The sequence below is a fragment of the Accipiter gentilis genome, chromosome 24, assembly GCF_929443795.1.
Source record: "Accipiter gentilis chromosome 24, bAccGen1.1, whole genome shotgun sequence".
Taxonomy (NCBI): Eukaryota; Metazoa; Chordata; class Aves; order Accipitriformes; family Accipitridae; genus Astur; species Astur gentilis.
Genome location: NC_064903.1, coordinates 1,906,353 through 1,967,300, shown reverse-complemented (window position 1 = coordinate 1,967,300; position 60,948 = coordinate 1,906,353). Strand labels below are relative to the sequence as shown.

The following is a 60,948-nucleotide window of genomic DNA, read 5'->3' as shown; positions in this document are numbered from 1 at the left end:
CAATGCATACGATTTTATACATCCTCGGTGTGAATGAGGCTTATTGGGAAACCTGGGAAGACTCTCATGCCCGACTGCTGTGAAAAATGGTGAAAAATGTGCCTGAATTCCTGAGACAGCCTGGAAAACCTCTGCATTGCTTTTGCAAAGTCAAGTGGTTCACTGCAACGTTTTCTGAAGGGCATTCCCAAGACTGCTGTGCTAAAACGAACCTAATTCTTACTTGTCAATCTCTCTGTCACCTACAAGCAAGTTACTCATGCAGCTCAATTCCCTTCCCAAACCTGGGAGGGCACTGCTGCCTTGGGCTAATGCCAGCCTGCCTGGGAAAAGCATCCTTGAGGAGGTGTCTGAGGTGCATAAAATGCTGCAAAATAGAAATAGCTCTCCCCAAGTCCCATCCCCGATCTTTTATTGAAATGGGTTGATTTTCCTGCTGCCAGGAGGAGCTTTCTGATGCCTGAAGAAAGAGGCAGAGTGAGTTCATAAGCAGCCCTGCAACGAAGATCTCTTTGCAAGATAAGAGCAAAGGAGAGATCGCGGGCACCCGGGTTGGATAAAAGGTGTTTGATGGTAACCTTTAGAAACAGAGATATTTATACAGGGGGGGGGTAATTCTGGAAGGCTAGTTATTCCGTCTTCTGCCTTTTGCATCCACGTACGTGCCTTTGTTTCCCCTCTCCGGATCTGCTCCTGGCTTTACTGCTAGTTTAAAATAAAAATATAATCCATTTACAATCCTCCCTTACGGCCATTAAGCGCTTGTCTGAGAAAGGCTATTATCTCCGCTCGGCTGGCAGAGGATTCAGAGCTGCGTAAGGCTTTAACTCCTGCGCGGCTGTGCCGCAGGAACGTCCCGCTTGCCAGGCTGTTGGGGATGGGGGAAGCTGGCACGTGCCTGGCTTTGCCACCTTTCCGTGTGGCCAAGAGCTGCCAGACCTCGGGGACCTCTCCCGTCCCCTCTTCCAGGCTTTGTCCCATTGCTCCCATGAGCGGAGGGGCTGCAAATCTGCAATGCCCCCGGGGCGAACGCCGTGGGGGCTGCTCGCCTTCCAGCAGCAGGACTGAAGAGGAGCAGAGGACCCAGCCCGTGGTGGTTGGGGGTGTCTTGCCCTAAGATGGCAAACTGGGTCTCAGATCTGCTCCTGCCCTGTGTGGCTTGGGGCATGGAGCGTAACCTTGATGGCTTCGCCCTGGAAACGCCAATAACCCGTGCCTCACACCCTGTGTCCCCTGTCCCTGTGCTCAGGGAGTGCTCTGGGGCAGAGCTGTCCCCCCTGCTGCTGTGTGCAGAAACCCGTCCCGCAAGGTTATTACTGGAAATTCGGTGTTTCTCCTCCATGGGGAAAAAAAAAAAAAAAAAAAAAAAAAAGACATTTCTGTTTGCTCCAGACTGGGAAGCAAAGTCAAAATTTTGCATTTTCCTGCATATGAAAATTCCACCAAGTACAAAGACTACACAGCGAAGTGAGACAACCACTTATTTCACCTTTGTGTGCCCACGGAATATTTCAATTCCTTTGACTCAGTATCAGTGGCAGGAGACCTGAGCTACAGGGACATTTTGGACCAGCTTTGAATCCACGGGTGAGGCCATGTCCACCGGGCCTTCTGCCTGCTCGAAAAGCAAAAGCCTTTCCAGCTTTCCTGGAGGGACAGGAGTCTGAAGGGGGCTTTCCCCACAAGCACATCCCAACCTGCCTCGGAGGGAAATGACACCAAAATCGTTACAGTTTTCTTTGCCGGCCAATTCCTGATCATTATTATCTGGTCCATGCTCACCAGGTTTTAAATTATTCTGTCTCAACTAGCTGATGGCATTTGTTACATGTCATGCAATGTTCCTGGTAATTAATTGGTATTTAATTAATTAAGGGATAATGGCATTCAGTTAAGGGATGCTTGTGGAACACTGTCACTGGGTAATTAATGGCTTCCTGCTGCTTAAGCAAAGCCGAGGCATTTGTGGAAAATAAATAGAGAGGAGAAGCTGAGGTGTTTATTCCCTTGGCAGGAGACAGCGCTGTGTCCCAGTGGTTCTCTGGGATTCTCTGTTGTGTCTCTGATCCTCTGGCACTGTCACCAAGACAGGGAGAGCATTGACGGCTGCGGGCAAAAAGCGTTGCATGACCTTGCAGCAGTCAGGCACCCATTCACACACTTTCAGCTGGCAGCAACCCTGATGTGCAACCACTGACAAGGAGGATAACTACACAAACAGTGAGCACCTGATGTTTCCAGCATCACACAGCAGATCGATGGCAGAAACAAGACCTGATTTCACCCCCAGGGCTCCGCTCAGGGTGAGTCAGGCTCTGCCCCTGGCATGTGTAAACTTGGAATTGCTCTCACTGATACCAAAGTAGCCAGGAGAAAATGGGCCTTGTGTCCTATCGACTTTGGAGGAGAGCACAGAAAAAATATGAATTTCCTGGGATGTGAAGATAAATGAAAAGAAATTCCCCAAATCAAACAGAACAGAGCACCTTTTTGAATAAAGAAGGACAAATATTGAAGGATAAACAGGAATGAGTCACTTTACCAGCTGTTCCTGGCTGGCTAGAAATGCTCTGTGATGTTGAATGAGCCCTGTGTGTGACGGATATCAATATTTCAGGCTCCTCTGGCAGGACTCGGAGGGTTTGAACCCTTCTGGTCCCTGCCAGCACAGCACCCTCTGCGAGAGGCCAGCCCGAGGCAGGGACTCCTGCTGCCACTGGAAAGCAGAGGTCCATCTAAAAGGGCGATAACCCCGTCCGCCACCACGGCTCCTGGTCTCCCCGGCATCCCCAGCCATCCTTTCGAACGCGTGGCCCTCGGCTCTGACCTCACGCTTTCGGAATGAGCCTATTTCTAGGCAGAATGGGAGAATGGTCCCTGGGCGCTGAAGCCCTCTTGGTTTTCTCTTCCAGAGCGGCGGTGAGACAAAAACCTCAACACAACCCCCTCAGAGCAGATGAGTTTCAAAGCTCCTGGTTTCCTCCTGCATCACAGCAAACCCAGCCGTGCTTTCCCCGGCCGGCTCTGCCAGCAGCCGAGCAGCCGGCATTAATGAATGATGCAGGAGACTCCGCTCCCCCCTGCCATACACATGCATAAAGCACATCTCGGTGAGGATATTTGTGTGGCCTGCATTAGCATAGTCTTTTCATTCCTAATCCCACCAGACTCAAGAGAAGGAGTTATTGCAGCCTAGGAGAGAAGCATGGATAAATTACAACACGTAGTATTTAAGATGCTGCTGCTGTAGGCACCTAACTTCTTTATTTATCACTGAGCCTTATTCCAGAAGTCCACAATGGACCATTTCTGATGTCGGTTTGGGGCTCAAGCTTCTGCCTTTCCCGCATGTAACCGATGGAGTGATAAGGATCCTGACCACAGCTCAGGGCAGCCAGTCTGTCAGGGTGTCTTCCCATTAATTTGTGGACATCTTGGTCCAGCCTTGGGGACGTAGAGAGGATCAAAGCTGGGCTGGAGAGCCCAGCGCCCGGATGGACAGCCATTCGATGTTATTCAATGAGGTGCAATGTGGAAATTGCCAAAGACTGCAGTGCTTTTGTTCCCTGGAAGCTTGCAACAGGTTTTCCCTAAAAAGCCCTCAGCCTTTTTTGTTCCAAAATCACATTGAGAACTGCAAACAACTGGAGGGTGATGGGGGGGGGGGGGGGGGGAATCAAAATTGGCATTTTATAGTTTGATTGTTGATGCCTCCTCTGAAGGAATTGCTTGCTGGATCTAATTGTTTAGCCCAAGAATTTAATGATGCTATTAATAATTAACTGTTCCTTACACTTTACACTGGCTCCTTAAATGCACTGAATTTTCATTATTTTCTGGCACTCCTGTATAAACAATTTTTCCCTCGTCATTCCTTCTCATATTTCAGCTTTACTTGGGTAGAATTAGCATAATAAACAAAATACAGAAAGCTATCACTGGTCGGCACCTTTGTTCCTACAGCAGACTTAAACTGTGCCGGGTCCTTTCCAAGTGCCCGTCAGCGAGCGGCAGGCAGCTTTCCCAGGGAAGGGGGTGAGGATCCTGACCTAAACAGCACATCAGTGATCTCCCGTCTTTTCCAGTCGTCTTCTGCAACAGGACAAAGATGCAAGGAAACTCCTGGGCGCAGGAAGGTCAAGGAAATCTCCACTGTGACATTATAGCCTAGAAACCATCCATGTTAACTATTTCTTTGTTGTTCTGAGCGTGTCAGGAACACATGTGTTTCTGAGTGCACATGTGTGTCCACGCCAGCACGTGTGAGATGTACCCGCAGTTGCTCAAAGCTCCTCGGCATTTGTGTAACTTTGCAGGTGAACCCTGCTTTTTCCTGGTGTAAGTGTACGGGGTGGACACCATGGGATACATACAGTTTCCTAAGACCTTTGGGATGGAAGGTAATGTGGAAATGTAAACTCTAATTACAGCTTTGGTAAGTTCCAGTTTCTAATTAATTGCAGATTAAATTAAAAATAGAGTTAGCTATATAAAATATACCTCGGAAGCTCTGGCCTACCTGGTTACACAATACCCAGGACAATGATCTTTAATTAGGGGTGAAAACGCTCCAGGTGTGATTTTTGAAAACACACAGAGCAAACTGACTGGGAAATGGCTCATTCTCCTGCTGTGACCCACTCTTCACCCCCACATGCATCCTCGTGCCAGGCTGGGTTTTATCTCCTGCTCCATCCCTGGCAAAGGAGCTCCCCAAATGTCCCATCTCACTCCACGCAGCAAGGAAAAAGGTCGGTACCCAGTCACCCTTTGCAAGCCTGGAGGTCCCAAAATGCTTTTAAAACCCAATTCTCCTGAAAGGCAAATCCCACCTGGGGGCTGAGGACACAGCCTTTCCCTCCCAGCGGTCCAAGCATTGCTGGTGGTTCTTCATCGCTCTTTACTGGGCATGGCTGTTGTTGCACCGCAGCTTGACAAACCGCTCCACGACTCCTCTCCAAAAGTCATTTGTGTTGGCTGGCACCCAGCTTAAGAGCAGTTCATTTATCTTTTGTGTGCATACAGAACTGGCTGGGTCTCCCAATGGGCACATTCTTTTGGTCCTTAGCATTTGCAAACAGAGCAGTGACCCGCAGGCACCACGGGTACCGGTGCCGTCAAAGTAGCTCCAGGAGGGATGCAGAAGGACTTCCAGGGGCTTCCAGGAGCAAGCGTCCTCTTCCTTCCCCAAAGCCAGTCTGCCCCTCCCACCAAAGAATCCGTTTTAGGGCAGAGTTGGCACTTCTTGTAGCTGGAGGCTGATCAAAGCACGTGGGAGAGGCCGGCTGGAGCCGTGATCCCCAAGGCTTAAGTCTTGGGGAAAATAGGCTGAGATGGGGCTGCTTTCAATTGCCAGATCAGCTCCAGGGACATCTGGCAGCTGGTTTTAGCACCAGCGTCTTCTGCAGCTCCTTCTACTGAAGTGCCTCCAGTGCAGCCGTGGATGGGCTCCAGATCTGATGGCTCAGCCCCCTCCTGTGACACTTTTGGTCTAATAAGCTCCATCTCTGTCTGTCTCCTGGGAATTAAAGGTCCTGTGCAGGGGGTGATGTGGTTCCCCCCCCCTTTACAGAGCCTTTTGCTGGCTGCCAGCTCTGTCCCAGCGTTATCTCATGCTGCTCCAGCTCTCCACATTCTTGTAAACACTTTCCTAGCGTGGCTGCATATAAAAGGAAGAAGAATGCAGATCCAGTCTCCCTGTCCCCTCCCGGAGGGGCCAAGCAATTCCTTGCTCCTGGCAGAGCCTCACCACAGCAAACACTTGGCAGGTTCCTCATTTCATTCATTTTCATTTAATCTGAAAAAAGATTATTTGCCATCTGAGGAGCTGCTTGGGGATCACAGTCAGAGCGCAAGGTGGTTTCTCTGCCACGTGCAGGGGTTTTCCTGAATCATCCCAGGAGCCACGGCCAGGCTTTAAGGTGTGAGGAAAGTTGCTGTCTGTAGAGCAATGGACTTCTCTGACCTGCTGGGGGACAAGGCAGGTGCTGGGGGTGGTGGGATGAAGGATGGGGGGGGACTGTCTCGTGGAGCTCCCATGGCTGACAGAGAACAGACTGACGAGCGTGGTCACAGCTTGGCTCAGCCAAGGTCTGTACTCTGCTACTCACCTTCCTTGCTCCTCCCAGGACCTTGAAAACCACTATTTCTGGTTGCTGGGACCAAAACTGCCATTGACTATCACAGCCCCAACTAGGTTTTCTCCATTATCCAGCTGTGCGTGCCCCAGCTGGCCCATCCAGCACCTCCACCATGAAGTTATCCATGAAACTCCTCAGACATCTCTGGGACCGCTTGCATCCTGACCCATTGTCCTTCCAGCAGGTATCAGGGAGGTTGAAGTCTCCCATGAGAGCAGAGTTCATCACTCAGAGGCTTCCTCAAGTTATTTAAAGGCTTTGTGCCCTTCCTCACCCTGATGGGGTGGTCTGTAACATGCCCCCACCCCAACGACACTGTCCCACCCGCTTCTCTGATCCTGACCCACCGGCGCACACCCAGAAGGTCGCCCATCCTGTGGAGGAGCCCCATGGTCGTCGGGATGGGTGCTGGCTGGCTCGGCCATGGCTTCCTAGGGCAGCACCCTCTCTCTCACCAGCTCATTTCTGGCTGGAGGCCCAAAGGCAAGGTTGGGCAGTGTTCAAGTGTTTGTGTAAGAAAAGGAAAAGATCTGCAAAACATCATGACGTCTCATGAAAAGAAGGTTTTGCTGAATGCAGTTGCAAACATTACAGATGGAGAAGGTTTGGCAAGAACATAGGGCAGTCAGATGTACAACTTCCATTAATTTCAGGAAAACTGAATGTCTAAACCACTTGTACAGTTTTGAACAGCTAAGTTCAAACATCTGTACCAAAGAGATGAGGAGGCTGGAATTACTTTTTGACACCAACTACATTTTATTATTTGAAATGCCAGGAAAATTCATTCTCATAGATGTGGGAACTTCTGCTGGATGGTAGCTCTGGCCCTGAACATTCACTCCGGACCTCCTTCCTTTTTCTACACCCCTCCACCTCTGCTTATGCCGCTTAGGATATTGCGCATCCCTCCCGGTGGCCACGGTAAGGAGCACGCTGTTGTGGGTACAGGCTTGTAATCCTTTTGACTGCTGGACAGGCTTAATGAGCAACCTACACTCCTCATTTTGGGAGCGTGGACAGCCTCTGCCACCCACTCCCCAGGGGACTTTGGTGGAGACACTCAACATACCAGAAGACATCCTCCCCCGCGGTGGGGGACGAGGTCTCTTCTCACAGCTGGTATTTCTTCAGTAGCTCGCTCTGCCACTGCCGCTTCTTGTTGGGAAAAGCGACGGGGATCTTGATCTTACGGAAATCCTCGATGCACTTCCCCAGCTCGGACTCCAGCGCCCGCCTTTCCTCGCTCACCGCCGCCGTCGCCGTTGCCGTCGCCGCGGGGCTGACCTCCACCCCGTTCTCCTTCACCGTCGCGTGGTCGCTGTTTCGCCTCTGCCCCATCTGCTTCACCTCCTCCAGCTTCTTCAGGGACTTGGAGAAGTCCAAGGTGTTGGGGCGGGCTGGACACTCCTCGGGGGCTTCTGGCCAGGGCAAGGAGTCGGTGGGACTGGGATCCCTTGCCTCTGACTGGGGGTCTCTGCCTGGGAGGGTCTCATCCGTGGCCGGAGCCGGGCTGGGCTCGTCATGGCTGCTCGTGCCGGAGGTTGCAAAGTCATCCCCACCGCTGGGTGTAGCCGGGTCCTGCCTGGTCTCGTGGCTTTGCTTTGGCTCCTGTGGGTCACCGTGGGCTGGGGAAGGAAAGCAGAGAGCTGCGTGAGGAGTGGGAACTTGCACAGCCCCTGGTGACGGGCTGCGTCTCGAGCAAGGCTGGGCTGCAGCCGCGCTGGGGCTGGGGGTAGCTCGGCTTCGCTGGGCATGGGGCACCCATGGGTGCCCAGCTGGGCAAGCAAAGCCGAGCCACAACATTGGTGAGCCCTTCCCCAAGCCTTGGGTTGGCTGAGCCCTGGGGCCAGCCCTGGGTGGGCTTGGGTGGTCCTGGAAAGGTTATGGGCTTCCCGTGGTCTGTGGTTTGGTCTGCGGTGGGACTGAGGGATGCTGAGTGCAGGAACGGTCTGAACCAGAAATCTAAGATGCAAGGAGGTCTGAAGTGGAAGAAGAAATCACACAGCCTCCCGCAGACCTCGGGCAGGGCTCGCACACGCTTTTGTTTGTTAACAACAGTGGAAAACAAGCAGTGACTCTGCATGGGAAATAGCCACTCTGTTTCAATTACCAGCTGCCAGGGGAAAAATCAGTTGGGGAGAAAAGTTAATGGAAATTGCTAAGAAAGCACTTAGCAGAGGGTGTCACTGCTCCCATGCTCGGTGGGCATGCGAGAGAGTCGGTGGTGGGACAGCAGAGGTGTCCTCGGGTGGCTGAGGGCTCTGAGCTCACGGTGGGTTCAGGTCTGTGCCTGCCTAGGGCCAGACCCTGCTCCGCAGCTGGCAGAGGCATTCTCACAATTTGGCTGTTTTAGCAGAGATTCGTTTTGAAAGTAGTTTTTTGGGGTTTTTTTCCTCTTAAAGTTCCTGTTTTTCTGAATATCTTTGGCAGAAACATGGGCCTTCCTGCTTTTTGAAAGCATTGGGATGGGGCATGGGGGTGTGTGTTTCTTGTCATTGTTTTCATTTGCATGGATGTTTTTTTGGTCGGATCAGACACACCGAGACTTTCTTCCCCTCACAATAACAAGATGTGTTTTTTCTGAGCAGCGGTATCAACCTGGCAGTGGTTTTCATCGCTTCCTTCCAGTGCACTTAAAAAAGCCCTGCTGTTGCACAGTTTTAACCTGACTAGTGCCTCTCGTTTGTCGCTCTTGAGGTTTTCACACGTAGCACCCTGTCTGCCTTTTGGTTTCCAACACTCCACCTATACCCACCTATGTACTGCTGGGGCTATACATTTACCCTTGCATTACAAACGCTTTGGCCGTCACAGGAAAAGTGTATTGCAAAAATGCTGTTATGTGGGATTTTATGGGAAGCGACTGCCACTGGGGCGTGAATTATCCTCACTCTTTTTCCCTCCTCACGTTGTAGTTTTCCATGTAGGACTTTATACAAGGGAGCACGCCGGGCTCAGCGGATACCATTAGTAGCTAACATTTAGGCATTGGACAAGCAGTACCCAGTAATGCCCCTGCCCAAAGATGAACAGCAGTTAGTGCTGCAACATCTGCCCTGACCAGATGTGTTCCGATCTTTGCTATTAACACATGAAAGTAATCAAGAGGGAGTTTGAGTCCTGATCAAAAGTATAGATCGACTATAGGAAAAGCAGCACAGTCTGGGAGAGGCCATCCCAGTGAGACCCCCCGTGCTTCTCCAGGGGGAGTTTTCCCTGTCCCTTTTCTCTCTTGGTTTGTTCTTCTCCTTTCCTCAGCCCTTAAGGCACTTTTCACTATCAGAGCTGATGGAAGCCCTCAGCGGTGGCTCCACGAGCAGATCTCTGTGCAGGAGGTCTGCACGGGGAGGGGGGGGGAAGCTGACGCAGGGAGGACCCCAGGGCAGCTGAGGTTGGCTTCAGGGTGGACCCACCAAACTCCCATGGAAAGCCACTGCCCTGTTTCTCAAAACCGAAAAGCTCTGAAAACAAAGCAAAGACTTTTCTCTAAAATGTCTAAATTCCTGACCTGCTGGGATTTTTTTTTTAAAGTACATCTGCTAGCAGAGATATGAAGCAGGGTATAAAGTATTTTTATTTTAAATTCCTCATCCTACACTTTGCTCCCCCATGGAAGCAGAAAATGTCAAGGTGGATTTTCTTTTTCCTTAATAACTTTTTGTAAGGATAGAGATCGGTTCTTTTCCCCTTCTTCCTTCCTCTTCTTTTTTTATTTGGCATTTGCTTGAGCAGCTCCAGCACTGAAATTACTAGAGGTGGAAAGCAGAAATGTCATCTATCACTGAGCAGAAACCTTGAAGGCTGGATTTGCTTTGGCAAAACTCTCCAGGAAGTTACAAGGATGTATCTTTGCCCCAAATTCTTTGAGTGATGGAATAAAGTCTCTAATGCTTTAATCATCTTATCTGCAAGCCTCACGACTGCATCTGTGAAATGAGGAGCTGAGGCATGGGGAACATAAGCTGATGCACCCAGATTCATACAAGGAGCCTATGGCTTAGCTGGAGACTGAATTGAAATCTCTTCAGTTCTTCTCTAGCATCTTAGCTTCTAGATTATCCAATGACTGTAGCTGCCTCGGTATAGCATTTTTTTTCTAAACCTTTCAACACATTTTACATCACACTATTCCCATTTGAGGCACAGAGAAGTGAAATAACTTGTTAAGTTAACCAAGTCTCCTGAGTACGGCTCCTGCACACTCTCCATACCAGACCATACTGAGTTCCTTTGCATGGTCTGGCAAGGCTGTCTGCCAGGCTACGAACCTGCAACCTGCACACTCTTGCAATCTCTCTGCTCTTGCTATGTTCCCATTGTACCTGGGTGTCCTGGTTTCATCTGGGATATTGTTAATTTTCTTCATAGTAGCTGGTACAGTGCTGTATTCTGAATTTAGTATGAGAGTAATGCTGATAACGCACTGATGTTTCAGTTGTTGCTAAGTAGCGCTTATCCTAAGTTAAGGATTTTTCAGTTTCCCGTGCTCTGCAAGCAAGCAGGTGCACAAGAAGCTGGGAGGGAGCGTGGCCAGGACAGCTGACTCAAACTAGCCAAAGGGATATTCCATACCATAGGACGTCATGCTCAGTATATAAACTGGGGGGGGGGGGAGTTGGCCAGGAGGGGCTTGGTCAGCAAGTCTTGGGGACTGGTCAGCTAGCGGTGAGCAATTGCATTGTGCATCACTTATCTTTTCTTGGGTTTTATTTCTCTCTCTTTTTTTGTTGTTGTTCTATTCCTATTCATTACTATTATAATGATTATATTATTATTATTATTGTTATTATTATATTTTATTTTACTCTAGTTATTAAACTGCTCTTATCTCAACCCACGAGTTTTACTTCTTTTTTTTGATTCTCTTCCCCACCCCACTGGGTGCGGGGGGAGTGAGCGAGCGGCTGCGCGGTGCTTTGCTGCTGCCTGGGGTTAAACCATGACACCGGGTCTGCCTGAGACGGATGGTGGCCTGCCGAGCTTGGGGAGAGCAGCACAACGGTGTAGACAAATCGCTTGTTAGAGTATAGGTTCGCTAAGGCATTGCTTCTTTGCTTTGAAACTGCAGAGAAGGTGATCTTCAGGCCATGCCTGTGCCTCTCCAGTGCACAGTCCCCTGTGTCAGTGCACAGCTTGGCCCAAATATTTTACAGGTACCAGCAGTGTAATTCTACTAATTTTGGTAAGATGAGGTAGTTTAGGCCATCTCTAGGTAGCCAAGGGACTTTGTATAAAGGAGCTAGTGAGTCTTAATGACTTGTCTTTGGAAATATTAATTAATTGCCCATAACAATTTACATACCTTTGTTCTAGCTCATTCACCAAGGGCATGTTATCTCAGCCTGTTCTGGCTGGCTCTCAGACTAACATCTGTAGAAATGATCTTGCACTCATTGAGAAACGCAGACCTTCAGCAGGTTTTTATTTTCTCCCCATACGGTACTGAAACGCGCGATTCCTCCTGGCCAAGCATCACAGCCCACGAGTTCACGTGCACGGGCACATGTATTTCCAAACAGCAAAGGACTGGAGGGGAGCCAGAAGCAATATGGATTTTGCAGAAGTTTTCTGAGGAAAGTCAGGTCCACATTGGAATTTGCGGGGTCCATCAACAGGCAGGTGTCAAAGGGTGGGTGTTCATCTTGGCCACTCTTCTACACTGGCCACCAGTAGATATCTGATGACTGGTACAAAATACGTAGGTCTAGGGATCTGTGCTTAACCCTGTCTATGAGACCAGAGTCCTTCTGACCCCAGGTAAAAGGCTGGGGTGTGCTGTTAGGATAAGCGTATGTTTTCTTTCTGTGTGCTAGTGATTTAAAGAGTGTGGGGATCACTTTGGGTAAAGTCTGACCTGGATCAAACCTGATGCTGAATGCCCTGGACTCTGAGGCAGTCTAGGTCTTCCAGGGTATTTCCTTGCCGTTGATCTTCTCTGCAGCTTTGGACAAATAACTTCATTTTTCTTCGGGGTATGCTTCCCTCACATTTGTGTGTTTTGTCTACAGCAGCGGGAGCCTCTGTGGGGCCTGGCGATATGTGGGTATAGCCCCTAAGACCATCTGAGGACAACTCACAACTCTTCTGAGTGCACCTCACAGCTACGGAGCTGGGAAAAGAGATCTGTTCTGTAGACTGATTTTCTCATAGTTTTTTAATTTTCTTCGACTTTGCCTCCTATGTGATGCTTTTGTCTGCTTTAGAGCATCAATTAGAGTGCAGAAGTGACACTTCCGACACAGCCCCATGGTGCTGATAGAAGTCCTGCTGAGCGCAATTAAGAGGTTCCTGCACGCAGTGAGCTTGTGCTTTGCAGGGGGAAGCACACGCTGTCCCAACCCCTTGTTGCTTTTCTGCACAGCATTTTATTTTTCCAGAGTGCTTGATGGGAAGACGAACTCGCTGTGTGCCAGGAGCCTAGGGCCCAGGCTCGCACTGCCGGGTTTGCTTCTCTGTGTCAGTGCTTTCAGCTGGAGGGGCTGACGTGAGGACCTGACATGCACAGATGAAGAGCGGTTCATTCCTGGGGTGCTTCCCCAGCCGAATGGGGGATCTTCAGCTCAGACTGTATTGGCCTCAGAGATCGCTTTTCCTTTCCCACCATGTGCTGCAGAGACTCAAATTTCCCCCAAATAGAAAAGGAGATTCTTATCTTCTTTTTTTTGGTCCCAAACAAAAGCATTCTCTGAGCCCATACCAGGCAGATAAGCAGAGTCGGGCATCAGAGGAAAGCCCCACCATGGGTAGAAGCAGAGCTTTGTGCATCTCAGGCTGTTTCTATTTCATGGCTTTATTTCAACAGCTCTTTTCCTTCCAGTTTTTAAATGAAGAAACAGCAACAACACATCACTTGGGGTGAAACAGGAATGTCTCTGTTCCTTTACGAGCTTATTAAACTCCTTTCCAGCCTCTTAAACTTAGACTATTGTGGCACAAAGATGGGTAGAAGTTTCAAAACAAGAGTTGGAAGAGCATGTTTCATTTGTGTATGTGTGTGTGCCTGGAGAAGGGGGGGTGGGGACCTGAACAGTTCACTTCAACCGAAGTTCTGCTTGCCCTAAAAGTGCGTTCAGAAAACAGATTTACTCTTTGTACAAAACGTTTCTCATTAACTCTTACTTGAGAGCCTGATAGTGATGGGGAGTTTAGATTGTGTCCAGAAAGCAGGTGGTGATGGAAACAATTGCAGATTTTATCCGCAAGAGCAACTTCCCCTGGGAAGTGCCAGCCTGTGTCTGCCTTGAGTTAACTGGTGGCTGGTGGTGGCCACTACAGGCTGGATGTTCACCGGGATGCACAGGGTATGTCCGCAACTTGCCCATGCCCGATGCAAAGCAGATGCTTCTGTGCAACCTCCTAGACCCCATCAGTCTCAGGTCTTGCCTCTGCCTGAATTGTTTAATGAAAAGTCAAGCTGAGCCCGAAAACTGGTGTCTGCTCTCCTGGTTGGCTCTATTCTCCCTTATTTTATCAAAGAAGGACACGACTCAGCATAAATAAATATCTTTGACCCTATCTGCCTGCAGCAGTAGTCTCTGCATTCCCAAGAGCCTCAGTTACACTGTCTGTGCCAGCGAAGGTTGTTGCTAAATCGGCAGCATTGGTGACTGTTGTGAATGGATTAACTGCTATGGCAACCCCGGCAGGACCTGGGGGTGCCAGGACCAGGACAGACAAACAGCCTTTGGTTTTAAACTTCCCTGTTAAAACCCAAGGTCCTTTGTATGCCCTGTGGAGCAATACATATATATATATATATATATATATATATATCAGCACAGGTGCTGCTTTTACTTTGCATATTCTAAAAATGCCTGTTTAATGGCATTAATCCAGCTGGCGGAGAGCACTGGGAACTTCACGTGCAGTCATGCCAATGTGCTTTGCTCTCAGGCTGGTACCCAGACCCTGCCACGCAGCTCTGGTAATGCCCGTTAGCGCTGAGCTGGCTCTCCAGGGAGGCCTGGGTCCCTTGGCAGAAGGTACCAAGCTCAGCAGAAAGCACTGGCTAGGATGGTTATCTGTGATGTGCAGGTGCAGAGAGTGGCTTGAGCCCAAAACTCATTGCATGGGTGGCAAAAAACCTAGCTTGACTCTCCCTTGCTGCTATTTCTATAATCAATCCCTGCTGTTGCAACAGTTCAGCAAGAGCCAGAAAAAAAATTTCTAAACAGCAGGGTGCACCTCTTGAAAGACCCAACCTTGCAGCCTTAAAAAAAAAAAAAAAAAAAAAAAAAATCCAGATTTTTCTCTGTCATTCAGGTTGTCATTTGCTTGCTGTCAGGAGGAGGCAAGGTGGGTTCAGGAATTGGGGATTTCAAGTTTGTTTCTGAGGGCTGACTGGAAGGAAGGTCCAGCTCTCAAAGGTGGAGGAAAGCTGGTCAGTGGTATCTGCTGGTGTTAGCACCATGTGTGCCACGGATGCTCAATGCCCAGCAGCAGCCCTTGGTGGGCAGTAGCTCTGTTCCCCCATTCCTCCCAAGCCCTCTGTGATAAACACATTAAGAAGAACTCAGGAAGTGTATAAATGATGGACGTGGGCTCACAAACATCACCCTTTTCACCTCCTGTGAAAAAGAAGGTCACAACTTCGCCTGTTGTAAGGATGTTTAGCTTGCAGGTTTATGGTACGTGTGCAGGCAATGTGGTTGCTGGAAACAAAATACCCTAGAGAGCGTTCATCTAAATAATGTAAGTATTTGCTGAGTGCTTGTGAATATATACACACACTGCAGGAATGGGAGCAATGTGGAAATGCCTCCATCCTGCAAACGAGTGCATGGGAGAAATGCAGCAGCCCAGGAGCGTGTGCTCTGCGGGAGCGTGCATATGAATGCTGTGTAATTCGGACCTTTTTTGCATTTAAATCAGTGTGTTGGTCACGACTGGCAGATGGATATCTAACTGAAGCCACCTTTTGTTATACATGACTTCTGTCAGTACCCAGGCTCTATTTGGAGATGGAACAAATACTGCAAAGGGTGTGTTTCTGCAGTTAATTCAGGGCCAAACCCCTGCTGTGATCTAAATCAGTGCTCACCACTCTCTAAACCCCTCCGTGAACGCTTACACGATATCCATCAGCAGGCTAATTGCTGTTCTGAGTTCATCCCATGATGGTTTTAATCTCTAACTTCCTCCTCATTTCCTCTTCTCCCCAGAGCTGGCAGGAGCTGACATCGCACAAGCCAGGCGAGCTGTACCAGGGCTGGAAAATGCCTGCTGAGGAAGGGGAAAAGTGTGCCTGCGTAGGGCCTGGGGCTGTGACTATATGCTCTTTGACTGCCTTAATCATACAGCTTATTGCTGCAATTCACATTCATCCTTGTGAAATTGTTTATGTTTCCCAAACATAGCTTTTTTGTTGTTGTTTTGGAAGGGTACGAGCTCTGCTGTCTGTTTTAGACTATGTTGCTTGCTCAGTGTGGATCTGTGCCGTCCAAATATTCTTTCCCCCTTATTCATAAGCGGTGGTTATTCACCCAAGTGATCATGTCACTGGTTAATTTAGCATCTGCACTAATCTGCTTCAGTACTGGCCCTCCTGGGGAAGGTGGGAGAAGAAGCAGCAAATCCTCCCCCTCCAAGGGTCTCCCAACTCTTGCTGGGATATCCCAGGTCCTTGCAAAGTCCTTTCTGAGGATTAACATATGCATGGAATCTGCTGGAGGAGTTGCCTTGGGGGAACTGTGAGATGCCTCCTAAAGTACAGCCAGCTGAGGGGTGGTGAATATGTACATGATGGACAGCAGCTTTATTGGACCAAGACTTTGCATGATTGCTTCATTTGGTCGTGCTTTTTGAGTGCAATGACTCTAGCTTTATGGCAGGGACGGGAATTGTAACTAACACATTTCGTTTTGGCTAAGCAGAATGGATTCAGACACGAGAGGTCAAATTCCGGTGACGGTGCAGAGCCAGGCCCTCAGCTGTTGTAAGCTGCTGCAACTGAAGCCAACGGAGCCGTGCTGATTTACATCAGCAAAACATCTGGCCCAGGGTAGATGCTTCAATCCCACTTGAAGCAAAAGCAGCTTTCAGTAGGTGCTTCTTGTCAAGCCAATCAATTTGGGTAAGACCTGCCTCTTTCCTGGCAGGAATTAATCATCAATACTGTGTATGGCCAACCCTTGTCAAGAGGTGCTGCTCTGCCAAGATGAGCAGCTCCTGGTCAGCCTGAGCTGCGTCCCCAGCTTGGAGGCCACAGGGCACAACAGCAGCTGGGGAGCAGCCAGCCCCGTGCTGAGCCCTTCAAGCTAGAAGAGGCCAGGAGGTTCTTCCAAGGGCATGGACTAGTCTCGGGAATGTCTACCTGGAGCAAACTATCGCTAAACCCCAAATGGATGTCGCAGTGTGAGTTATCACATCGGTTATTGCCACTCCTCTTGGTGCCGTTAAAGAATTGCCAGGTTTCTTTCAAAGTTGAAATATTTCTTAGCCTTGCTTTAACAAGATAAAAAGCTGCTTCAGCATGTACTTAAAAGAAGGGTCAGTTTGGTCCTGACAGTCACTGGCAGACTTTGAAGGGTTGTACTCAGGCCACTCATTTCTGTCCAGGACGAATTTGTCCCCATCCACAGAAGATCATCATTGGACATGTCCCTGAGGCGGGATGACAGCATTCTGCCTGCATCCACAGCTTTGAAAAGATTATAGAGGAAAACGAAAATCATGTGCAAATGAAAAAATGAAGCACAGAAATTGTTTGGCATTGATGTTTGGGGGATAAAAGGGATTCTTGTGCTCTCCTAGTCATTTGCTGTAACATCATGAAAAGACATTAAGTCTTACATGGTCAGAAGCCCCAGAAATGAATGCCTACCAGTTGAGTTTCTGCTTCACTGGGTTCCCTCTAACTGAGCAAATGAAAGACAGGTGAATCCAGCAAAGCAGCAGGTCCCCACACGGGGATTTGCATCTTCATGTCTCTCATTGAGAACTTCTAACAAACAGGTATTTTTCCTTTCTGCAGTGTCAGGAAACAGCAGAGGTTGTCTTGCAGTTTCTCAGGAGGAGATCAAGGGTGCTCATGTGTGACCGGGAGATGAGCGATCATTTGCCATCCTGTTTTTGGAAAGGGCTGAATGCTTGCAACCCAGGAGATGTGATTCAGCCTTTTTATCTGCTCTCTGCCATGGCGTGCGAGGTGGGAAACTGATTTCTGGCAGCAGCTCAGCATGGGAAATTTGTTGAGCATGGGAGACCCTACAGTGTCCCGGTGTTGACTTATTTAAATATACAGCAAGTACGCAACAGAACAGGTATGTCTGGAGAGAAGGGTGACATGGAGGGCCCACCTTGCCCAGGATTGATGCTCGTGAGTGGAGGCCTCTCACTGCCTGGACCAGAAGATGCCCTGCCACCCTCCAGTGATAAAGCTGAGCGTCAGGGTCATGGGGGCTAAACCAGAGCACCCCAGGCTGCACAGCGGGGTGAGAGCAGGCTGTGAAGAAACCCATGAAGCCTGCATACACGAAGCCTCAAGCCCACATCGCATCTTCCCAGCTGATGGAAAGAGGCTTTATTAGCAGTGCAGACCCAGTCACAGTTCCTCCAGAAGACACAGCCCTTACCGTGCCGTCTGCCCCTCACCAGCCGGTTCTCCAGTCTGGGGTGTCCTCCCTGAACCGAGTGCAAGCCAACGTGCCTTTGACTCCAAACCTGAGCCCAGCTTGGTATTGGCATAACTGGAATCAGGAGCAAATTGGGCTACTTGGGGTGAAGGAATGGGATACAGCAGGAAGAGGGAGAGACCGTGACATGGGGCTGGCAGGAACACGCATCCTTATCGAGTGCCTGTTGCTAAGTGCAGGTCCATCAAAACAACCAGTGCATCACTCTGCATGATGTGACTGCAGGCACCCGGGACAGAAAACTGGCATGTTTCTCACCTGGAAGTGCTTCTGCCGTGTCTGTCTTGAGATCCAGGATGGGCTCAGAAGAAGACATGTGTTTTTTTGGGCTGTGCTCTGTTTCTGAAGGCTGGGGAATAGGCAGGCTAAGCCAGGAGCTACCTAAAAAAAATCAAGACCCAAAGAAGAAAATCTTAGAAGGCAAGCGATGTGCGAGAAGGGGCCAGGGTGGTGTGTGGTGGCCACACTCCACATCTGGTTGTCCCCAGAGTCTAAAGCACCTCCTGGAGCACCACACTGGGTGCCCGGGGCGGGGAGTGATCTGGACAGCATCTGTTGTGATCCTCCCCAGTGCCTCCCAGACCCCTTCTGGGGGTGATATTTCGGTTTTGGGCAGTGCCTGTAACCACCTCCCACAGCCTCCCACCATGTATTGCTATTCTTTCTCCTTTGAAACTCTTCTTCTGCCTCTTTCCTAAACCTTTATATCACTGGCTTTCAAGATATTGCTTCATTTACACTGAATTTGCAAACAGTGAGGAAATACCAAAGTGTTTATCCTAAACTAAGATTAGTGCTCCAGCTCTTCCATCTTTGTCTTTCCTGACATTTCTATGCAGACACTTAAATTTGCCATATAGTACATATAGCTTTGGACCTAACTGTAGTTCCTGCCCCATACGAGGGATTTTCCTCTCCAGGACTGAGCCTCAGAGCTGGATCATCCCGTTGGCATGCAGTGCGGTAAATCCAGGCTGCTTCGCTTCCACTTGCTCTGCCCCCAACAGCAGCTGCTGCCTCTGTAGGACATGGTTGTGTAGGGCAGATCTGCTAGAAATCCCCCTCCAAATCATTTGGGATTGGCATCTTGGGGCTGTTCACGTGTCCAGAGGCTGCTCTGTGCGCTGCGGGTGTGAGGTCAGAGTGGGACATACATATGTTCTTACATACACAGCCCAGCGCATGGTCCACCACACGCTTTCATCCTCGTAGGTCCCCTTTTTACTCTACAAACACACATAGCATGCTGGAAAAATAGGTTGGGTCTGGCAGAAAAAGTGTCAAGGGTGCTAGCATCTGTTCTTGCCTGCATCCCACATCCTGCAGCTGCACCGGCCAGAGGACTTGTAACCACCTTCGTGTCCCTATTTTCTCCCCCAGCTCCCACACGTCCACATGCTGTGTGCTGACGCTGTACGGCACACAGACGCGCTCTTGCTCTGATTTAAATATTTCAGTGCTAAATACCCCACTGAAGCATTCGTACGCTGCTGTATACTGAGCACGGGGCACAACACAGCCCTGACCCAGCCAGGTCCCTTAGGTACAGCCACTGTGTCCAATGATCCCCACCAACGCTCTTCCGAACTCCATTTTCACACGCTTTAAGCTGCTGCTCATCTTCAGGGCAGATATCGCCGCTCTCCAAAACCCACAAGCTAAGAATCACTGTCAAACAGCTGATAACCAGATTTAGACCGGAACGTAGGCATTCCACTCATCGGAGATGACAACTTCATGTGCCACGCTGGGAACAAAGCCTGACCTCTCCCTTTCCAAAACCTGGACCACGGCTTGACTCAGCGACACGGCAGCTAAATGGAACTTTCTCAGCGGACAGCCGCTGAGTCTGCTGTGCAGGTAGAATCCTTCATGCGCAAAGCCTTCCACAAGCTGCCCTGCAGGGCAGCCCTCTCTGCTCTTGCAGAGGGAGAAGAAGCATTTGGCCAAGGTCACCCTGACTTGGTGTGCAACCAAAACATGCTCCACCTCACCACGGGAAGGAAGGGGTGGAAGTGGGTGCCTCAGCCTCTGAAAGACCGACAGCTGAGCAGCTTTCTATGGCTTGTGGTTGCCAGAAGCCAGGGGCTTGCCTTGCAGACCACCCGGCCATGCTTGACCTCTGTGGTCCAGCACTCGTGGGCCAGAAGAAGATGCTGCATCCAGGAGAGGGCAGCAGAATCCCAGCATGCTCCATGCCTATTGCCACCGTCATTAACTGTGGTTTCTGGGAGTCAATGCCTGACTCTTTCCTAAGCTGTAAACATGGCCTTCTACTTCCCATAACAATAATCTTCACCCAGAGACTCTGGCAAAGTCTTTGTGGTTACTGTCTGTCAGCGCATCTATAAAGGTTTCTAATTAATGTCCCAGAGTAGCTATTTTTGCACCCAGTTAAGCGGAAGGACTGTTTGCAGTTCCCAACTGAGATCCGGAGGAGGAAGTCTGAGCCAAATTCAATGCCACAGAGCCCTTGCAAACCCTTTTGGGAGCTGTGTGGGATGAACAGGGCAGAACTTGGCCACCCAGCAGTCATGGTGAGTGATCTCCTTTGCTGGCAGACCTGTCCCCTCTCTCCTGCGGTTACAGATGCCCTCGATGGCAAGGCACAGGGAACAGCAGCCATCACCTCCATATGGGACAGGGGAACGTGGTTTTGAATCGAGGTCCTGGCACACAAGTGGAGGAGGAAAGAGTTTTTGACGGAGTAAGAACTGCAACGCATGTCATGCAGCAGATGAGAGTGGCTGTGCAAGCCAGTGCTTATTAAAGATTTAAAAGGCAAGCCGTCAGCACTGCTGCTAAAGATGGGCTTTTCCTCTTATAGCTCTATCCCTCTCTAATACTAATAGGATTGGAAGGAGGAGGAGAAGCAGCATCGTGCCGACCAGCTGAGGGTGAGTGTTTTTTCCTTGCAGATGCTTTGCACACCTTGGGCGATCTTTCTAGCAGTTTGCTCATCTTCCAGCACTCCTCCTTGCTTCTCTGGGATTTTGGCTTAATCCTTCAGGCTCTGCAAGGGGAGGTGGTGCAGCCTGGGAGCAGAGGCACAGAGGAGAAACCGCTGTCTGCCCGCTGCTGTTCCTTCTGACACCCCTGCCAAGGGAAAAGAAACCACCCCCCCGCCTCCCCTGCGAGCTGGCAGAGGGGTCTGTGCTCCGCTCCGCATCCTCCGCCGGAAGAACTGCATTAAACCCCATTTTGTTTAAAATTACAGCTGGGCAATAGCTGGAGTTTCCATTTTTGCAAGGACTTTTTGGGATCGGAAGCCTGGATTTGGGCCAGGCTGGAACAAACACAAAGAGTTTCATCCTTCTCTGCAAAGGAAGATATTAAAATCAAAATCCATGCCAGCATCACTTCTTGAGCTATTAAACTTTCTTTTTTAGTGATGTATCTTATAAAAAATTTTCAGAAGGCATTTTGACATGATGTAAACTGCTTGAATATGTGATTTTCTTCTAAACTTGAGCAAACTAGACCAATTTCAGGATATAGTTAAGACTGAATCTGTGGCAATAGAGGCCTGTTTCATCCCAGTTCTCTTTCCAGTTCTACTTAATACGTCACTCTCTCATTCTCCCCTTTGGTTAAATTAATTAAATTTGTGAATCACTTAGACCAATTGATGTTGAAGGACATAGTATAATTTTGCTTAATTGCCTGGAGCCAAGGTGAGGTAGCAAACTCCATGTCTTCTTCACAAGTAGGGTTGGGTTTTTTTTCGCAAGGAGTCATCAAGGAGGATAACTGGCAAACCTTCCACCCCATGTCCCTGGAATCAGCCTCCGTGTCCTTCAGGAGATTCCTCTGCTCTCTGCATCCTCCTTCTGACTTGCAGGACTTCTCCCATTTTCACACTCACTCTGTACACTGCACAAACCTGGAACTGCCACAGCTGCCCAGCAAGAGCTACTGAGCGCTCCCGTGCTATCAGCCGAGCAGGGTGAAATTCCCTGCTGTGTTGGCCTGGATCAGGAATTGCTGCCAGGAGATCTGCCCAATTTGCAGCATCCAGGATTTCACCTACTGGCGCGGGGGTAGAACAAAATGCCCATAATGGCTATGGTCATATAGGGATGCAGAAGCAGAGTCAGGACTGAATTCAGATCTCATGATAGAAAAAAACCCCAACCTCATAATGACACCATAGAACACAGTGTCTGGGTTGTTTTTGTGCTGCAGAGCGCTCCAGGCATATGAGGGATTGCATGTGTTCATAGCAATGACTTCAACACCATTAGCTCATCTTGCTCTTTAATCAGTGCCATATGTGCAACATATAGGCAGGCTGTAGATCACAGCCAGTTTATGGTTTGATTGGAAGTGATGGCCTTGAAACCATAAAATGGTAGTTAAAGTCATCATAATTCTTTTCCTCTCTTTTGCCGCCTAAACTCAAGACGTTGCAATTGGCTGGGACTCTTGGTCTTAGTCCTGGGGTAAATCCTTCTTTGGTGATGGGCAAAGCAAGACAGGAGGGGGGAGGAGAGGAGAAGAGAAGAGAGGAGAGGAGAGGAGAGGAGAGGAGAGGAGAGGAGAGGTGAAGGGATGGGATGGGATGGGATGGGGAGGAAAGCCAGAAAATGAACTCTCCATTGAAGTCAGCCAGAACAAGGCTTGAGGAAATCCAGATCCTGGCTTGTCCATCTGGCAGGACTGAATCGTGAGGAGGCAGTTATTAAAGAAATACAGTTTTTTGTTGGTCACCTGCCAATCTATTTCCACAAGGAGGCAAAGGACTCTAGCAAATAAAACAGAAGCCCCCCCCGGTTTCACTGACACTATGTGAGGAGTGAGGCCACCAGAGCAGCATCACCTGTGGCTGCTAGTGCCAAAAGCCTTGGGTCTGTCCATCCCACAGCGAGAGGGTCAGTGTTTCCCCCACCTGACAAGCAGGGAAATGGAGGTCAGGAGGCACCAAGACCTGTCCAGTGTTGAGAGGGACCTCCTTTCATGAACTAAAACTTTTTGTTTGCTTGTTTGTTTTCCTTCATCAAAGCACAGCTTCAGTCATAATACCTGAAAAGTCCATTTGAGCAATGAGGAGATGGCAGAAAGGACAGCATTGGCTTGCCTTCCACCTATCCAAGCTCCCAGTTATCTCTAGGGTAAACTGTTCAGCTTGTCTGCTGAATGTCTTGCTGTTTTCTGCTAAAATTCAGAGATACTTTGTTTGCCCTTTTGTATGAAAGACAGCTCCCCACCCAAGTGCTTCTTGTTCTTTGGGCTCACCAGTTTACAAAAAACCAACTAATTCCTGCCCACAACCCCAGTGTGCAAAGTGGAAGGTTCCTTCAAGAGCATCAAGGCAGCAGTTGTATGGGAGTCAACGAGGAAAGGTGGGGAAGGCATTCCCCGGGTCACAGTTTCCAGGAGGACTGTACATATGAATGTGCTGTTCCCAGTGATTGTTCCTTGGCAATGTCTGCTGCACACAAATGGCTCCAGCTGTCTTTCTTTGCACTGGAATCTGCTTTTCTCTGAATTTTCCAGGAGTCACTTTCAGAAAGCAGCCCCATCGATGGCTTCCAAGTGGATGTAACTGCACTCGCTTCCTATCTAGGTATTTCTGCCAAGCAGAAAATCCACAAACTAATGGCCTTGTGGGGAGATCCCAGGCAGGGTTGGGAGATTGCTCAGTTTGCTGGCCAAGCTGGGAATGTCAGAGGCAGGAAGGCAAAAGGGAAAGGTGGGAATCATTGCAACTCTTAATATATTGGGGAAAGAGTGAACTGGAATACTTTCTTCATGCCAAACCAAATTTTTTGCTCAACAGCAAAAGAAAGAGTTGCATTTTGCATTTAGTTAAGAAACGCAAAGGGCTTAAATTCCCCAAAGCAAGGCGGCTGCCCAGGAAGGGCACTGCCTGTCCATACAGAGCAGGGGTTGCTCGTACAGGCAACATGGACCCACATTTCCTTCATCCAAGCAGAGTCTTAGCTTCTGGGTGAGAAGAAAGAGGGAGATGGCCTCTCCTCTTTCTCCTCCTTCCAGAAATTCTTGTCCTATTTTGCAGAAACTTTGACCAGTTTGACCCAGATCCGTGAGTACTTTGGGGTCAGACAACACAGCAACGTGCACTGGTGTGCTCTGTGTGTTGATGCTCCTGCTGAGCCCCTTCCTCTTGGAGACCCACACCAGACTTTAGGGCTTTCCATTCTCTTCTCGTGTCAGTTTTGTGAGCTAAGGTCTGCCAAAACCACTGCAGCTGCATCAGTTACTTGAGCTGAAGTCTGTCCAAATGCATGGAGATGCACCAGGTAGACACTTGGGTCCAGCTGAGCACCCCATCCTTATGCCAGGGGTCCAGCCTATATATGCAAACAAATACTTCTGCTCCAGCCAGAGTAGACAGCAGAAGCATCATTATCTCTTTCCACCAGTGAGCCATAGAGCGATGAATCAATTTGCAGGGAACTAAACCCACCTCACTACAAAAAAAAGACGAAGCCTACAGCCTGCAAAGTCTTCCTCCCAATTCACCTTTCTCCCTATCTTTGCACCTTTTCCTACTCAAAGAGAGTTTGAGGCCAAGATATCACTCATTGGAAAATCTGCCAGAGCCTAATACAGCCCTTGGAAGCCTCCCTTCCATGATACAGCTGCAGTTTTCCCCTTTCCATTTCCTTTTTGGAGTGTTAAGTCCTTTGGGCAATGACTATTTGTGGTTCTGGACTACAGCCTTTCCAAAAAAGCTGAGGAATGTGCAGAATTAAATATTCTTGTGTAGCTCTGGGAGCCAAGCACAAGCTGAGCAGTGCAAGAGGGAGGCTGTGCTTTCAAATGAGATACAGCGTCATTCAAACCACCCTGTTGGCCAGCATCTCCATGTATGCAGATGCTCACTGGAACGTCTTATTAAATGTCCCCGCTCAAATGTTAAAGGCTTGTATAAGAGGTGGCTGTCTCTCCTTCATGCCTCCTCTTCAGCTCTGATCCCCTTCAGAAAGAATAAAAACCAGGATTTGGGAAGATTTTGAAGTCCCAGCTGAAAGGTGTTGGCTCAGCTCCACTTCTGGTCTCAAACCCAGTTGGCTCGACAAACGCAACAGCTTAGACGATATCCTACGGGTGCAGTGAAGGGACTGAAGCCACCGAGGAGGCTCTCATGGCCAGTGAGACCAAGCACTGGGCCACCTGGGAATCGCGAGGAGCACAAAGCCACTACTGAATCTCAAGCCCTCTAGACACCTCCTTGCCCAGACAGACATGAACCCCCGTCTTCACCGGCACCCTCACCCACTCCCAGACTTGCCCTACGACACCCCTTGTAGTGCTTTTACCTGGAAGGCTGCAGTGCCTGGACAGCTGCCTGGAGAGTTGGCCTCGTACAACAGGACCTAGAAACAAAGGAGAAGGTCTGGGTCTGGCTCTCCGCTCCACCACGATAGCTTTCTGGTGACCTCTCTTCATGTGAGCACACCGATTTGGGAGGGATGCAAGGAAAGGAAGAGCGCTGTGGTCCATCCTGTGAAAAATGATTTTCAGGAATTTCCCTTGGATGTGCACCATGGGGCCAGCCAGGTTTTACAGTGCATGACACATGGCCTTCTTTTGAAATGTCTCTGGTAGTTACCCTGCTGCCCTCCTCCAGAGCATTTCATGCCTTTTTGAAGTAGAGCGTAAGCTGACACCCCTCCCCCTTCATCCAGGAAAAAGTTGACCAGCTCAAACCCATCTTACTGTTTCAGTTGAAGAGATGCCCTTGCATTAGCAGAAACCGGCAATTTTTTGAAGGGAACTTTTTTTCAAAGATGTCTTGTAGGTGCAGGGACAAGGCAATGGGCCAGTGCATCCCTTCCCCTGAGACGAGGAAGATTTTGGATCAGACCAAGACCCTGGGTTAGGATGTCTCCCTTGGTAGGTACTCTTGAGAGGGTCACAAGCCTCGGCATCACAACCACCATGTCTCTACTCATGCTTTTTCCACCTGGAGGAGCAAAGGAGTTGCACTCTTGCTCCTTGGAGGTTAGCCCCTGGTTTTCCTCCCTGAAAGCCTGAGCTGCAGAAAGGTATAAACAACCTGTTTTCTGCTTGCAGGGGAGGAGGGGAAGGTCTGGAAGACAGCCCCAAATGGTTTATTAATTCATTTGGTTTCATTGCGGAAAAATAGTGGGCTGAAACAAGACATCTCTCCCTCTCTGGTTTTAGCCGGTTGCTATTGAAAAGAAATTTTCCCTAGAAACCCATTAATACAGCGTGGAGAGGCAGGTTAAAATTATACTTAATCTTGAAATATTGTTTGAAAAGGGGAAATTAGAATATTTCATTTAAAAGCTGCAGAAGGAAACATATTATTCACTTGCCAGAAAAAGGTTTTTCAGCACTATTTCCTGTACTTTTTGATGAATTTGCAACTAGTCTTAATTAACCCCAAACCTGTGTTTTTCAGCAAATAAATGGTTCACCTGAGCATGTTTGCAAGGATCCATTTAGGAATTGTAACTGCTTCCGTACGTAGCAAGCAAATTGAAATAATAATTAAAGGCAGAATTAAAAACCGCCTGTGTGCTTCTAATACACAGGGAAAAAAAATCCGTTCGTCTTATGTTAAGTCAACAAACTAGTAGATAATGGAGAACAGTTAATACATTTTCCTGAGGGCTTTTTGATAAAGGCCATCAAAGAGGCTTTTAAGGAAACTCAATAGCCAAAGGGGGGTTGTCTAACTTCCACAGTGTATTAAAAGCTTATTAAGGCAGAGAAAAGAAGAAATGGAATCAAGAGTTCATTCTCAACATATAAATAATATAATAATAGGACGTCCCCGAGAGTCCATCTTAGGATGAAAGCCTTTTATTAACAATGCAAGGGGAAAAGGGCGAACAGTCAAGTGGAAAAATTTTTCAGGCAATAGAAAATCATATCAGCTGGCTGAGGCTAGTATAAGCTGCAAGGGGACCTCGCGAAGGTGTGCTAACGAAGAGCCTGCCAGTGGGTTAAATGAAATGGCAAGCAGTGAAAAGAAATGCACATTCGAAAACGTCACTTGAACTTTTCATACACCTTGGTGGGTTTTAAATCAGCCTTAGTGACTCAGGAGAGAGAGAAAAAAAGATAAGACCCCGGTGTAATGATGAGCAGATGAAGAAACGCTGGCTCAGCAGTCAGAGGCAGCACAGACAGTTGACTGCATCAGGCAAGGGAATAAGAAACCACAAAAAATATAAAAAATACCTTTAGGGAATAGAGTAGTGCTCTAAGTTTATTCCTGGCCACTTCTCCTCAGGACAGACAGACAAGATTAAAGTCTGCCCAAAGATTTTCAGTAAAACTGTGAAAAGCATAAAGGGAGTTTTATGATGAAGAAGGTGAGATCAGGATAGTCAAGGCTAAAGAGGAAAGAAATAAGGAAAAAGCTGATGGGAGCACTGCCACTGCCATAAAAACACATGCTTTTTATGGAAAGCTCCCTTTAAGGAAGTCTGCCTTCCAAAATCAGTTTAGATAAGACCGAACATGAAAAGAGACAGAAACCATGATGCTGCAGGGTATTGGGCATCGCCCACAAGCTGAGGATAAGGAGAAATTCCCCCAGAGCAGGGCTAATGCAAACCAGAGCAGGGGTTTCTTCCACCTTGGTCTGAAATCTCTGTGCCAGGCACTGTCAAAGGCAGGACATGGAGCTGGACACGTGCTCTGCCCACTCCTGCCTGATAAATCCTCTCCTCTGGACCTTGTTTTCTAATGTAATAGTTTGCATTTTCACTCTGCCCATGTATCATTTCTAGATGGGCCAGGGCACCTAATCTCTGTTGGTTTATTCATTATTAGAAAGCTTTTCAGTTTTCCTTTAACATCATTCAGGTCTGATTTGATTACAGAATACGTCCAGTGCCGAGTTCATATTTCTGAGAAAGGAGTGGTAATTAGATGCATGTCATGCAGCCTGAAGAGAGATGGGCAGGAGGAGACGCCTGGGGAAGAGAAAGGGCAGGGGATGGGTAGAAAGGCTCCAGTGTCAGAATTACTGCAAGTAGCCAAACCCTGTGGTCCAGTGTCTCCTGCCTCTGCCCATCCTCAGAGGCAGACCCTCTGCAACATGTCTTTAGAAGGAGCACGGTCAAGGCTGGGATGTTTTTTTACCCCTGTTGTTTGTGGAAGAATTAATCAGAAAATTGCAGCCCACCAGGCTTTAAAGTTGGAGCTAAATCCCTTTAAATCGGTGTCACTGAGCTCCCATCCACCGATTATTTAAATAATAGCTTGATTTTTTTTTATTTGATTTGATTCTAGTCTTCGGAAGAAAAAAAAAGAAAAAAAGCCCTGGATTTTGTTTCAGATCAGATGTAAAATGGCATGAAACATAAAACACAGCTTTGCTGGATTACATCTCCTTGCCAACTATGCACGTAGGTGAGGGCAGGCACTACCCCACATGCAGGGAAAAGCCAGCCTGGTAAACACATGCAGGATCACCAGGAGGAAAGACAAGGGAAGAAGACAAGCCTGTCGCTGTCTCTTCACTGTTAAAACTCTCATCAAGGCTGATTTCAGTCTCGTTGTGGCGGGTGAAGGGCAAAAACGTACTGCTGGCCGTAGAGGGGTACCTTCAGGTGGTCTGGTTTTGGTGGCCCTATGGTGAGCCATAGCTTCTCCTTAGAAATAACGGTCTAGGCGGAGAAAACCACCAGTATTGTGTGAAGACATGAAGGAGAAGGCACCTGGCTCAGAAGCAGGACTCCTGCACTGCTCTTTCCCACCGCGTCCCGTGGGCAGGAAAGGTTGGCTGGGTGGTGGGGCTGCAGAAGCTGCTAGATGGAGGGGACACCACCACTGTCACACGCAGTTCAGCGCTCGCAGACCAGGCTGAGGGTCTTCGGGCTGGAAAGCCAGGACAATCTGGGACCCCTTGAAGAGCTCATGAACAGAGGCAACTCCACAAGCTGTTGAGTTGGATGAGTTCACCGACAGGGACCGAGAGCCTCATTTGGGTGCTTTCAGTTGCCTGCTAGAGTCCTCCACCCTCTGTTTATTATATGGCAAGATGTTTGAATTTAGGTGCTGTGCATATGCCCCCCCTCCCAGCTCATTTCCTGCAGGAAGCCAAAAGAGATGTTAGTTCAGATAGAGCTGTGGGTGGAGGTGCAGGCTAATGAGAGGACATGCTAGGCAGCAGCAGCAGAGGGGTGTGCAGGTAGGCAGTGGCAGAGAAGACGAAGAGAAGGTAATGTAAAACAGCAGAATCAGAGATAAGGCTGAGATGGAAATGAGAGAGCAGCATCCTCTTCTTGGTCACACTCGCAGGGCTCCAGGGTGGTCTAACCCTGCAGGGTGGCAGATGCAGGCAAAGAACATCCCTGTGTTCACCCACGCATCAGTGCTGGGTCTGATGAGAAAGCATTTGCATTTAAACTGCTGGAGCTATTGCTTCTCCTCTGTCAGGACTTATGCATGGCAGGCTATTTATTCCAGGCTACGGCTGGATTCAGTGGCATCCCTTGTTAAAATATTGGTGATGCTTCTTGCCTTGGGACACAAAGATCTGGCCCCTAGTTTTATAGTCAATAATTTCAGGGGTCTGCCCAGGCAGAGGGAGGGGGTGGATGTATTAATCCTCCCTTTCTCAGCTTACAGACGCAGGATCCTAGGGGATCATCTCTGATGGATGTTCGTCTAACCTTAAATCTTCCAGGAAAGAGATACCAGTCCTCCCACAGAGACCTGCCTCACTGGTGCTGCACGTTACTGCTGTAGCTGATAGAAGGCTTTTAGTAATGTCCAACCCAAACTTTTGCTACAGTGAATTAAGTGTTTTCATTCTCAGCCTTTCTCCAGTGACCTTATGGTACAATTGATTACCATCCATTTTATAATTAAACTTTGCCTGGTGATGGTCTGTTTTCTTGTCTTCTACTTTCCAGACTAAACAAACCCTGCTTCTTTAACATTTCCTAATAAGCTATGGTTACTGAATCTCATCTTATTGTTTGTGCTTCTCCTCTGGACTTCCTCCAGTTCATCAACATCTTTCCTAACCCGTTGTCCCAAAGCGAGCAGGGTGTTCCAGTCCCAGTGTCAGGCTGAGAAGAACAACATACCCCACGTCTCCCACGTCTCCGGCTCCTGCAACCACATCACCATCTGACACACAACTTTTTGCAAAGGCCCCCCACCCTTCTGAACTCGCGCCCTTAAGCTCTGGCAAGCCCTCCCAGCTCAGAGCCACCCGTCAGCGTTACGCAGGTGCTGTCTCCTCCATCAGCAGAGTCGTTAATGAAAAATATTGACTATGGCCACTCTGCAGAGAGCGTCCTGCGGTGCCCGCTTACTGTGTTTTCCTGCTCCGATAGTGAACTGGTGATAACTGCTCTGAGACCCATTTAAGAGCTGGCTGTGCATTTGCTTTCCGCTGAATTCATCTAAGCAATGTTTTTCAGAGTACTGCTGCAAAATCTTGCTTAGGAGAAGATCAGTGTATTTTTCCTGTCCCTCTGCGGGAACTTCTTGCTGCCTGCCCACCCCAGTCAGCTATAGCAGGGACTACTTTGGGCAGGAAACCTCAGAACAGCAGCGAGACTGCCGGGGAGAAGTGGTGAAAAGTGAGCAATCAGGGAATATTTGTGTGAATAAGGCTGCAGAGCTGGGGTCACGCTCTTGGGCTCATGGTCTCGGGTTGTCAATTTAGGGTTTTATCCAGCTATTTGCTGTGTGCGCTCCTGAGCTCAGTAGGTTCTCAGCTCAATGCTGGGATGCCTTGGCTGAAATGCCAGCTGCGGGGCTGAAAACAATGTGTTTTCAGCTGGCACACTTAGGAGGCTGATAACCATGGTGAGGAGGAGTATGGAGCAGCACAGGAACAAGGCAAATACCGTACCCTGGACTCAGAGAGAGCACAGCCTGCTCCAGCTTAGGACATGGTTTGTAGTAGCACCCTGGCACAGCTATGGGGCTTCTGGGAATTAAAAATCACACCCAACACCAGGGAGAGGCTGAGGATGCTCTTACTTGCAGCGTGCTGCTCTTTCCCGAGTTAAACTGAGTCCGACAGGTCTCTGGTGAACGGGGAGTGAGGGGGTATTAAAAAATACCTTTATTTTGCAGGAGCTGTATGTCAACAGTCTCCTGTACCCACTGCAGCTTGGGCTGGCTGGACAAAGAGCCACTGGCTCTATTTTTACTAGTACAAACTGCTCAGAGTGGACAGCATCTCATGCACTTAGCTTGTGGCCACAAGTTCTAAAATATCTCTGCCAAATAGTTTTGCAGGCATCTGCACAGCTCCAAACCAATGGTTTTTAATTTGTATGTGTGGTTCAGGATGGCTCCAGGCTGCAGGGGCAGAGAAGGGGAGGGGGTGGTGGCTGCGACTCCTGCCAGATCGCCCTGGGGAGCCGGCCCCCTCTCTGTGCAATTTTGTGTTTAATGTATAAATTTAGCTCAGCTTTGCCTCTTGTGTAATTCAGTTCGGCTGGCAGCAGGCTGGCAGGCTGCCCGTGCGTAGTGAACCATGCACGCCATGCGATGAGAAACACCTTGGGCAGACGACAGGTCTGGAGCAGCCATCCCATCCCATCCCATCCCATCCTCCTTGTTGATGGGCAGGAAGGAACTGGCAATGCAACGGCTCTGCAAGCTTGTTTCCTAAGTGAGGTGAGCGCTGTGGGCTCCCGAAGGGCAGGCGAGGAAGTCCATGTGCTGGGGACATGGGGAAGCAAGACCCTGCTCTGGGTGGGCTGGGGTCTCCAGGGGAGAAGCATCTTCTCCAAGAGAAAAAGGGCTTCTGAGAGGGCCCAGGTCAGGAGAGGTCTGACCTTGAGGTGTGCAGGGGTTTGGGCTGCCATGGGTAAGGAAGATGCTTCCCACCCTGCTCTGGGTTCTTGACACTCACCCCAAAGGGCACTGACAACCCCAAGTCTCCAAGGGGCCATGGGGACTGACCTTCCCATGTGAGTACCAGGGTTGGTGATGGGCACAGAGGAAACCCAGCGTGCTTCTGCTCTCCTCACGACAAAAAGAAATTAAGAAATCCATGAGGACTTACAAATCGCAGACACTTGTGTTTACAGACCAGATCTGAACGCCGGTACCCAAATCCTTGTGCCATCCAGCACAGCTGACCGGAGCCCACCAAGGATCCAGCCACTGGATGCTGCACGGGGCTACGTCAGGTGGACCCAGACCTGCCCACCCAGACCTCAGCTCAAAAGCATTAGTGCCAGCCTCAGCCATACAGAGATTAAAGCTGCAGGTCCAGTCTTGAATCTAAAATCATTTATTCTGGATTATTTTTTTTGGTTTTCCTTCACCCCCCCCGCTGTGTTTTCAAGGTTTTCTCCCCCACCAGCAAGGCTCAGACCCAGTTAGACACAAGGTCCCTGCATCCTCCGCAGCGGGGACGGGCCCCACAAACTCATTTCACAAGTGGCTCACCCACTGACCCCGGGGTCTCCAGATTACCAAGGGCTGAGCTAATGCTGAAAGCTCCCAGACAAGCAGCTTTCTCAGGAAGTGCCGTCCTGGAAAACGCAGCCCGAGAGAAAATAAACTCCCCCGAGCCACAGAAAAAGACCCAAACCTGCAATTTCTTCCTTGCTGCCTGGAAAGGGCTGGGGCTGTGTTTTCCAAAAGGTTAAAACACAGGGTAGGGATGTTATTTTAGTGAACGGCTGAGCCCCTTCAAACCTCTCGTCAAATGGATACGTCCCCGAGTCCTGTTTGTGCAGATGCAGTGCTGGGCTGGGCTCCAGGCCCCGTCCTCCCCCCGCCGGGATGGCTTTGGGCTTTGGAAAAATTATGCACAGGGGGAGTGGAAAAAAGGCTGTTTTGCAGGTGGTGCCGAGTTATTCCAGACAGGGAACGCAAACACAATTGCAAATGAATGGAGTTCCCTCCTCCCCTCTCCAAAAGCTGGTCTGTGCTGGTAATTAAGGCTGGGGATTACTGGTGGGGGGCAATACAGCAGGAGGCTGTGGATTTTGACTCTCTGGGGTGAGGGGATGCTCTGTGGAGGATGGGGTCCTCCATCCCGGTGGGCACCTTCGTTGTGATAGAGCTGGGCTGTTTTCTGAAGCTCCACGGAGCCCCAGGAGCTGATCCAGGGCAGCAAGCCTGCCTGAGGCTGTGCTTCGTCCTTTGCTTGGCTTCGCACAGCTCAGCGTCCCCTTGCTCCAAGCCTCAGCCTTGGTCAGCATCAACCCTTCCCCCTGCAGTCCAGCCTCAGCTGCACCCCAGGGTCCTGGCGTTCACCTATTTTTGACAAATTCCCCTTGAAAAAGACGTCCTCAGTGGCTTTGGCTGGACTTGCCCCATCAGCCACAGACCTGAGGGTACAACTGGTGGGTGCCAGGCTGGGCTGCCAAAAAGGGAGGAAAGTCAAATGTGGAGTCTCTCTAGAAATGTACAGTGATTAATTGCTAACGGCTCAGCCTTGTGAGAAACAGCTTTAAAAGTAAATAATTGCCTGCTCCAGGTACTAAGGCGGGATGAGGAGACCTCGCTGTTTGACAGAGTCATTCAGTAACTGTATGCATGAAGCATCAGGGCTCTGCTTGCTGCCTTGTCTTGTTCAGCAGCTGACAAAGGCATCCATCGGGTCATTAACTCAAATTAGGACCATCTATTATTATTACTACACAGAAAACCTTGCACACAGGTCGCTCCAGCACACCATTATTTTATCGTGTGTAATCAGGCCTCCCACGAGAGAGCTTTGCTCTCTTGGTTTGGTGCTTAATGGCCCTCTTTCAACACCAGGTCACTCTTCTGTTGTGTCCTCCCTGGCACAGAACTAATGATAACGGCTTCATACGGCATTATGTGATTGCCGCAGCCTTTCCGGGTAACCCGGTGCTCATTGGGGAGGTGTTGTCATTGCTGAGCACAAGTGGGGAACCTGAGATAGACCCCAAAGAGCTTCCCCAACCCCACAGAGGGTCTTGGTATGGCACCTCAAACGGGACCCCAGTTCCAAGCTGGGCTGTCCTCCTGAGTTAGCAGGTCCCTCCTGGGTCAGAGGAAGGTTTGTCAAAGGTCCATCACCCATCCTGAGATCCCTTCAGTCTCTTTGCAGCCAGTGATGTGCTTGTTGCTGATCTACATCCCCAAGTCTATATTGAAACGCACGCTGACAAAGAGAGGTCCCTTAGGAAAAGAAGGAGCTTCAGTGTCTCCGGGGGCTCCTTTTGGAGTCCGTGGAGACACATCTGCACCTCTAATGCCTACGAATGCCCCCTGTGTTAGATGTCTAGGTGTCACCTCCAGACAGGCATCTGACCCTATAGCAATGCTCGCTTCTCTTGCTGCACCATCAAAGGTGCTGGGGACAACCAGACTTTGACATCCAAATTGAAGATGGTAAAGTTAGAGCAGATCAATCTACTTGATTCCATGAACTGCTAGCTTCAGGCAAGTAAATAATCACCTCTGGCAACGGGTCTCCTTTGAAGCTGCAACCTCAGCTGTAACCAGACTCCCTACTGATACTGGCCTTGCATCGATAGTCCCCTTCCTGCTGGAGTGTTGATGTGTGGAGAAGGGAGTGACCAAGCTCCTGAGGGACACTGTCTCCTGCTGCTTTCCCACCCCTCCAGGCCAGCTGCCGACTTCCAAGGATGTGCTCCATGCTTTGGCATCGCAGGACCAGAGCTCAGCCTGAGCACACGTGTTAACGCTACAGCTGCTCTTAGCCCCCTCCACGTTTTTAATCCAAGATCTTGCTAATTATCTGAGAGTACACAGAGCTGCTGATCTTATTGTTGGTGGATGTACATCTGCACGGAAGGTTGTAGTGACCACTGCTAGCCGGGGGATGTCTGTAATTTTGGCCATGAGCACATGGGGAAGCGTCCTTTGCCCTGGGTGGGCTGGGGAGCTGTGCGCATCTCTCCTAGAGGAAACCTGCAGCCCCTTCTTGGTGACTTGTACAAAAAATCCTCCTTTCTTCATGTTGCTAAGCTCCCTCCTGCCTTTTTTATCAAAAGATAATTGGGGGTGGGGTGGGGGGATAATTGCTTTTGGTGGAATTTTTAGTGGATTTTTAATGATTAACTACACAAAGAAACTCAAAGTTTCTGGAATAAAAAAGTGGGTAGGTTTGAAGATGGAAGGGAAGGGAAGGGAAGGGAAGGGAAGGGAAGGGAAGGGAAGGGAAGGGAAGGGAAGGGAAGGGAAGGGAAGGGAAGGGAAGGGAAGGGAAGGGAAGGGAAGGGAAGGGAAGGGAAGGGAAGGGAAGGGAAGGGAAGGGAAGGGAAGGGAAGGGAAGGGAAGGGAAGGGAAGGGAAGGGAAGGGAAGGGGCAATCCTGGTGAGAGCTGATGGCAAGTAGATCAAAGCTTTTTAGTTCATGGAGACTTCCAATATTCCTGCATCTGCTGCAGACTCTGCCTGTTCCCTTAAGTCACCTGAAGCCTCCTTATAACCTTGCTTCCAGCAAGACCCAGCATTACAGAGGGCCAGGGCTGGGATTTCTGGACCCCAGTACTGACTGATTAACCTGTGAAACAGGACAGCAGATGTTGGTTAGAGATTGAGTGCCCATGTGCCACGGGAGCCTTCTGGGAACTTCCGAAGCAGCTTCAAACCAGAAGAAGATGCTGCTGCAGGATTCAGCAACTGTGGGGAGCGCAGCCAGAAAGAAAGGGGAGGTGAAGGTCAGCCCTAAGGGGCAGTGGCAGACCCCTGTGCGGGGAGGAGGGCATGCCCAGCCAGAAAACAGTGCTCCCCCAGGAGGAATGAGCACCGCTGGGGTGTCTGCCAGTAAAGCTGAGAACAAGGGAAGGTTTCCTGACTCCTGCCAACTCTGCTCAACGGGAGACGGGGCGGTTTGTCCTTCATTTACATGACACTGACGGATGACCTCAGCTCCTGCAGCAAAGGTCCCTGGTGCCAAGACCTCACCACTCCTGGCAAATACAAATATATCCCATGACAAGGAAACATCTTTGCTTTCTGTTGTCTGCAAGAGCACAGTTTGCTGGAAGGTGGAGTTAGCAACAACACTGAATTGAGGCGGGGGAGAGGGAGGGACACGAGCGTGGAGATATTTGGCATAAGGCAACAAGCCCTTATCATAACCTCGATGTGCTTGGTACGTGTTCAGCTTTCCAGTGTGCTGAGAAGTACTTTCCTGGCCTGTTTTGCTAGTGTGACTTCTAGAAGACTGGGAATCCTTCCAAACTAGGACCTGGGGACTTCAGTTCCCCTGGAGCAAAGTGATAGTTAAAAGGCTGCAGCATGGGGCGTCTTGTTGATTTTTTTGTTCCCCTGGGGTTTTGTGTTAAATCCTCTCCAGGCATGCAAAGAACAATAATATTTTGGGAACGCCCACTGGGAAACATTGGCTGTACCCTCGGTTTCTTCAGGTTTGGAGTTGCTCCATTAAAGTGACTGAAGTCAAACGAGACGTTTCCACTTACACAGACGAGGAGCTGGAAACCCAGCTGCGTTGTACGTGAATTTAAAAAATGCAAGTTCTACAGAAAAAAAAAAAAAGAAGTTACAAATGTCAGGGCGGCTCTGTCTCTGCCTGCTCCAAAATCACTGGTAAGTGCAGGAGCTCTTGGATCCCATGGGAAGCCCTGGGCAGTTCCCCTTCCCATGCAAACCCTGCTGTGATGTATCAGGGAGCAAGCTGGCTCCCTCTCCGCAGCATGCGGCCAGCTGAGGTACAGCCCTGATTTTTAGGGTGCCAGACTTGCTGCCGCAACATCCGCACAAACAGCACATGCAAAACAGATCCTGTGTGACGCCAGGCAGCCCGGGAGCCAGCGGAGACACCCCATCCCTGGGGAGATTTTGGGACAGGCAGGGTCCGTGGCAGAGGGCTGCGGAGCTGAGCGGAGCAGGGGGAAGCGCTGGTGATGGGAGGCTTGCAAAACAGTTTCCTGTTTACTTGTCTCTTACTTTTTTCCTTGGTTAACTACGGACTCTACCTACTAAACTGTTGCTTTTACCAGCAATGCAGGGGAAAGCCCTGTCCCCTGCTGCCCCATTACCCCCATTCCTCCTCCCTCAACCAGCCCACAGCACCATCCGCTTGCAGCTGGAAAAGACCGTCCTCCTGGGTCCTTAATTGACATTTAATCCTTTCAGTTGATTAAAATAGTATATTAACCAGAAGACTCGGGCATAATGGGAATAATAGATATACGCAGGGCGTAATTGCATGGAGAGTGGGACTTCACTAAATGAGCTGTAATCCGTTGTTCTGCTGAAGAGGGGAAGGATTAGAGCACTGTTCTTTTTTTTGTTGTTGTTGTTGAAAGCCTCAGCTCTGAGGAAGCGATCCCCAGCTGGGGCAAACCAGTGTAACTCGGTGGGTTTCTTATTTATACTGTGGGGACTGGAGGCTATTTTAAAACAGGTTGGCTTACAAGGGCGAAGTGCCCTCTCTGTGCTTGCTAGCTTCGGCTTTCTAAGTGGCGAGCAGATGTGGACAGCCTGCGCCCTGCGTTGGGCTGGACCAGGCGTTTCGTGACAGCTCAGAGGTGAGGGAAGCACAACATGCCTTGTGGACCAGTGAAGAGCTGGCAGAAGCCCTGCTTTGGGTTTGCTAGACTTTGTCTCTTAGGGCCACGAAAGCCATCAGCTTCTCTGGCTACAAGTATCTGCTAATGTGGTGCTGATAAACGCTGTCTGTCTGGCCAACCCAGAAGCACAAGACTGGGTTAAGGAAAACTTGAGATTTTTTTTTTTTACAGTTTCCTTTATTTACTTTTTTTGTCTTTGAGCCTTAAACATTTATGCCTTTGTTTGGTTTTTGGTTCTGAGCCCTCCCTTCTCGCGGAAAAGGGCCCCGAACTAAAAACCAAACAAACTTGAAAGCTGAACTTCTAGTGAAATCGCAGCTTCCAGCAAAGCCAGGAGGGCCAAGGCAGCCACGCAATAGCTAGCAGAGGTCCGCAAGCATCACCTTGAGGGTGGGCAGCGCTCCAGCTCTAGCAGAACAGCACATAAGTGCATGTGTTTTGGAGTCGGTGGGGCAGAAGCAAGTGCTTGTACCAGCACAGAGGAGTTCTGAGCCAGGGCACAGCAGCAGCCGGATCTTTGCAGATCCTAGATAGCAGCCTTCCTCCATCCAGGAGGCTGAGCTGCAGTCCTGGGTACTGTCCCCTGTTGAGGGAGTCTCTGTCCTTTGGGACACTGGCAGGGAATGAGCATCCTGTCTATGCCACCTCTGTCTTGTCCCTGTCCCTCAGGGAGAGCTTTGGAGGGGCAGCCACCCCTCTCCAGGGGCCCTGGGAGCAGGAGGAATGAGGGTGCAGGCTGTGCGGGTGGGGGGAAAAGCTAGCTGTGAGGGACTTTTGGGAGAAGGGGTGGTTCTCTGCCCTCAGTGCTCATTCATGGGATGCAGTAAGGGGAGGGCGGTGGTAGCCCCTGCTAGTGCCGGCCGGCATCCCTCCCTGGGGACAAGGGTGTTCCTCTTGCCCCTAAAGGGTATAAGCAGCCCTGCAGCACCCAAAACTGCTCCTTGCCACGTGCCCAGCCCTTGTTTTGAGTGGGGATGGAGAAAGTTTAAGATGCTGGGGATGAAAGAGTGGTGTGGTGGAGATGTCCACCAGCCCCTCCCGAGGAAGGGCACCAGCCATACCCCAGCCGTGCTGAGCCCCCCACGGTCCTGCTCTGGGGCAGGAGCTGAGGCTGGCGAGTGTGGAGGGGGAATAGCAAAGCCTCAAGCCGGTTGTTCTTATTGCTTCTTTATATGGCAATGTTCCCTTGTCCTCCGCTGGGAGCTCCCAGGGCTGTTCCTGCCCATCCCTCCTTTGTGTCCCGCTCTGCTAGGAGCACCGAGGTTTTACAGCCTCCTCTGTGGATCATGGAGCACAAGGGCCCCTCCAAAATCCCCAGCTGGAGGGCAATCCCCGCTCCCAGGCTCTGGTGGCCCTCGTGGCCGGGCTGCATGGTGGCTTTGTGGCTGCGTGCCCTGGAGCCGACTCTTTGGGACGGCTCTGCAGCAACGGGACATGCAGAAATCCCCAAGGTTGCTCGCAAGACTCCCATGCCCTCCCATTGAGCTTTACTCTGGATTTTATGTTCCCTTTCCTTAAATAAAGAATAAGTTCTTGTTTTTAGAAACCCACTCATTTGTCCCAGTAATTTTCCTGCTGTCTCTCCGTTAGGGACTTTTCCTTCTGTCAATGGTACTGCTGCCTCCCTCCAGATCCAAGTGGAAGGCAGAGACTTGCTGCAGAGTTTTGTGGATGAAGCAGCTCTTTTGCAGGTCTCTGGCTGGTTATCCTCTGTTAAGGGCTCAGTGTGCTCATGTCTGCCAAGACCGCTGCCTGTCTCAAGCTGCATCTCTAGCTCTGACACCTTGCCAAGCTCTAGGGATTGCCCTTAACCTCTCTAATCTCGGGGGTTGTTTGGCCACACGTCTTGGTCAAACCACGCTGTGATGAAGGAAGAGCTGGTACAGGCAAGCTGCCACCCAAGGCAGAGGTGCAATGAATGCTCTACAGGCTCAAAGCATAAGCCTTAAGCATCTGAGCATCCATGATCTTCCAGCTCTGCTCAGTACCGCGATCTGCCTTCACAGGGGACCTGTAAATTAAACACGAACCTGACTCTGGTGCATTCCAGGGCTCACCAGCTCCTGCACAGGCTCAGCAGGCTGCTTGCCTGTGGAGCTTGCAGAGGGCAGAGAGCCCACAAAATCTGTTTTCTTGTGTGGTTTTGCTGTCTAAGGGCTGAGCTCATGCTCTGGGCAGTGGGAGGGGGATTTGTGGAGGTCTGCTATACCCTAAAACCCGTTTTCATGCGATTGGCAGGCTCCTAATAGTTGAAGCACTGCCAGGTTGGAGTGAAACTGGCCCACAGATTCAGGTTCTTTAAGAAAAGGGAAGGAAAACGGTGTGTGAAGTTACACAAATCTTTCTCCTTAAGAAATTGAGCTGAAACCATCTAGGCACTGGGAGCAGCTTCCTCAATGTTGAAGGGACCTGCACTTTTAGAAAGGGCTGAGCAGCCTGCAAACTGGGTTGACTGACAGCTGGGAAATGGGAGGCTGTGCATCCCAAGTTGCATCTGAACCTTGGCTTCCACTTGTGAAATGACCCCAAAATCTACAGCACCCTTCTGCATGCTTGTGGTTCTTCCCAGCCATGGTCCCTGGGGTGGGCACCAAGGTGGGCACCGTTAAGCTTTCCAAAAGGCCCTGGGCAGGGGACTGAGCTGCACTGCTGTGGTCTGGGCAGGCGGCGCCAGTCTCTGTCCTCTCTTGTGGTGGCTTTGATATGGTTTCTCCCATCAGGCATGGGTGGCCTGGACTCAGCTGTGGCATCAACTGGGGAGAACATGCCAAGGATCTCAGGTCTAGAGAAAGAGGATGCAAGGTGCTCCTCTTCCTTGCCTTCCCAAAGAGGTCCTCTAAATGATGTTGGGCGAGGACCACGAGGCCAGGCTCCATCTCACTTGCTCCAATGATGAGGAACATCAGCTCATCCCTGCCTGCTAGCCCCGATCAGCCTTTGCTAGAGCTCCTAAATTAATCCAGGAAGGCTGGGCTCGTACAGCTCCTCCAGTAACACCAGCCAGGTGATTTGTGCTTCCCATACAAATGCTTTTCTTCACGCTGCTGGCAGGAGAGGCTTTTTGTGTCTCTGATTAGAATTGCAAGAGAGGATAGCACTTGGCAGTATGCCGTAAAGAGCTGTGTTTATCCTTTATAATTGCTGCATGCTCCTCTGCCTCCTGCTGAACCACATCACCCAATTTTGGGCTGAGTCTAGGAAACCATGGGGCTGAGTTAAGTTTTCTATGCTCTAGAGTAGTCCACGAACAGGAAGAAAAATTATTTCTGATGGCAGATTTGCCCTGCTGCCCCAGGGTGTTGGGGGCTAATGTGCCCTTTAGGGTCACTTTAAGGATGCTGTTGGCAAATTGGACTCTGCATCACAGTGTATCTACCCTGGAGAAGGATAAGGAGGTAGAGGGAACAGACATCTGGGAGGTAGGGGTTGTGCTGTGGACTCAAATATGATTTAGATGTAATCTGGTTTAATCTATTTGCAAGAACATATTTCAGTCAGATACTGTACAGCTCTCCCAGAGGACAGGGGGTGATAATTCCCAGCCCTTCACCACCTAGAAGTAAGCAAAACTTTTTTAACTGCAAGAGCGTTTTAAGAAAACCATCTGCATGTCACGAAGTCACAAAGCCTAACCTGCTTTAGCTCAGAACAAGCTGTCAGCACAGGTTGAACAAGCTTCATTTGCAAAGTGCTCCTGCAGCTCTCCGCCAGCTGCCGGAACAGCTTACCCAACCCAAAGCATCTTCTGGCTCTCGCGACTTCCAGCAAATGCAAACATCAACTGCTCAGCTGCGTTTCCTCTCTTGCTTCTCCCGCAGCCCCAGGAAGGAGGCCCAGAGGTCTCTCCACGGCTGGCTGGGGCAAAGCAATGCTCTGCATATTGTCTCACCTCCTGCACATTGCAGCCAATTGGTGTCAGCTGCTAAAATGAGCCTAAAAGCTTGTTTTGTTAAACCCCTTGCTACAGAAAAGCATCCAGGCTGCAGTTTCTGTACCAAGAACTGGAGAACCCCCCGTCTCTCTGATAGTTTTTCTCAGTGGTGAATACCCATGCTGGTAAAGGTAGTGTTTGGGGGTTTTATTTTTCAGATTAGGAGAGGTTGGGCCCAGCTTCCAGCTACTGCTGCTTCTACCCTTCCTGTGCTTCTTGATCAGCAAGTCCTTCGCTATTTCAACACTGCAATCAAGTCTCGATCTTTGTGGTACGCTCAGCCTGGGCTTCTCAGGTCTCCCACGGCAGGACGGGATTTCTAGGCTGGGGACAGGGGTTTCTGTGTCTCCCCTCTAGCCTCTCTCATTTTTTGGATCTCACAGGACCCCGCTTGTCCTCTTCCCAGTCCCCCAGTACTGATCTGCTCCATACTTATTGCCTCCTGGCTGCTGGTAGGATGGGGAGAGCTCAGCTTCGGGGCAGGGCAAGGCTTTTCTGCCACCAAAGGGGGTCCCTTTAGGGAGGGGCTGAAGACAGACATAGGAAATAAAATGTTTTCAGATGTTCTGTCCGGGTGGCAGAAGCATCTGATGGAGACAGATGGGATTTGGCTTTTCCTTATTGGGAAAGCTCAGTTCCTGCAGGTTTTTGTGCCGAATGAGACGCTGAGCGAGTAACCAGCAATTTGTGGGCAGGGTGCTCGCCTGGGAACACAGTCCCGGCCCGAGTTCATGTTCTGCCTCATTTGAACAAGGGATATTATTTTGGGATGGATGATTTTCTGGGGATCTCCAAATGAAAGGGTGAGTTACATTAACCCTCGGAGGGAAAACAAGCTTTGAAATCTTAAAGCCCTTTATGAAAACATTCCTTGGTTTCTGGTGAGCTCAGCAGCTGCTGAGCTTTGCAGTGAGACCAGACGCCTTCCCAAAGGACACTCTCCCCCACCGTGGTCCACAGTCTTCCACAACGGCCCTGCTGCCACACAGAGACCCCCCTTTGGGAGGTGTTGGGCTTTTTATGCTGTCCTAAAAACTACCCTCAAGGCCAAGGTGGTAGGCGGTCTGGCATCTGGGAATGGACTAGCTCTAGCTTAGACACAGTCCCCACTTCTCATTCACAGCAGGACTCCTTTCAGAAAAGCCGATGACTGCTCAGTGCAGGTCAGATTAAAATAATCACAGGGATCCCTCCTGGCTCTGGGCTTTTGCAGACAACGTGACTAATCCCCCAATGCGCCTGCAACCCATTCTTACTAGAGGTGTGCACTGCCCACGCACGGCCCACGTGCCCTTCCTCGGTGGTGCCAGCCCTCCGACGCTGGAGCGAAGCCACCCACGACTGAGCTGGGGGCAGCCGGCTCCTCTTCAAAGCCCTGGACCTGCCGTGCACGTGGAGGATCTCCACTTACAGCTCCTAGATAGGAGCAGGCTTCTGCTGCCAGTGCCTCCAGCAGGATCTGGTGCGATGCTTCAGTGCTAGCTGGGGAGCACTGCCTTAATCCAGTTGTGCACTGGCAGAAATCAGGGCCTGAAGGGCAGGGTTGTGCCACTTTCCTGGGAGGAGAAAAGAACCTCCGGGTCCAACAGCCAGGGCTGGCTGGAGGGATGGAAACTGAACAAAACTTGATTTTTCCCTTGAGTCTCTATGGCCGTCCTGGATGGTGGGAGATGCTGAGGACAGATCACAAGCTCAAGGACAGCTAAGTAGGTCTAGGTACTTTGAACAAGCCCAACCCAGAGATGGACCACCATGGTCCAGCAGGCAGCTCGAGATCTGGAAACACAGAAATGCAGGCACGTTCCCAGGAAAAGCCAGCAAAACGGGTGACATCAGGAAAGTGCCTTCTGCACTGTGTCCTTGAAGCCCTGGAGACTGAGAGAGCTTCCCAATTAACTTCAGCCATCCCCTGCTTTTTTTTTTGCCCAGCTCGAGTGACTTGCCATGATTGTTCAGAGGGTGAGGACCTCAAAGAGATGTTTTTCCAAGCCACCATTTATCTGCAAATGATCTCTCCTAAGGATCAAATTAACCAGGTTCCCCTCCCAGCCATAGGCAGCAGCAAATGGACACTCTTTCCATTACTAGATACAGGCAAAGAAAAGAAACAAACCCAGATCTGTTGTATTTTTGTTGAGATATATCTCAACAAAAGTATTTTTTCACAAAGTATTGGTTTTCATGAAAACTGTCAGACTCAGATGATTCAAAAGTAAACTCTTCCGCTCTGATCGTATTTCACTCAGGGTATTAGGTTTAACAGTCCAGATCACATAACCTGGCAGATCAAAACCACCTAAATGTTGACTTTGCCGTTATGGTTTCTCCCTCAGGAAAAAATGCTTCCTCCTGCGAGATCAATTTTTCAGTCCAGTTCCAGAGGGGGAAAGCAAACATCAAACCACCAGCATTTCTCACAAGGCAGCAAGTTCTTTTTCTAATCAGTCCTAATTAATGATGATCAGAAAATCTTTAGTTAAAAAAAAACCCAGAACCAAACATGGAGTGTGTGTCCCCTCCCCCTTTATTTAAAAGCTTTTAATTCTGTCCTTTGGCCTCTCTCTCTCTCCACACAGAGCTCAAGTTCCTTTTTCTTTTCTTTTTTTAAAGCTGGTTGTCATTTCCTCTTCAAAATGCTGTTGCAATGAGGAACAAGCCCTTATAAAAATATCATTTTAGCCTTCCCCTTCTTCAGGAGAGAGGGACTGCCTCACCGTAAAGTTTTTGCTCGCCCTGCATGCCAGAAGACTGCAGCCTTCCCACCTCTTCGGAAACCAGCTGCAAACCTTCTTCCCAAATAAACCCCAAAGAGAAATGCCCCTTTGGCCGGCATCCAGCCGGCGAGCTGATCCTTTAGCTCCCCGCACCAAGAGCTTCACGGGGGCTGCTCGAAAAGCAGCCAGAGGTGGAGGACCAGGGATGGATGGTGGGTGTGAGGGAGCCGTGACCTGGCAGAGCGACAGAGAAGGAGCAGGCAGGCGGGGGCAGCGGCTGGGGACATCAGGGGAGCGGGGTCACCCGCAGGAGTTGTCACCGAGATCTGCAGGCTGACCCCTTGTGCCAGAGCTTGCGAGGCCCCGCTTGAGCGATGGGGATGAACGCATCATCCAGGGCTGGTCTGCAGACGGGTGGGTAATTCTGGACCCCAGCGCTTGCATCAGCATCCCTGCAGGGATGCGCTGCATCGCAAGCCAGCCCAGCTGGGATGGGAGCGAGGGTTCAAAGAGGAGGAGGGTGTCAGAGCAGGGCAAGAGGGCACCAGTAAGTCTGTCTTCCTTCCTTCTCCTCCATATTTGAATCGATATACTAAAGCGCATTGCTCCCTGCCCATGTGCCAGCGCTGCTGTCCTGCCCGAGCAACACCTCTGGGTGCAGACAGCGCGCACCCAGCACTACCACCTTCGCACCCTGGCACACGAAGACTGAGGCGAGTCAGTTTTGTTCCTTTATTACACATTGCCCAGGCGTGGTAAAGCTGCAGCAGCCAGCCCCAGGCCCAAAAGCAGGCCGTGGAGAGCTGTGATTGGAGAGACCTTTGCAAAAGATTGCCAAAATGGCAAAGATTTTCATGTTGGGCAAAGATTCCCTTTAGTCTGTGAAGTTGTGGCTGCAGCTGAGCCCAACTGCTGCTCACCGGAGCGACCCAAGCCCATCCCCCCGAAGCCCACGTCGCTATTGTACTCCAAAGGAAAGATGAAGATACTTTTTTGACAGACCTCCAACTAGTTTGAGAGATGTATAAGCATTTTACACCCTACAGCGTGTAAAGCCTCCCCCCCCCACCTCCCTCCACATACGCATGAACAGAGCATCTGTCTATCTGCCCCCCCCCCCCAAAAAAAACCCCCAAGGCATCCCAGAGCAGCAGTGATGCTTCGAATCAGAACTGCAAACACAGGGTGCATCTTTAACCTTCCCAAGCACTGACAGTCTAAACGCTAAGCTGCTTACATGGGCTAATGGCAATATATCCGTGCTGCGAGGCTTCATCTTTCCACCCCCCCACCCCCCCCGCCCCCCCTCTTCTCCGCTTCCCACCTTTCTCCATGTCCTTAAACCAACACTTTCTCACTCAAACCCCTTGGCAGATCAAATACAGTGTAGGCAGCATGTTCCCAGGGAGCTGCACGGCGTACAGGGCATGAGAGCCGAGTTCAGCGTCCAACACGGACGAGCTCATCCAGCTGTAGGAATCCCAGCCCAGAACACAGTCCAGTGTATCCCCCCCTCCCACCCAAAACACGTACACGACAGTGTCCAAGTCCACACATCCAGGGAGGGTTGGGAGCTACAGGCGGCTACTGCAGAAGTCGGAGAGAGGGAAGAAGGTTGGTGGTCAGCAGCTGCTACGAGGAAGAGCTGAACAGGTTCAACACGGAGGAAGGAGGAGGAAAAAAACCAAGAACAAACTCAAAAGGGGGCAAAGGGGGGACACTGGGATTCGAGGGTTGGATGTCTACCTTCTAGGCAACAGCCAGCACAGGAGAAGAAAGGGAGAGTTGGTGTTCGGTTTGTGGGGTGGGGTTTTTTGGTGTCACTCACGATAGAAAACATATTCGGTGTAAGAGGTCCAGATCCTGTCATCTGTCTGGTCATGGGCGAAGGCACAGGTGCCTGTGGAGTTGCAAGCCACCATGTGGAAGCCAGCATCGGCCAGTTTATCAAAGGCTTGCTCCAAGAAGGTGAATTTGAGGTAGTACCTGGAGGTGTACCTCTCCGGGGGTCTGTCCGGGTCCCTGCTCTCGTTCAAGGTATCCCCAAAGACCTCCTTGGCCAGCGACGTCTTGCCACAGACCATGATCCGTGCCACCCTGCGGAACTTGGCATCCGTCTGGCTGTCCCTGCCCAGGGTGTAGGAGCCCCGGTAGCCGATGGTGATGAAACCTGCCCTGCGGACATCGGTGCTGGCAGCACCGGTGCCGGTGGTGACAATCCCCCCGGGGCCACCAGCCACAGCGCTGGGGAGCGTGGCACTGGCGGAGGTCAGGTTGCGGGTGGCATCCGCGTTGGGGGAGAGCTCCTCTGGGTCGCTTTGGCATGGGTCATCTCCCAGCGAGTTCTGCTTGCTGAGCTTGGGGGCCAGCATCTTCACAAGCTCCGGCAGCATGAAGTACTCGGCCTCTCGCTGCAGGCGGCTCCTCTCTGGGAAGTGGTCGGGCAACACCAGCTGCTGGTCCCTCATGTAATCCAAGATGTAGCGGAAGAGGAAGCCGTCCCGATCCACGAAGAACCGTCCCTTGCTGTCACGGGCCAGGGAGCGGACGTTCTTCTGGGTGAACATCTCCCAGAGGAGCGAGCCAGGCACGCTGACCAGGGTGGGGTGGCGGGTGATGTAGACTTGTCCACCCACATTGAGTTCAATGATCTCAGGGAAGGGGAATTCCTCGCTGGGTTTGGCACAGCCCGTGTTGTCTGCCAGGGCCATAGTGAGCTACTGCTGCCTTCCCACCTGCAACAAAAAGCAGCAACGTGCCAATGTTAAGCCTGCCAGCAAACGCAGCCCATTGTCCCACTGATCCCAAGCCGCATCGCACTCGCTTTGGGTCAGCAAGCGGTGCAGGATCAGGCCCCTGTCTCCCCAGGCATCTGGAAGTCAGCTTTCTTCCCCAATCCCTGGCTCTGGGAATAAGCAGCATTATCTACTGCCGCCTTCCCTTCCGCAGCGCAAGAAGGGAAGAGCATTGCCCGTGGTCTGAACACGCCATCTCCACCTGCAGCCCTCCCGATGGTCAGCTCCTGGGGCTGGGGCTCAGCACCTTTGCCGAGGAAGGCTCAGCAACACCGTACCGATGTTAATAACAGGAAATCCAGAACCGTCACACCCTGGGTCTGACCGGCGACCCGCCTGGCCCAGCATCCTGCCGGTCAGGAGGAGGTGCTGAGCATGCCAAGGGAGGACCGCATTACGGCACAGTGTCTCCTGCCGAGCCAGTGAGCTGGAGGGGAGTTTATGGTCCCACGCAAGGAGCACCCACAGGTCTGCCAGAAAAGCAACGCTAGATATGCTATAAAGGACGGAGCGACAGTGCCTTTTGGCACTCCTGCTCTGTCCTTGCTCCTGGAAAGTACTCGACAGAGACTCGAGGCCAAGCTGAGAGCAGGTGAGAGATGGCAGGGTCTCTCCAAGGGGCTGGGACCAAGACAAACACTGGTACAGCCTCGGGCCAGATGCCATCTTTTTATACATTTTCCAAAGGCAAGAGGATTCATAGGCATCTCTTGACACTGCAAATCAGCGCTTACATAAACCTGGTTCAGCAGACGGACTCTGGATCCAGCCTGGCCGAGCCGTGCTCTGTGCAGGGATTTGGGAGACCACAGAGAGAAGGGGTTTTCCAGCACTGCTCCGAACTGCCTGGCAGGGTCGGCCTCAAGCTCTGCCCGCTCCCCTGTGCAATGTTAGTTCATCCCTGGGACTGCTTTGAAGTTGGCAGTAGCTGCCTGCACCCCCCCCCCGGGACTGGTCCCACAGCCAAGAAACAACACAAAGTCTGGCCCCGTCCTTGTGTCCTGCCGTGAGGCTTCACAGGAGCAGCACAGAAGGATCCTAACGCAAATTTCAGAGAAACTGAAGGGCAAAAATAAAACTCTGTGGGCACTTTTGGGTGGTGGGAAGAGCTGAGCCTGCATTTCATGGCCACACGCCTCCTCCCAGCTCGTAGGGATGTTCAGGGAGAATCGGTTTTGAACAAAGAGTGACTTGGGCGAACCTCTGCCAAGGAAGAGGCTGCAAAGCTCGGACAGAGGGTTGGCGCGGTCCACCTGGCTTCCAGCTTCCCAAATCCTCTCCCGCAGTGGCTTTTAGTCCCTTTCCCTGACGACATGCCCACCCCGCTGCTCCCCTGCTACGGAAAACCCGGCGGGAGCCCGCCCGTGCCGGGAGCTCATCTGGCAGGAGCCAGATCCCTTTGTCACGGGTGGCGGAGGCTGAGGGCTGCCCACAGCAGGGCTAGGAGTTTGCGGGACCGGGGTGTGCGTGTGTGTGTGTGTGGGGTCACACACAAGAAAAGCCACCCCCCCCCCCTTCCTCCTTCATGCCCGGAGCACCTCTGCTGGAAGGCTGCAACCCTTCCCCGCACCCGGCAAAAAAAACCCAAAAAACCAAAAAAAAACCCCCAAAACCAAACCCAGCGGGACACCGACGGGGACACCGGTTCCAGGAGCCGGCGCCGTCCCCAAGCCCTCCCCGGCGTTGTACCGGCCGGGGGACGGACCCTCTTCTCCCTCAGCCCGCTCCATCCCAGCGGGGCTGGGACCGCCCCCCCCCGGCCCCGTTACCTCCGCAGGGCGGCCCGGCCGCTCCGCTCCGTGCCGCTCGCTCGGTCCGGGTCCGGGTCCGGGTCTGTGTCCGTGTCGGTCGGTCGGTCGGTCCGTATCCGTGCCGGTCGGTCGGTCGGTCGGTCGGTCCGTGCCGCCGCTCCGCTCCGTTCTGCCCGGCCGGCCCTGGCCCTGCCGTTTTATGGTGGGGAAAGCGGCGAGCGCCATCCCCCGCCGGCCCCGGGCCCGCCTCGCCCCCGCCCTCCCTCCCCGCCTCCCCCGCCACCGGCTCGGCTCCATCCCCATCCCCGCACCCATCCACCGCCCCCCCCCCCCCCCCCCCCCCCACCATCGGGAAGCTCCGTGCCGGGGCCAGGCGAGGCCAGGGGATTCCGGGGGGGCCCCCTCTCCAGCCCCCGGCAAAGCAGGATTTGGCTCTAATGCCATTAACCTGGCTGGGCGAAAGCATTACGGCAACCCCGGCACCCCCGGCAGGTCCCGGGGAGGGGGACACAGACAGCGGGGGCTGCCCACCCTGCACCCCCAGCCCCAGCCCGGGCACGGGAAGGGGGTGCTGGCCCTGAAGGTGCTGAGGTGCGGTGCACGAAGCGCTTCGCACGCTCGTGGCATGGCGGTGGTGGGAATAGGTGCCGGCCCTCTTTGCTCCTGCGGGTGTTTGGCAGGGGACCGTGGCCAGCCGGCAGCCCCAGCCCGGCCAAACTGGCCTGGCACCATTTCAGCTGGCTGGCCAGTTGTGGGGCTCAGCATGAAGCGCAGCCCCGAGGGGCTCGGTGGGCTCGGGGAACCACGGGCAGATGCAAGACCCTGGGTGAGAGGTGGAAGCGGTCCCCCAAACCGGCTGGTTGACAGGGCATCCTTCATCCCTCCAGCCTGGCCTGGCTGTAGCCATCCTCCCGCTGTCCCAGCTCATGCCCCAAATCCCACATCTCCATTGCCACAGGGTGGTGCATCTCCATGCTGCTCAGATAGGAGAGGGCAGCTCCGACGAGCACGTATCATCTCTCATTTGGTACCCGGGGCAGTAACGATACAGAGCAGGATGCTCAAGGACCGCAGATCCTTGTCCAAAGGGCCACTGCTTGTTGGAGTCCTTTCTGCTCTCTCTTCACCTATATTAGCACCTATGTCAGGGCTGGCTGGGGGACACCTCGAGGTCCACGTGGCAATGCGTAGCCACAGAGCCCCACAGCTGGCCAAGGCTGGGCAAAGACCGGGAATGAGGGATGGAAACAAGGTCACTTTTCTGCCCCAGACTATTTGCTCAGGGTCTGTTGAAATATTCCACTTGTTTGGTCCATATTGCTGTTCCTGGGATAATTTTATATCCTTGAGCTGTAGGGACTGAAGTCCCCTTTCTCAAGGTATGAATAACACCCGGCGGAATTGTAAAGAGCTTAGCCTGTGGTGATAGCCTCTTTGTTAGTGTTGGTAAAGCCAGGCATGAGAAGAGAGAATCTCTCTCTTTTGTGTTTGTTTAAAAAGGCCAGTTTTCTGTAAAGATGGGAAAATACAATGACTGCAAACAACATCTCAATATTTGCCCATTTCCTAGGAGTCTGATGAAGGCAGCCTAAAATCCAACTTTCTGTGACAGCGCAGCTGACCCGAGTTAATCTATGAGTTTAATTACATGTACCTGTCAAATTTTGTAAGGGCAGAAGATACAATTTCTATCCCACCTAAAGATCAGATCCCACACTGAGTCTGGGAACTTAGGTCCAGGGAATTTTTCTGTTTGGGTTTCTCATTGCTGTTTTCTTGTAGCCCAGCAGTGCCATTGCAGAGATGTGTGATACGGTCACCTAAAGTACAGTTAGAGATGGGATGTCTCTCTGAATAAACAAGCCAGTATGCTGTTCCCTGGGTCTGTCAGTATTTTGGAAGAATAAATCCATAGGTATCAGTCTTGCTATAGCAAGTCAAGGGCTACCTGAAGAATGACCTGACCTGGAAAAAGCAAATGTGGCATGGCTATGCGAAGAGCAGCCAGTGGAGGTGACAGCCTTAGCATTAAAACGAGCTCATGGATCAGCTTTTGCTTATGTCCCATCAGGGCTGTTTGCTTATTTTTCTATAAATTGCAGGGCTATCTGCCAGCAGCTCTGTTTGCAGGTAAGCAGGTGAGAGCAGTTCCTAGAGGTGTCTTGAATTCAGCAGTGTCCTGTGAAATCAGGGTTTGTGATTATTAGTGATATGGATCAGGGCTGCGAAGGCTAAGTTTTCACACATTAAACCAGGAACTTTCACATGTGCATATTTTGTGGTATGTATTTATAGATAGGGGAAAGTTAAAAATGGGATAAAGTGTTTTGAGATTATAGAAAGGAACAAGAAAAAATGCCTCAAACTGAAAAATAGGAAAAAAGAAGGAAAGGGATATAGGGAATGTTTTTAACATCATAACATTTTTTAGCTCAAAATTTTGTTTCACCTGCAAATGCTATAACTTAATTGAAAAAGACATTGAAAACTTAGCCAAATTCCTCCTCACTAGACTGTTGTGTAAAATGATTATAGCTGGGTATTGGACCTAACCAAAATTCTGGCTGGGGTGGATGGGTGGATGGATGGATGGATAGATGGATGGATGGGTGGATGGATGGATGATGGAGATTGGTTTGCTCAATAGTTAGTTGAAGCATCTTCTCTGAAAATGTCCTGTGGGCAAATTTATTCACCATGAGCCTGTTGATTGATAGGGTTGGGGCAGGATGAAATTCAGTGTATTTCTCCTCACTCTTCTGGAGGCCTGATCCAATGTGATTGCAAGGTCATTGAAAAATTCCCAGTGCTTTTCAGCTCTGTTGGGCTACAACTCTCTATCTCCAGAAGATGCCATGACCCCAAACATAATCAAAGCTTCAGACCATCCTCCCTCTCACCCATCCTGGCCCACGAGGGACTTGCAGAGAAGCAAGGGACACAGGAAAAACTCTCTGTATCAACTTCTGTGCTTCTCTCCAGCCAAAATCCTGGTGGCAGTCTTACAAAGCCTTATCTCATGCCAGCATGGGCAGAGGCGGAATTAGGGGCCCTGTTAAAAAGGCTTTTGGACATGAGCAAATGTGAGCAGCCAGCTGCAAGTAAGAGGCAGGCTGTGTGCAGGCAGTTGTGCTTTGCATTAAAACCTCCACTGTAGGCTGTAACTCCATAAAACACCCTCGTGTGCCTACTGAGAAGGGTTGCCCACTCAACATCCCCTAAGTCACAAGGACTGGGGGCTGCGGGTTTTGTTACAAGCAGCTCCCGTGGCTTGTGTTTCCCTCCCAGTGCTGGTGCAACAAGGGCAAAGGCTCTGCATGTATGGGAAGGGAAAGCTGGAGGGAGTTGGCCTAGTGAGGATATTAGCCTTTATTTGCTGGAAGTACTAACATTAAGTTTCTCCTCTGTCCAGTTCACTATTTTGTCCCACTCTGCCAGAAAGGGATCTCTCTGAGACCTTATAGTGTTCCATCAAACTTGGCTGAAATTGCACAAAGAATTCAAAATACATGGGGGACAGCAAACGCAGAGGCACACTGTCTCACACACAGCACTCACGCATGCGTGCCTGCACTGTGATCGTATTAATCTTGTTTCCTTAGGAAACGAGCCTAAAAATAACCTGCATTTGATAATGCATTTGGAAGGCTACAAAAGTAAGGCTGCCCCTGGGGAATTAGGCGGAGGCTCCCCACAGAAAATGCTCTCCCAGTGCCCTTGGCGAGGTGGCATTGCTGCCCAGAGCGGGAGCTGTGAGGCTGGAGGGATGGGGACCTTGTTTTGGGGTCAGCAGAGTTATCCTGGAGGCTGTGCACCACTGTGAGAGAGTCGGGGTGGGAGCCCAGGACAGGCATGGTGAGAGGAGGAAGATGCTGGTGCTGAGGTCTTGGGAAGCTGTGGAGAAAACGTCGTTTGCCTCAGCTGCTCAATGCAGGGCTCCAGGCAAGTAGCAAATATGTCAAGGTGTGTATTTACCCCATGCCTGTGCCACTACATCCAGGAAGAGCAAGTCCAGTCGCTTTCCTCCTGCCTCCCTTTTGACGGGAGCAATGAATGTTAGATGGCACTTCCCTCTCCTGTTGGTGTTCACATGGATTAGACTCATTCTGCCTCCAAATTCCTGTCCACTGTCATCTGAGCAACAGTTCAGCCCTCTGCAATCCTCACGCCAAACCCTGCGCTTGTCTTGTGCGACGTAACGCTGCTGCCTTCAGCAGACCTTCCCGTCTAAGTGAAAATCCACTGTGCTGCTTTAGTGCTTTGTCCTCCACGCTACCGAGACTCAAATTGGTGCAAAAATTTTCGTGAGCTGAAATGGAGAGTATCCAGGCCACCGCTGACATGTCTTGAGGCAACTTGAAGTGTGATCTCCAGAGAAGGGGAAGATGTTTGGCACCGTAGAAGCAATGAGGGGGTCTGGAAACTCAGAAGAAGTTGCCAAGAGGTTTTATAAACCAGTCTTTACGAGTTCTTCCAAAAAAGAATGAAATGAGAATTTGGGTCCCTCTCTGACTTCTGAAGACTTTTATCAACCGCAACAGTGGAATATGATTCATCCACGTCCCAAGAGAAGGAAAGAATGGGCTTAATGTGTGTTTGTTTGTGTCCACTCTGTTATTACACAGAATGTGGTCTGGTGATTGCAAGGAAGGCGCTGGCATAGCTTCCTGGCTGCTATTTCCAGCTCTTCATGTTTTCTGAGCTTGGACACAATTCATTTCACCTCATGGTGCCTCGACCTCCTCATCCACAGACTGGGGGGTCCTGCCCGCTCTCCATTCACCATAAGCTTTGCTAAAAGCCCCATTGTGCTGCTCCAAAACTCTTTGAAAGGTCTTTAAATATGTGTTTTTAAGGGCTGAAAGGACTATAAACTGAAAATAAGACACAAATTTTTCCATTGCCTGATTTTTTTCTCAGCTAAAAAAGAAAAAAAAAAATAAATAAATCAGTTATGCGCCCTGCTCTGATGATGATCTTGTGATACATCACGTTGCAAGGATGTTGTCACAGAGAACTGATGCTGCTACATCTGCTTGATCAGTTTCTTATCTAGAGATAACAAGGAGAAACGCGTGTTGAGGGAGGAATATTTATTAGAGGAAAAATCCCATATTTCATGTACGTCAGAAGGGTCCAGCACACAGAGGTTCAAATTCCACTGTGCCACTGTTATGATTCACGAATGAGGGCTAAATGCAGGAATCTTTCACCCTTAAACAAAGCGGAGCTAGTCCTAAAAAGGCAGCAGAAGCCCCGAGTGCAAGACTCTCATGGGGCACTGCATTATTTTTAATACGTTCAGGGTCTTATGGCTGTATCACCATCAGTCAGTGGGAAAATTACTCTTTACAGCATCTCTGTTCCTCCCCTGTACTTCCAGCTCTGTCTCCCTCTCTTCCCCGTCTGCATTTCTTCTCTCTTCTTCCTCTGTGCGGCGTTTCTTTCAGCTTTCCTCTTGCCATTCCCTCTCTATGTGCCAATTAAAATCCCACCCTGGGGGATTTGAGTGTCAGTGGGAATAGCGGAGGGTCAAAGGGGCTTTCACCCCTGAGTCGCTGATCCCATGCAGGTTCCTAGATGCCTATAAATCAACAGCAAATCCCCACCGGCATCACTGAGACATATCTGGCTCTCTTCCTTCACCTCCCTTCTCCAGGAGCCGTCCAGGTCTGCCGGTAGGCACAGACCACATGAACACGTGAAGTTAAATAGAAGTGACGACCCTTTCGTGGCTTTGCCGGCTGCCCCTCTGCTCTCCCTGCTGAGGAACTGCTGCATCTGAATGAGTAGCCTGGAAACTTCAGCCATTGCCAGCTTCTATAAAAAGTGGCTAATCTGCTTCTGCTTGGTGAGGAGCTCAGGTGGCTTTGCAGCTCTGGGAACGGAGGGGTAAGCGGTCACATACATCTGACCCCGGCTGTCATGGTCCCACTTGAGACTTCAGGCTGGCATTTCAATAATTTACTTATACATCTTATCTTTCCCATTTTTAGCAGCATCTGCCAACTTGCACTACAGTTGTTGTGTCCTTTCTGTGACAGATACGTTTGGACAAGGAAGGAAAAAGGCTGTGCTTAATGGTGCGCTTTAATTGGCTTTTCATTATGAAAGCTTAGATGTCTCTGCAGCAAAGTGCAGTTAGAAATCAGTAGCAGGATGAGGACGAAGCTGCAAACTCCTCCCAAAATGTCGGAATTGCTGAGGATCAAGGTTTTGGTTCGGTGACATCACCACAGGAGGATTTTCTAGGATTCTCTTGGGCAGTGATGAAACTGGCATCATCACCGCTGACTTCAGAAATGATGGAAATACTGTATCGGAGATCCATTTCCATCTTGTGCAATATTTACTCACAGTAACGAGAACATGCGTATCCACTGATCACATTTCACCATCTGGAGTCAGAAACTGGATGGCCACTTTGAAACTACTCATCCCTAAAACAGAGATGTCTCATCCAGCCTTTTCTCCATGACCTCTTTCAAGCTGGTAAATTAAAATAATGACGTAGGACCGCAAACGCCACTGCATTTCAGGCAAGCACTCTCAGAGCAAAGCCCAACAGGGAAAGATGCTGGAGCAGGTTTGGAAATGTTTCACCAGTACTCGGAGGGAAGGGGGGTTAGGGATGGCCTGGCCGTAGCAGAAGCATCTTCTGAAAAGCAGCAGAGCACCGCTGAGCAACCGGGACATCGGTACACTAAGCGCTCCCAATGTTTCTCTGCCCTGCACTCCCTGCAATCACTCTGGAGGACTTTTTCACCCTGAGTGAATTCTCCAGACCAAATTCTGCCCTCGGTACAAGCCAGTAACCCAGCCAGTTCGACCTTTTGCTGAAGCAGCTACCATGGCCTTTGCCTTATCACAATGTCACTCTCCTATAGGCACTGGGGTACTCTCTGCAAAAGCAAACATCCTGCCCGCTGTGTTTCTAGGATGCGAATCATTTAGACAATGAGCTGGAAACAACCTGGGCTATAAAACTTTCCATGTACACTTAGATTTTCATACACAGAAGATATATTTAAGTGCTATCCAGTAAGACCTAAGCTTGCATCATACAACAGAGAGATGCGAGAAGAAGAAGACGACAACCTAAAGTCTAAACCGAGGTAGATGGCAGGCAGGTTGCAAGAGGAACCTATGTCAGCCTTGTTGCAGACAGTCTGTTCCTTGGGCTCTTGTCCCGATTTCAGCTGGGATATTGTTAATTTTCTTCATAGTAGCTGGTACAGTGCTGTATTCTGAATTTAGTATGAGACTAATGTTGATAACACACTGATGTTTTAGTTGTTGCTAAGTAGCACTTATCCTAAGTTAAGGATTTTTCAGTTTCCCGTGCTCTGCAAGCAAGCAGGTGCACAAGAAGCTGGGACGGAGCATGGCCAGGACAGCTGACCCGAAGTAGCTAAAGAGATATTCCGAACCGTAGGACGTCATGCTCAGTATATAAACTGGGGGGGAGTTGGCTGGGAGGGGCCGATCGCTGCTTGGGGACTTGTCAGCAAGTCGTGACCAATTGCATTGTGCATCACTTGTCTTTTCTTGGGTTTTATTTCTCTCTCTTTTTGTTATCTTCCTTGTAATTACTATTATTATTATTATTATTATTATTATTATTATTAAACTGTTCTTATCTCAACCCACAAGTTTTAGGTTTTTTTCCCCAGTTCTCCTCCCCATCCCACTGAGGGGTGGAGGAGCAAGCGAGTGGCTGCGTGGTTCTTAGTTGCTGGCTGGGGTTAAAACACGACAGCTCTGCCAACGCGGTGCCCCAGGGTGAAGATGCCATCTGGCTCAGGAGAGCAGCCAGCCTGAGGACAGTGCTGGTGGAAGCAGAGGGGGATAGGAAGATCTGCTTCAGCACATGCCTGTTTTAAAGCCAGCATTTCTGCAAACCTGACTGGCAGACTACTCATTGCATCCCAGCTTGGGGTTGGACTGAATCAGGGTGGGAGAACATGGGGTAAAACAGAAATGCCAGCCCATCTGCTCTCTGAAACCTTGGATCTGGAAACACCCCCATGTTGCCCTTGAAGGGAGTGAGCTGTTGTGAATGAATCTCTCCGGACCATCGAAGAAGCCCGCTGGCCCTGTGCGCTGAACAGCAAGTCACAGCAATAAATACAGGGTACCTGAAAGCAAGCTCTTGTGTCTGCCCTCCCCATACTCTCCTGCAAGTGGGAGGGCTTTTGACCTCAGAGATTTCCATGTATCCCAGCTTAGGCAAGTCTGTAGTACTGTATTAATGCTGCAGATGAAGAAAAAATCCTATATGCCCAACATGATATGAGGACACCCTGAAAATCACGAAAGGACAAGAGGAGCATTTTCAGAAGACCAGAAAGCTTGCTTTCAACCTGAGGTGCAAAGGAAATGGCTCAAACACTTGTGACTCAGGAGAAGGGAGGACCAAGCTGTTTCTGAGATAGCCATGGGAGTGCCTGAAACACTCTTTGTCTACGTGCTACAGCCCCTTGGAAACCAGGCTGTAGCATTGAACTCCATAGCTTTGGTCCGTTTCTGCTAGAAACACCATCTCTCATGCTGACAGCAATGCAGTATTGTAGATCTGCCAGGAATGTAGGTTCGAAGAGTCGTACAAGGTCACCTAGTCCCAACCTGTGCTATCACACCAGCCTCATCATACAAACAGTCTCCTGAATGTATCAAACTTCACCTAGAAAGCAGGCAGGATTTTTACCACCACAACTCCTACTAAAAGAGATCCTGCTGAGAGCCTTCTCATCTCCAACCTAAATGGCTGCATGGCTTGTTCTTTCCACTTCTTATCATGCCACCATCCTACTTTAGCTCAGACAGGTCTTGTCCCTTCTGCGCCTTCACAAGTAACCTGAAACACACGTGCCTCATTTATCACTGTCCTTGCAGGTCAAAGACAAGTCAGGACTGAGACCCAGAGCAACCTGCCAGCCATGGGCTAGCACAAGCAAGAGCTCGAGGGGTGTTAGAAGCATCAGAGGGCTCAATTCCAGCCCTCTTGGCAATGCAGAGGGGATTTACTGCCCCCATTTTGCAGATGGAGAGTCTGAGGCACAAGAGCATCAATATGATTTTGCCAACCGTGGGAGCCAAGGATCAATTCTGGAAAGCACGGTCTTGTTCAAGCACTATGCCGAGGAAACTTGGCCTATTTTTCTGGCGACATGCCTTGTGTGCCTCATGACTTTGAGTACACTGGTAGTGCCAATGCTCAGCAGAGAGAGACAGACTCAGAAGAGCGATTTCCTAGTGCTTAAAAGGGTTTTTGCAGCACGGCACCGACTTCTCCAGCCCAGCTGCTCAGATCTGACTCCAGTTCAGGAAAGCTCTTCCCGTGAGGCTGGTTTTGAAGACCAGAGCTCCGCTGGGGACTTGGACGCTGCCACGCAGGGCTCCCAAGCACTCTTCAAGGGACTGCAGCCTGGCATGGGAACAGAGCTATGGAAACTGCCAGGAGAAGCAGGAGAGATTTCTGAACATCTATTCTGTAAAAGTTGCCAGGAGAGAGGAATGATATGTAGGTGACAGCAAACACCATGTGGTGCTCAACTGGAGTACCTCAAAACCCAGTGCCAGAAGGAGCCCATGTATTCAGACCCTGCCCTGAGTGACAAAATGGCATTTTACATGTGCTTGACATCTCCAAGCATGTTTATCTACTGCTGATCAATTTTGAGGGATGGGAACTGATTAGAGTCTCTCCAGGACCTGCTTTTAAGCAGAAAATCTGTCTCTGGTTGATTTTTCTCCAGCTTCTTCCAAGTTCAGCCTGGCCCTCAGATGTCTGAGCCAAACTTGCCCAGATCCCCCCATCTCCTGTCAGGAAGCTTAGAAAGTGGGGAAAGGAATCGTTTTCTTGGGGAGATGCCTTGCAACTTCACTCCCTCTTGTTTTCTCCTGTCCCAGGAGGAGACTTGGACAACTGCAGTGGAGGGAGCATGGATTTGGGCAGTCTTCTTGGCCATGATGGCCGTGAAGACCCTGTGGTTTTCTTTCTCCAACAGACATGAGCTTGGGCTTGTCTCTGGATAAGTCTTGTCTGGGGGATCTGCAGCATCTCCCCCAGGGTGGGTTGTGCTCACTTCATGCCTCCAGTGATACCTGACTCTGTTGTTTGCTCTGGTCTCCCAGTGTAGGAGGGTTTTCCTACAGCCCATGGAGTGATGGGGAACAGGCAGGAGGAGTTCCCAGGGGGGCTGCCTTACAGCTGGAATCAGACATCAGCAGTGGCAGTGGGCACTGACAACCAAAGGCATTTGCTACAGACAACTCCTAAAGCAGTAGTCACGGAGGAGAGTTGGTAAATGGATTCACATGTCAGGAATGGAGATGAAGCCACTTCATCCCCAAAGCAGGAGGGAAGCAGAAGTCCAAATCATTTTTTTCCAGAGTAATTTCTTTTTTCTGCTCCATTGCAGTAAACTTGTGAAAGGCACCAATTTCCCAAGGAGCCAGAGAGACTGCATTCACATGGGGCTGCATTTCCCATTGCTCAGCAACAACAAATGGAGTCAGATTTTCAGCCTGGCTCTTAGGTCCCAGAATAAAAGCCTCATTCCCCAAAGTTTCCAGAAATCAACATTTCCCATGATGGCCCAGCCACTAGGATGAAGATCACCATACCGCGTGAGAACCCAGATCCCTGTATGCTGGGCATTTTACACTCTGGTTATTTGTAGGAGTTGATGCTAGTCCCCTCTAATTTAAAAATCTGTTAGTCTCAGTCTCTGCACACCATGGGTATGTACTCACAGGTACAGAGGTGGCTGTACTCTGGCAGAGGTGTGAGTATGGTGAGTCTCAGCTCTTTGTCGTGGTAGTCTTCACGGTGTTTTATCAGGCAGAGTAGAAGAATAACCCCCATTTTATAAATTGGGAAACCAAGGCATGCAACAGTGACAGGACTTGTAATGGGAACAGAGCACATAACAGAACAGGCTGCTGGTAGCTTGTGTGACCCGTTAGACCACACTACCTAAATATGAAAGGCTGTAATATGTAAATATGAAAGGTACCTTTTCACCAGTATTATTACAGAAGTGTTTATCTTGTATTCACAGAAGTGGTTTGATTTTTAGGGTAGTCAGAGTGGCGTAAAAAGTGGGTATTCTGCTCTTTTTCCTGAAGCTTTTTTACTGGATGTGATGCTGGGTTTGCTTAGGAAGGCTCTCTTGACCATGCAGTACAGCCCAGTGACCTTCCACTTCTTCCGACCTAACCGTTTCATTACACCATTAACGTGTTCGTGTCCAACTGCCAGCTGAGCTTTTGGTGTTTGCAGCTGATGAAGGCTTTGAAAAATCATAGTCCTGGGTTTCCCACAGTGGTTTGTTTTAAGCAAGGTTTATGCAAGGTGTGCATTTCAAGAACACATGCACAAGCTTTGCTTAAGCTGGCCCAAGATTTACTTACCACTGCTTTACTGACCACTGGCTTTCCAGGAGGATGCACAGGAAGGGGATAACGGAGGACTGGTTTCAGCTCCTGCAGGCTGAGGCTGCTGGAGCAGTCATACCAATCTATATACAGTGGCAGGGAGCAAAACCAGCTGAATTAAAATGAACCAGCTCCTGTATGGTTCCCAGCTGACAGTAAAACTCAATTCTTGTATTCTCAGTTTAGCCTATGTGGTGAATCTCTGTCTCTCTCTCCCTTCCTAGATATCATTTAATCTAATTAATCTGATTATCTGTACAATCTATCAGAAAAAAGAAATCTTACTAGCTAGTTAAGTGTGCTGAATTAATAGATATTTCTGAGTATTCATTATATTTATCACCATCTCACTGTGGTGAAACTATGAAAGCATAGGGAAAAGGAGCGATAACCCTCTTCCCAGTTTATATCTCATGTTGGATCAAACCTTTATCTCATCTCTGCATGTACCATAAAAGTTCCAACCGCTATAAAATCCAGGTGGGGACACACACATCCAAAAAGACAATAAATGGCTTGAGAGAGGCTTTCAGACTGGTGCTCTGTGAGCGCCGGAGGCAGCTGGGACCACGAGCGCCCAACCTGTTTGCACCGTGCAAGCTCTTCAGCAGAAGCATTAAAAGGAAGAGCTTTTACAAACACGTTTTGTTGGTGGTTTTGACTTTGAAGGGGTTCCTATACCGGAGGTCACTTGTTAAGCACTAAACACTGAATTCCAGTTCAAGGTACATTAGGTGGGGATCTGGCTGGTGTTTTTTTCTTTATTTTCTTCTTTATCACCCTTTTAAAATTGTTCTCCCAGTACCATACAGCCAAAGGCAGAAGAAAACCCCAGATCTCCCAGCCCTTCCACTCCTGTGCTTCAACCCCTGGACAATGCTTCCTCCTATAGGCTGTTGTGTTCATTTTCAGCATTAGAGATACGGTGCTGCTTGCAGCACAGCATAGCACCGGCTACCACAGCTGTAGCTTATTTATATAATGCCCTAAAGGTCAACGAAAAGGATAAACTTACTGCAACTTTGACAACACAGCCCATCATAGCGCAGTTGCACTAGGGTTTGTGGT

The 60,948-nt window shown here is 50.2% G+C and overlaps 1 protein-coding gene across 3 annotated transcripts; it reads right to left on the bottom strand.

The window, feature by feature from the left end:
• Positions 1 to 4,132: 4,132 nt before the first annotated feature.
• Positions 4,133 to 48,595, bottom strand: LOC126050206 (BTB/POZ domain-containing protein KCTD12-like). 3 transcript variants are annotated; one of them, XM_049827788.1, is made up of 5 exons: positions 48,457 to 48,595; positions 45,721 to 46,627; positions 25,063 to 25,119; positions 18,035 to 18,157; positions 4,133 to 7,768 (listed from the first exon to the last, which is right to left on the bottom strand). In XM_049827788.1, the coding sequence occupies exons 2-5, from the start codon at positions 46,601 to 46,603 to the stop codon at positions 7,254 to 7,256; spliced, it is 1,578 nt and encodes a 525-aa protein (XP_049683745.1). In that variant the 5' UTR covers positions 46,604 to 46,627; positions 48,457 to 48,595; the 3' UTR covers positions 4,133 to 7,253. The 3 variants fall into 3 exon arrangements, with proteins under 3 accessions (XP_049683745.1, XP_049683746.1, XP_049683747.1); XM_049827789.1 differs by lacking the exon at positions 25,063 to 25,119; XM_049827790.1 differs by lacking the exons at positions 4,133 to 7,768; positions 18,035 to 18,157; positions 25,063 to 25,119 and having other exon boundaries at positions 40,320 to 46,627.
• Between the last annotated feature and the right edge of the window lie 12,353 nt (positions 48,596 to 60,948).

Coding starts and splice junctions, on each gene's coding strand:
- LOC126050206 (XM_049827788.1), bottom strand. CDS start 46,603: ATGGCCCTGGCAGACAACACGGGCTGTGCCAAACCCAGCGAGGAATTC. Junction 18,158..25,062: donor CAGGCACTGCAGCCTTCCAG/GTAAAAGCACTA, acceptor GATTTTTTTTAG/GTAGCTCCTGGCTTAGCCTG. Junction 7,769..18,034: donor CACGGCAGAAGCACTTCCAG/GTGAGAAACATG, acceptor TTCCTTCCCCAG/CCCACGGTGACCCACAGGAG.